This window comes from Pezoporus wallicus, unplaced genomic scaffold (assembly GCF_028554395.1).
Source record: "Pezoporus wallicus isolate ANWC-B61680 ecotype Strahan unplaced genomic scaffold, APGP_CSIRO_Pwel_v1 contig_6678, whole genome shotgun sequence".
Lineage (NCBI taxonomy): Eukaryota > Metazoa > Chordata > Aves > Psittaciformes > Psittacidae > Pezoporus > Pezoporus wallicus.
In genome coordinates, this window is record NW_026639937.1 from 158,313 (window position 1) to 230,401 (window position 72,089).

Consider the following 72,089-nt stretch of genomic DNA (forward strand, 5'->3'; position numbering starts at 1 on the left):
CACCAACAATATTCTAGTGAGTCTTCTGGTAAACCTTCAGAATGAACAGTAAGCTTTCCTCCATACACATGAAGGCTGTCTTCACTGCTCAATCAAAATAATAGGTAATTTTATATTTTTCCCCTTTCAGGGGCAAGGTTTGCCAATTTTGTTTAAACTCAAGTTCAGTTTTCCCCATCATCTATAAAATGGTCTTACTGATTTCCATCAGCAATGATAAATGTTAATATACCTACCTGTGAAAATCTATTTTCATTTTGATATACAAAAATTTTTAATGATAGTAGTTTAAGAATGTATGTAACTATTTTATAACTGTGCATTTTCCCTGACTATGTAAACCAATTTATTGTTAATTTCAAACATTCATTTTGATAATATGGATCTAAATTCTATATAAAAAGTAACATTTTTTTGAAAAGGGTAAACATATATTAGATTTCCACTTCAGCTCAAGCAGAGCTACTAATATAAATCCCTTGTGTATTACTAAAGTAGATTTTAAAGTCCAGATTGTGTCAGTTTTTACTGGATAAGCTTATGAAAGCCTAGGCATTTCAGCACTTACATGATCAACATACACAATAGTTTACTTCTCTACAACAACCACACTAGATATTGTGATATTTAACTGCCCATTGATCTTAGGTAAACAGGATACTGCCATGGAGGAAAATCAGGAGGAGTGGAAAAGAATTAAATACATTAGAGTAGGCTAAAAGGAAAGTTTCAATGAAAATAGCCAACTCAGTTAAAATTGCTTTTAATCTGGATGCAAACGAATAAGTGGTGGACAAATAAGGAAGACAAAAAGTAGGTAAAAAAGCAAAAGGCAATAATAAAATAAAAAGTAATGAAAATGTGATAATAAGGGAGATGGTCTAGAAAGACATAAAGAATTTGTGAAGCTGGATTAATGATAGATAATGAAGGTAAAAACAAAATTAAAAGTATTAAGTGCCAGAAGATCATAAGTTTTGGGGGGTAAAAACCAAAATGAAGAATAAAGAGAAATGAGGGGAGAAGAGGAAGGTGTATTTTCCATAACAAACCCATCAACTGTCAAGGGAGGTAGCTGAGAAGAGGGCTAAAGAATTGGTGCATTATTGCATGATGGTGTGGGTGAGGGCATACTTCTGAAGGGATATGAAACAGCACAGTGTACGAAACTACAGGCCAAACAGGGCTGAATCACAGACTTTGGTGAATGAAGGAGTTACTCGATATACTACCCTAACAGTTGGTTAACTCCTAAAAAAGTTATATTGTGATCTGTGTTACCTGATGTAAAAAAAACGCTTGGTTAGAGTTTTCAAAATGTGGTAATGGTGTTATCTGTATAATGTAGTAAGTGGTATATTAGGCTACATTAAAATGGTGTCAGGTTTGGATTCATGACTGTTAAAATGGTAGTAACAACCTCCTTTTTATTTTTAAGCATTCCTTGTTGCCTTCACTGGCTTGAACTCTTTGCCCACTTGACATCTTAGGTAACCAACTTTCCCAAAGCTGGTTACAGTGGATGGACTATGTCCGTCTTTGGAGACTCCACAATGTCTCTGGGCAACCTGTTCTAGTGTTCAACCACACTCACACTGAAAACATTGCTCGAGGACTGTTATGTTCAAGGCTGAATAGTCCTAAATGTTGCAGCCTCCCCTCATGTATCAGATGTACCAACCTCTCAGTCATCTTAGTGGCCTTTTACTGGATTGACTCGTTATACCCACATATACTTCCTGCAGTCCTAAACCTAGAGACCTGCATCCTCTCTCAGGAGCTCAGCTGAACCATGGTCTCTGGCATGCTGGGTAGCTAAGGTAGCTCAGGTAGTGGGAGGAGATGCTGCTCCAAGGGGTTCTGGAGACCATGCCCTGTAGGTCATCCCCATGATTGCCTCAGCAGTCCCATCTGCTGCTGGAGCTCACCAGTGGTGATAGCCTCCCAGCAGAGGCAGGCACCTTGATTGTCTTCAAGAGTTCCGAGTCCTCTGAAAATCCCAGAAGATGTTCCTGGGAAGTCTAGAAAAGGCTGCAGGCTGCCTCTGTTAGCTGTGCTCTTTTTCTAGCATGATCAAAAAGGGTGTAGGCATATACAGTAGTACTTTGGCCAACTTGCATGCTGGAGTATTTTCTCATTATGCATGTCTCTGTGTTTTTCTCTCCTATGATTATATTCATTTATTATGTATAACTATGTATTCATTGAACTGAAAAAGACAGACTGTAACTAGTGTTAAGGGTACATGGCTCTGCTGCAATGATAATTTATCTGCAGTAGAACAACAATGGAGAGAAATGCAGTGACATAAACCACAAGCTGCCAGCTAATGATATTAAATATGAAGGTTTCCTTGACCAAAGTACCCTGTAACTACTTCCCCCACATAATTTTTCTGTGACCAACTGGAATTAACCCATCCTAGAAATCCTATGTTTCTTTGTCATGCTATAAACTTTCGACCATCAGCCTTTCCTAGACACATTCTCTATTAGTGTTTGTTTTTTGATGATTTGTATTTAAGAGGCTTTAGATTTGTTCTGAAGGAGGAAAGAGACAAGTAGCCACATATATTAGAGGAAAAATAGTGTTAAGAACTAAATATTATTCTTCTAAAGTGCAAATTTACCATTTGAATTCCAGCTTATGTAGGTAATGTAATTGTGTTATTAGAAGAGATTCCATATTTTTATTAACTCACAGCAAAGAGTATTTTCTTTCAATTTACTAAGTGTTGCATATGGGGGTTTGATTTTTTTTTCTCTTTTCTGAAGAATTTTAGAAGAGGTAAAATGAGGAAAAAAGAGTGGTTTATTATGTGTTCCTATTAGCTCTGGACCTACTACACTTGCATATGAAAAATAATATATTAGAAAAACGTGTTTAAAACTCATTTCAAATCTGATGATATTTTTTTATTATTCCATTCTCCAAGTAAGCATGTGAAATAACTGGTTATAATTTCAATTTCACAGACAAGAAAGTGAAAATAACCATTTAAGTGTTATGTCCAGTTCACATTAGCATAAACGGAACCAAGTTCTTGTAGATAATGACAAGATGAAAATCTGTGTATTACAACGTAAGGCTTGTGAGTATACTATGTGGCAAGCTTCAATGCCATCATCATACTGAAAACTGATTTCCCTTTACTATTAACTTCATGAGTTTGTGTGAGAAATAGCAAAAAATTGACACATTTTCAAGGTGATGTGTTGAAGGGAAGAATAGACAAAACATAATGGCTGCCCTCCAAAAGAGCTGAAACAATCAAGACTAATGAAAACCATGTCTAAAAAGACTTTGCTGTAATAAAAATGAATACTACAATTTACAGACACTAGTTAACAGTTCAGAGAGCCTTCATCCTTTGATACAAGTCTGTGGCTGACTATTTTCTTCTCAGTGTAGTTTGTCTATTAGACTTCAAAATAAAGGGATGCCTGCATAAAATTCTATTTTGACTTTTAGGAACATGAGCTGGCACATCTCATTATTTTCTCTTAAAGCCAATCAGTCTTTGAGCTTGAGCAAAGTGTTTATTAGTTTATTGTTTAGAGACATATGGGGCAGAAAAGAGTACTGAATACAACTTTTTTTTAAAAAAGATCACCCTGCTGCTATCACATGTAATATTATAGTATTTTTATTACCTGGAGTAGTATAAAGCAAGAAGAACTAAAATAACCTTTTTGTGGAGCTTTTGAACACTTTATATTCATAAACATCATCATATACAATAAGCTTTACAGTAAACACAGAAAATGTGAGACTTTATTGGTACACTAAAAATAGTGAATTTGTGATAGAGAAAATACAATAAATGTAAAATGCTCATCCATTTTGTCTTCTTCAGATTTGTGCTGTGAGTCTTTTTCCTTGTGACTTTCTGCTGGATGAGGTTACCATCATCAGACTAAGTCTGACTCTCTATCACTGCTTTACTGTCCACTGCTCTCAAATCTGTATATGGAGTGGCTCCTGGGATCATTTCTCAACCCTTTCATTGCATTAAAACTGGTTTATTTAAATAGCAGGTCTTGGCTAAACTTTATGTATTTCCATCCCCTGACTTACTGTTCCTTTTGAGCCATCAAAATTAACCAGGTATATACTTCCAGTTTTGAACTTGCACCCATGCATTGCATACATCCATCACTCTGGCAGACACATTAGGTAAATAATGCCCAGGAGTTCAGACGTAATGTACAATTCAATCTACATTTCCTGCAGAAAACAGAAGACAGACTCTGGATGATATGGAAGGGTTAAGTTTACTCAGGACAGCTTCTTTTCATTCCCAGTTTTCCTAGAGGTGGGGGGATGTCAGGTCTCTACCAAGCATTAAATGTTTTTTTCATTTACATGCGGCTTTTGTACATGGCAGTTATTTTGAGGAGAAGCATCCCTACATTTGAAGTGTTGTCTTAATACAAATATGGTGAAAGGTCATGGAAAAGTTACATCTCCAAAACTGTCTTAGTATTTTCCACTATTTACCTCTAAAGAACATGTCCTTAACTGCATAAATTGTTCTCATGCAGTTGGATAGCTATAATAGTTTGCTCCAGTGGAGAATCTGCACCCAAGTGCAGTAAGTGCTTGAAGATTCTGAGTGTTGAAAAATTAGTTTCATTTTCATTGGCACAAACCTAGAAATGATGTAATCACATATTGAAGGTGTAAGTCTTATTTTTATGAGCATAATTGTTTGAACACAGTTGTCAGGGATTTTACTTCTTGTTCAATGAGAACTAATTAGTATTGCAGCAGATACATGTTGTTTTTAAGAAAATAATAGATATGTTCATTATACTGATATTTTTACAGATATTTTACTTAATCAAAATGCCACATTTTTTCTTGCGTGTAAATAAATGCTTAAGAAAGACACTTCTGTCTTTTTTTTTTCTTTTTTTAACTAAAAAATACAGATGAAATAACTCATGTTAAATAAACACACTCTTTCTACATCTTAATATCTTATAATTTATGGCTTCCTTTTTAAAGTTACAGACATTTTAGGAAAACTAAGACATACTTTGTTGTCTTTGTGATAGCTCTAAGATATGCTAGTCATAATTACATGCAAATAATTTTTACTTTCTTTACAGCAGGCACACACTGTAACAATTTAAGATTTTTTTAGGCATATTTTAAATGTAAGGATAGGGAGCTTAAGCTGTGCTGTCATACAAATATAATTTTATGAACTTGTAACTTTCAAGCACTGTCTGTCATATCTTAATCTTGGAACAAGATTTAATATAAAGATTCCTGTCAATGCACCAGTGGTTAAATAATATCCTGAATCCTGGAAAAGGCAAATCAGACAGGTGATTATCACACTCCTTCTAAATGCTTTTGTCTTTATTCTCTTTATGATCTCATAAGCTTTGTTGCTGTTTTCTAAATCATTTCTGGTGTAGAGGTAATAGTGTCTTTATATAAGGTGTCTTAATATATCAGCTCTTCTGAAGCTGATCAGACCCCAACCTCATCCACTCCAGTCTTCTCTCATTGCTCATTTCTCGAACTTGTCATCTTGATTGAGGATAGTTTGCATCAATGTTCATTATAATTAGACCAGATTTTATTAAGCTTCTTTGTGGTAGGTGAGTATGTGCTTCTTGGGTAAATACAAGGTCACTGCAGTGAATATATCAAAGTACTGATTGACTGATGGTTTTATAGATGAGATTCACACCCCTGAATAGGAACACAACCTGCTACAGAAATGCTAGTCTTAATGGTTCATTTTACTAAAGATGCTGGCTTTTATGTTTAGCTGTACACAGTATGTATTTTTGGGTTTGGTTTTGGTAGGCTTGTTTCTCCAAAGAAGGAGCTGCTAATTTTCATTAGCAGTGAAACAAGCCATTCATTATTGGACTTCACTAGGCAGAAAACACAGACCTTTTTTTCCTATATTCTCTTCTGTATCTTTGGCTCTGAAATTCTTGGTGTATAGAAAGCTCATATTTAGTCACACAGGATGCAGTTACTGCATTTTGCTGATATATAACTTTGAGTTTTCTTCTTAAAAAAAATCATTCTATGTTTTGTCTCACTTTTTGGTCAAAGGTTAAAGAATGCAAGATGAGTAATAATATTCTGCTTGACTGCAACCCACTGTTAGTGTACTATAGCTCTGTTGGCTTTGCTTTTGCAGTTATCATGTTTTCAAGCAAGTTGATGGAAGTTATAAAAAACAATGAATGGAAATATAAATAATTCAACAGGCTAGGAACAACAAATATTCATTTTGCAGAGTAAGTCATTGCTCACAAGCCCCTCAATGGTTTTTACATAGTCAAAAGCATAACCATGCTAATAGGAGTGGTACAGTAGCTTTAGTGTACTTGGACTTTCAAAAGGCCTTCAAAATTTTTCACCGATGGCTCTCACAGAAATTAAATTCTCATAGGTTGGATGGGAAGGCTATACATTGGTAACCAGATCAAAAAATGGGCAGAATTTAGGAATACATAATTGTTTTACAAAGAACTTGTTTCCAAATCAGAAATGCTATTTGGTGCTCTTTTTCCTCCCTTAAAGAGTTGTCTGGATATTTTATGAACACTGTCAGCTACAGCCAAAATATGGAAGAAACCACTCTGGGGCCCTGTCCCTTCTAAAACGGTCCCAGAAGAGTGAGTTCATCCTGTCACCGCTCCTGTTTCCTGAGGGAATAAGCATCAAGTCTCCACAGCAGAGCTCCTGTGTACAGCCCCAGCAGGCATAGAGCTGTAGCTGTCTCTGGCTCCTTCAGGCTGTGCTGGGCTCTGAGGAAGAGCCTTCCTAGACTCCTACAAAAGGATAGTGCAGCATTTGTACAAAAGCCACCTTCTGGATTCTCCACACAGTCCACATGTCACCTGCTGCTGATAAGCATTGCCAGTTTTTAGTCTTTCCCTGCCATTTGACTATCTGAGTTGTGCTGCCATTAATTAACTCTGCCACTTTTCACCTCACTGTTGCCATTTGATTAACTTTTCCATTGCTGCCTTTTGGGTTTTGGCCTGTTTCTAATTCATTGCTGCCATTTCATTGACTCACTCTGCCATTTAATTTTTGTCTTTTGATATACTTGCTGTTGCCAGTGGATTTAACCGTGTCTTACCAGGCAGCCTGACTTTGTCTTCCAGCTTCTCCCCTGATCCTTAACTCTTCCTGCAGTGAGAAATTTCCTTAGATCCCTCACAAAGGCTTCACCAACAATCTTGTCATTTTTCCTCAGTTTTTCTGGTCCCCCTTTCGAAGTTGGATATTTTTCTTGAGGCCTTAAGTTTATTATATTTTTTAAAAATTGAGTCATACGTAACACCTCAGGTAACAATATAAACTGACAGTGTGAATGATTCAGTCCATCTTTTCCTTTAACAATTGTCTTTGGAAATTTCTACATTGCCTTTTACACATAGGTTTTAATCTGATGCTGCTCTGGGTAGGCTGTATTGCATTGACAGAACTGTTTCCCTAAAGCATTGTGAACATATATCCTCTGTGAAAGGGAAGTTAATTAACTGATTTTTGGAGAAACTAGGATCTCAGACTTCCATCTAACATGTCATAAGGATTTTAATAGACAAAACTAAAAGTATTTATTTTGTAGAATACATTAGTAAAAGTGCACTTCCTTGATGTCTTTGTATCTCTATATTCTTTTTGGTTTTTTATGCTATAGATCAGACTGCAAATGAGCAAGTCAAAAATATGTTCTCTTCTTTGTCACTTAGCTGTTAATGTGGACTACCCTTGCAACCTGCCCAGATAAAGAATTAATAGACAATGAAAGAGAGAAAATTACATTTTAGCTTAAAAAGGGGCTATGTTATGACACTGATTCTTCAGGAAAAATTGTCTTTCTAGGACCTAGCACTACATTTGAGAAGTTGAAGGATGTTTGATGACAATTATGGGCATAGCATAAATGATTATACAATTCTATATTAATCTCTATAGTGATTTTTGAAACTTCCTGGTATTTCAGAAGTGTCAGTGAAGAGTGGAAAATATTGAAATCCTGTTAAGAGTTAATCTTTGTATTTATTTGTTAAGTTAAACTTGCTTTGCTTACTTCCTTTAAGTTTCTATGGTTATTACTGAGGATTATGGCTAGATCAATATTCTTTGGAGTGAAGTGTATAAGTCTTAAACCCCAGGTCTTCTACACCTCCACCTTCCCTTTTCTTCACATTTGTATTTTATTTCCTTATCTCTCCAGTAAATTTTTTTGTGGATTTGAAAATGCCCTCCCCTTCACTGTTAGCTATCATTAGTCCTAGCAAATGTGGTTAGGGAGTGTAGTCCCTAAGGTGTGCCCTTGCTAACAACTCTGGGAGTGTACATCAGGTATATCTACAGTCACAGGTTCCTGTTCCATAGTGTTAATTGGGCATCAGGTTGCCTAACAGCTCCTGGACAGAACAAATCACATGGTTGCTACCCTTTAAGTTCTCTTTCCTCTTTTTATTTTCCCAAGTTCTTGCCCTCTAACGTACTTGGCTTCTGAGATAAACAACTCACCCCTTGTTTATTTTAATTTTACACTTTTATTCAGTATGTGTGGCATGGTTACCCTGGTAATTACTACTTTGGGTCAGCAACTCTGTGAAGCTACCACCCTACTTTGCTATCTCTAATGTTTACCATTTTTGCATCACATGTGTTGCTGTCTTGTTAGTGCAGACACCAGCCAAGGCTGTCCAGCTACTGCACTCCTCTTTGCTCTCTATAATGCCTTGTAATTTCTCATGCTGTTAACTTGCTAGTATAGCTACAGGTCAAGTCTTGTCCTTCTGTGCTCATTCCATAACGCTTCCTCTCTCACAGATAATATGAGCTACTATGAGAAGGAGCTGCATGACCCCAATTCTCTGCCACAGAGCCTGCATGCACCTTCCTTTGTCCTCGCCAAGGGCTGTACAGGTGTGAGAAGGAGCCAGGCTCTCCTGGAAATTGCCTATAATACCACAGTTGCAGTAGCTGTAGTCTCACATTTTGGAGTTAGACTTTTTAGACCTTGCAGTGACTCACACAGGAGACATGCAGCACTTAAAAGCAGTAACACCACCATAAAGTTAATCGATTAACAGGACCATAATTATCCATGTAGAAAAGCAAGAAGTGTTTACCTTGATAGAGAACTTCTGCTTACTTTGTTTCCAAAAAACCTTCATAGCTTTAACAAGGTAAGTGATTCAGTATGCTAGAAACAGTAATAGGTTTAATCCTCTAACCTGAGGTCACTGTGAAATATTTCCCTTTGGTGGGATCATGGTCTAGAAACAGTCCTTGTTTCAGCACAGATGTTCTGTATATAAACCACCTGTGAAGTTGCTTCCAGCTTTCTAGCTAGAATGAACAGACCAGTAACCCCTTCCAGATACTGTTGTAGGTGTGAGATATTTCTCTTCAAAGTAGTAGTGGTTCTGTCACCTACATAGGCTTGCTTGTGCGTTCTTTCAGTAATCTATAAAAGGGAAATTTGGGAAAAAGGAAGCATCATGTGTTGTCCCCACAGGATAATTTCCAAGTGCATAAAAGAAAAAAAGATGTAATTCCCCAAACCCTTATTTGATCCTACTCATATACATTTATAGATTAAGTGACTGCTCGGGGTGCAAGAATTTTCCTTTCAATTTTGAATAGATTTATTGAGCATAGTACCTGATATGCTGATAAAAGCCTGTATTATTGATAAATCAAGTACCTTAATGAAATTATATGGGATGATGTCAGTTAATCATTGTATCACTCTGCATAAGATCAATGTGCAGCTAACAAATTATTGAGAGGCTCAAGACATTTTTTTAATGCTGAATTTGTAGTCATTTGCTAGAAATAATGGTCTAATCATAAAATGTATTTTTAGGAGCTTTCTGAAAAAATGGAAAAGTCTAGACATACGTGGGAAGACTTCCTAGAAACACAGTTATACACATGTGAAAACAATACCCAAGAAACAAATTGTTACTGGAAGTTAGAAGTTACCAGACAAATTGTACCTTGGAAGGTTGTCATGGTTTAAACCCTAGCCAGACAGCTTGTTCACTCACTCCCAGTGAGTGGTGACAGGCTGAGAGCAATCGAGGCCCCCCCCCCCCCCCCCCACCGGGGCTCTCCCCTTCCCCGCCTACGGGTTGAGACAAGAACAGTCCAGCAACCAATGTACAACACAAATCACCACCGCTACTATCAACTACAACAATGATAAGGGAAAATAACAAGGGAAGAGAATACAATACCACCGGCCAAGAAACGAGTCCCACCCGGAAGCCCTTGTCCTTCCGGGTAACTCCCAGTTACCCCCCACCCCGGCCATGACGTGCTGTGGTATGGAATACCTCCCTGGCTAGCCCTAGGTCAGGCGCCCCGCCCTGTCTCTGCTTCCTCACAGCTTCCCCTCCTCCCTGGCAGAGCATGAGCCTCACAAAGTCCTTGGTCAGGGTAAACATCACTTAGCAACAGCCAAAAATATCGGTATGACCAACACTGTTCCCAGGCTGGAAGTCAAAACACAGCACTGCACCAGCTACCACAAAGAAGAAACATGACTGCTACTGCTGAACCCAGGACAAAGATGATGACATTTTAGGACTTCTAGGATATTGAATTGTTCTTACTATGTTTAGGGATCTGTGGCTAGGACAGCCCTGCTCTTTTGGGTAGCAAGAGATATTTATAAAGTTGTTTGATTTTGCATAAAAATTTCTGCACACATTAAGGTTATTTTTCAGAGACCACAACATCTATTTCTTCTCCCCTGACTTGTGCTTTACACAGATAAAGGTTTCTTTTAATGCAGCCCAGCATACAGTTAGCTTTCTGGGCTGCAAACACACAAATCTGTCATGTTGGTGTGAGCAAGTTCACCCCTGAGATAACAGAAAAGCTGTATGACCACTCAGTCTTGGAGAGAGTGAGGTCAAAGCTGCAATTACAGTAAAACACAACCGTATGTTGAGTGGCTTGTTATTGAAAATATTACTGCTTGTACTCTGTCCTTCAAAAAGGGAGGAATTCTAAAAGTACTTGCTGACTTAGCAGCTGCAGTGTTTGTGTAAAGTGTTCCAGTTATATAGGAACTTACCTTGCACCAACTTTCAGTCATATCTAATCTGAAATCAGAGGTGTTACTGTAGCCCTGAGCAGACCTAAATGTGCTGAGTGTAACAATACATTGAGATTCCTTCAGTACCACCTTCACTCAGAGGGATGTCAGGAGCTGATCACAACATCAGAGGAAAGGGTTCCTAAGATTTTTTGTATAACAATTTAGAAGTTGTTATTAATGAGGCTTTCATGTATTAATGTGGCATATTAAAGTTAACGTTATTGTAATTGGACTTACAGTAACTTGCATTTTCATTAGAGTATTAAGATTTTATTTAGGCCACCAACTTGTTATGGCTTCTTTTTGACAATAATAGGATTTTGAACCTAAGATAGGTGACATAAAATGAGCCTTCTAGATTGTTCTCCTTGTAAGTATTTTCTAAAGGCCGTTGATAAGAATGTTGCTGCTCAGAGTGGGGTAAACTTGAACAAAAACTCAGGTGCCTGGGGAATGTATACCAGTGGCCTATTGAATTTGATTACTTTAGTCTTAGATGACAGAGAAATGGGGTATTTGAGAGTTTGGATTTTGAATTTAAGTTCCTCAGTTCTGCCTTCTTCCTACTTTATGCACTTAGGATTGCTATTGAATCCAGCTTTTTAGTCATTCTAGGAACTGATAATGTTTTAGCCAACACCTTGGAAAAAAAGTAACTTCTGAGCACTTTTAACCCATTGCTTTATGTTAATTGGCAACCTAATGAGCTCTACTGAAAACTAGCAAAGTTTACAACACTCACATAGGTGCAGGTTTGCTCTTATCTCATTTGTCATCAATTCTGAGCTACTGTTGATGCTCTTAAGTGTTTCAGAAGAAACAAAAAGTGAAAATAAATTATCTTTTCATGTGTTGAAATAAAAATTTGAATGTTACATGCAACAGAACTGTATTTTCTAATTAGATATTAATACATGCTTATTATTTTACATATAAGTTAAAAAAATCTTTGTGCAATTAAACGTATATCTGGAAAAAAATAGTTTGGGACAGCGTATGCAGGAAGAACACTCAGGACATTCTGGGTGTAGACTTCATTTATGTTCACACCTTAACTGCCAGAGTGTTTGCACTTCAGAAAAAAACTGCATCACAAATATTGTTTTCTATTTTGCACGTTAGCCTCTCTGCTGATTTAAAGTGTGGGATTTATAATGGTTTTCACCACTTACAAACCTATGCACTTTTTCATGGCGACATGAAACAAGTTTTGTTTAAGTAAGTTAACTATGCATTAGAAATTTGAAGGGGGTACAGGGACCAGGAGTTGTGATAAATATAATTCATGTTTTTTACAATCAACAAAATCGTATTGTTTTCTGAGCTAAAAAGGTGAATGTATAGAAAAGGCTTTCTTGCTGAAGTTTCAATTCTTTCTTCTGTAAAAAACATTTTAAAATAGTGTGTATGAGGTAAGTTGTTGACTTCAGAAGTTCCTTCACAAAGAGAATATGATCTCAAAAAGAATTATGAAATCAATTTTGCAACTATTGAGATAGCCAGCTTTAATATCTCAGATGTCTGAAAGCAAAGATAATGTTTGATTTAGCATATATTGAAGCTATATTTGAGAATTTTCTCATAAATAGCTTTTTTTATTTCCTGGTTTTTAGATTCTCTTTAAGAGAAAAAGCTTTTTAAAGTTAGCTCCTAAGTAGACTCCTTGTAGTCACTAAATAAGCCAATTTTTACCTGCTTGCTGGCATGAAATACACCTTTCTAATCTAACATGTTAAAGATTGCAAAACTGTATGGCACTATTCAATATCGTTCTTGACCTCATGTGTCTTCTTATTTAAAAAGCTATCAGGTGAAAAAAAAAAGGGATAAAGCATATTATCTAACTTCTGTTACCTGTGATAAGTGGCAGACATGAAAAGACAAGTATATCATGGAATAAAATGGCCTAATTAAAGACAATTATGAAAATGTGGTGAGAAAGATAATAGTTTCCTCTGTACAATCTCAGAAAGTACATACTGCACTCACTATAGAAGTGACAGTCAGTGATGAGATATAGAAACTGCATTCATAAAGGTCTTATCTTGGCTTGTTCTTTGCCTTCCATGACATCTTTTGGAGTCCATTTTCTTTCAGGACTGCTGCCTGCAATTTAGATAGGTGATGCAGAGGGTGAAGCACATGCTGGGGTGCTGTTTCATGGGTCACAACTTTGCCTCCAAGAATGTCTTTAAAAGAATCATAATACTCTCATGGTCACAGCCATTTCAAACTGCAGTATTTTTTCTGTTTCAGTATCTGTCCTTTACATGCTAAGCATTTCTATTTCTTTGCCTCATGTTAACAAAAAGAACGGCAAATCTTCTCTCCACATCACACTGTGCAGATGTACTACAGTTATAGGAAAACCGTCATTTTAAATATTATTCCTTTTAGAATTTCTATATGTTCTAAATATTTTTTATATTTTTCATTATGTTTTCTTTATTATTCTTAATCTATTTTTTTATTCTCAGTTTGTCAGACTTTGATGCTGTGTTTAATATATGCTTAATTTTTCATAAACTTCTTTTAATTTTATTCACTGTACACACATCTCTTTATCCCCTTAATGACTATTCATTTTTATATAACTTTGGTGTCAGGATTATGCTTCTATCCATTCATGTTTTTCTGTAAATATTATGTCTTTGGTAGCCCTTATTGCTGCTGTCAGAAGGGCTAATAAAACTGGACAGCAGGCATTGTTTCAGCATCTTTGAGTTATAGCCTGAGATAGCCTTTGCATACTGTACTTTTGCCTTCGACCTGCCATGGTTGTCTTGCTTTTGTGTACTGATTTGTGTACTCCAGGTTCTTCTACCCCACTGTTATACTTCAGTGTAATCACTGAACACTTAGCTGAGTTTCAATTTATATTCATTATTACTGCCTATAACTCTCATATTCTATTGTGTTTTTTCTTTCACGTGATCAGAGAAAGCTGACTAAGTAGCACCAGTTCTTAGACAATGAAATTGAATTATTCTTCCAACCTATGACTTTGGCTCTTAACCAAAAGGCACACTGATGTATGATGTTTATTCACACAGAGAGGATCTTTTAAGTTATTTCTAGATGCAGTGTTACATATTACAGTTTCAGATTGACTGTGTGATGTTGCATGCATAATTTATGTTAGACACTCATAATCAATGTTGACTTAAGTGTAGGAAAGTTCATAAATACTGTTTCACATTATGTATTTAATTAATATTTTTATTTTATCTTGTATATTAATCTTCTCTGGTTTACTTTTTTAAAGCAGTCTTAAGAAGTGTTATATAAAATCAGACCATCTCACAGGCATTTGAAAAAACAAGGACATTATTAATTCATATCATAGTCACAGGAGGCTGTTTTCTCTGATTTTGTAATTTTCTATTTGGATAAATTCTTTTGAGGACAACATGTTCTTGAGTTGTGGGAAAAGAATTTGATGACCTATTTAACTTTCTCCATATTCCCAAGTTCAAAACCAGCAATATTATGTATAGTTTGGATAAATTCAGTATCAAAAAGAGATTTCTTACAGAGCTTGAATGCAGAAGACAGAGGCTCTTTTAATATATTCTAATGCATTTTTTTTTTCACATCAGAGTTGCTGATTTAAAAATATTTCTGTATGTGTACCTTTCTATGTCTCCAGGTTATAAAAACATACTTGTTCCAAATACTTACTTTAACAGAAAAAACAATCATTACAACAAAGAGATTTAGCTACATTGATATTAAGATAAATTATGCAGCTGTCTGATAAACAATGATTTATTCCAATGTAACCAGTTCATAAACGTATCCTTTGTCTGGTTTAGGCTGGTGAAACTGAACAGTGAAAATTTAACCTGAACTTCCAGTTAGTATGAAGCACTTCCTTGAAAAGAACTGTATTGATTTACATCATTTGGGTATCTAGTCTTCCTTTTGGTCCAAATCACTGGAGATGCTCCCTGCCTTTTATATATAGATTTTTCCTCACCACAACAACTCGTTCCCTGGCATTCCCTCTTGTCAATGTCAGACTGTGGATCTAAGGCAAGGGCAGACAACAACTAAAAGAAGATGTCTCCCCCTCTACCCCCAGTTCCTCATTGCTGCTTATCCCTGTCCTGGGTTCAGCAGTAGCAGTCATTCTTTCTCCTTCTTAGTAGCTGGTGCAATGCTGTGGTTTTGACTTTCGGCCTGGGAACAGCACTGATAACACCGATGTTTTTAGTTACTGCTCAAATATTTAGTTTGACCAAGGACTTTGTGAGTTTCATGCTCTGCCAGGGAGGAGGGGAAGCCAGGAGGAAGCAGAGACAGGACACCTGACCCAAACTAACCGAAGGGGTATTCCATACCACAGCACGTCATGCCCAGTATATAAACTGGGGGCAGTTACCTCAAAGGGTTAGATCACTGCTCAGTCAGGCTGGGTATCGACGGGTGGTATTGTATTCTCTTCCCTTGTTATTTCCCTTATCATTATTTGTGGTAGCAGTAGTGATTTGTGTTGTACCTTAGTTACTGGACTGTTCTTATCTCAACCCGTGGGAGTTACATTCTTTCTATTCTCCTCCCTGTCCCTCCAGGAGCTGGGGGGTGGGGTGAGAAAGCAGGGGAGTGAGCTAGCAGGCTGCGTGGGTTACTGACTGCTCTTAAACCACAACAATTCCATAGTCCCACTTCCCCAGTTCCCATAAGTCCTTCTTGTGGCCATGCAAGTTGGTTGTTTGAGTTATTGATTGATTGTTTCTGAGGAACAGTCTTCATGCATCTTCATGCCAGCTCAGTTCACTGAATGGCTACACAAAAGTTGCTGCTGCTGTAAAGGAAGATGAAGAAACAGGAAGGGCAATTGCTCTCTCCATGGTAGCCCCCATGGTTGTTGGAGTGATACAATGATGACAGTGAACCTTGTGTCCATTTAACTTAGTGGATAAAATATGAATTCCGTGAACGACAGTTGTGAGATAGCTTAGGTCCCTTGTTTTTTCTTGCTACTTTTATTCAAACAAATACATGTGGCTTAATGCATGAATTGGAAAATACATTTTTTGAGATTTTAGTACCTAAAGTTAACTTGCTGATGATTTAACTGTAGAATAATTCAATAGTTGGTATTTTAGTATAAAATTGAAGACATATTCCAGTTCTTCAGTGTGTAGCTTCAAAGACTCCAGTTCTCAGTTTAGTGTACAGTGGGGGTTCTGTCTTTCATTCATGCATCATACAGTAGTTTTGAGCACTCATCTTTTATGCTTTCTGTGATGTTTCTTTAAAAAAAAAAAAAAAATAACCGTGAATATATCAAGGCCTTTGCTATCAAAGCATAGCTCTGTAGACAATGTGCAAACAAGGAAGAAGAAAAAGTGATCATTTTCTGACTGGACTTGAAAATTATGCTTCCAGCAGAAGTCAACTAATAGGTGAAAGAACGCATGCAGAGTGGATATAAATAGCAATCAAAGTATTATTTTGCATATAAATAATCTTGTTTTCCATCTCTCTTGTGGCAAGAGCCTACAGAGGAAAACTCTCATTAGACAATGAAACATGCAGTCTCTGTAGTTGCTATGCAGTGCAGGTTTTGTTGGAGAAAAATATGCATGCACAACCTTACTGTAAGGTGTTAGCTTTGAATTATTAAGGGTTATTTTATACAAATGTTCTTGTCAGGGTCCTGTGAGTACTAGCAGTCTCTGGCTGTCCTGACCCCCTCCCTGACACTTCCTCACCCCCACCTATAACTGGTTTTCTGTGAAATATCTCTTCAAATTCTCTCCCATCTCTTCTTTTTTTTTTTTTATGAAAAATATTACGTCCTTGCAAGGGAGACAAAGGGGAAATGAACCCAGGTGCTGAAGAGCTAGTCAATACAATTGTATTGTGGGTGACAGTGTTCCCTTCTGAAAGGTGCTGGCAAAGTCACAGCTTGCAGCTGGGATGGCTGCTGAGGGAGACTGTAGCTGCGGCAGAGGCTTCAGGATCTCAGCATGGTGGCAGTGCAGTGGTAAGGGTTGGCCCATGATTTGAGGATGTCATACTTAGCATGGCTGTGTTGGGAGTATGAGGTGGCAGTGATGGTGGCAGCCCTCAGGCCTTCCTCCTCAGCTCCCCACCAAACTCCAGAGAAATTTCTTGCCCCCAGGCTTTGGGTGCTTCCTTCTTCCAGGGAAACATAAAGGTGATGACTAGGGCAGCCCAAGGATGAGGAAGAAGTGGGGAGAGGCTGCAAAGGATTGCAGGGGAACATGATTACATGCTGGTGAGAGCAATCTTAGCCTGCTGGTGCATCCACGGTGCTATTCAAAGTCTGGGGTTTAGAGAACAAGAAAATTACACTTAATTTAAAATCTTAAAGAAACCAACTTGTCCACCTTCTGCAAGAGTGGGTTTTTATACATCACTCAGACTTTGTGAAGAACAGATGACTATATATTAGTGAGTCACAACAGGGATGGTCTCAGAATAAACATGTATAATTTCAGGAGTGATTTTAAGATTCAGTCAGCCAGATCCAAATTGCTCTAGATAAATCACCTACCAACTGTTTGGCTTCTAAATCATGAGACAAAATAATGAAAAACAGATGTTTCATGATAGTAAATGACTAAGAGCTAAGTAATTCTATGAGATCTGAATATTTTAGACCATGGCTGCGCTGTCAGTAGCTGGAGACAGTGATAGCTGCCTTTCTTCCTCCTTTCCATGGAAAAATGTTTCCCAGCAGAGTTCAGCCTTTGACAATCACTTCTCTCCACTGCTTTGATGGCATGCAAACTCTGCTCTGTTACACAAACAATGGTTTTGTTTTGAAAATGAAAAATTTGTACTGGCCTACATTATTTTGCTTGGCTTTCTAGGAGACTGTCAGAAAGCTAAAGTTATTACTTATAATTATGGCAGGGGGGGGGTGGAACTAGATGATCTTAAGGTCCTTTCCAACCCTAACTGTTCCATGATTCTATGATTATGTGTCAATCTTTTCACAGCTCCATTCATATGATAATACAATCTGAATAAAGATATCAGTGGGTGAAAGACAAGGTCCTACTGAGTACTGGTTAAGCTGTAGTACCTTGATGGTAAAAGAGGCTCAAGCCTTCAATGGTAAAAATTGATGTAGACATATTAACTTCAACTGAATATTTGTACCAGGGAGGCTTTTCCCTGTGTATTTTCCTCATCTGATTTTTTTTAATTTTCCAAAGGTTCATTATATTGATTCTAGTACTACTTAGATTAGATCATAGCTATCAACAGGCTACATATTTTGAGAACTATTGTTGTAAAGTAGTGTTTTGACCATGGTAGTGACACTAGCATCCACTAGCCAAAACACATTGCTGTCTCCTTTATGTAGAAGATATTCTATGGGTACTTAGCTCAGCTCTTGCACTGCCAAAGATGGGATTCAGGCACTTGGTGTTCAGAAGAACAGAAATCAGCTATACCTCATTACTGGAGATTGGTCTTCTATAGCAAACAAATTATAGACCTTCATGATATAATAATAACTCATATCACTGTCAGATTAAGTCAGCTAAGATATGCAGCATGCACTGAATTAAAACTGAGGAAGTATTAGACTAGCTGTGCATTTTGTGGACAAATTATTTATTTCATACTGCATATTGTGCACATAAGAAATGTGTAAATATTGTCACACAACAAGTGTATCTCTTCATTTCAGTTCTATAAGCAAAAAAAGGATTTATTGACTACTTCTTTGAAAGTAATTCCTATCTAAGTAACTCCTGTAAAAGAAAACAATCGATGCCCTAGTGATAAAAAAAAGTCATCTAAAAAAAGAATATAATTGTTAACATTCTAAAAAGTTGAAAATGTCCATATCTTGTAGTAATATTATTTACTATTAAATGGCAAAATCTGTTCAAGTATGTATATGGTCCATTTACTTACAAGTGTGTGGTAAACAATATAACATGTTAAATAGTGCATTGATATTCAGAGGGCCTACTGGAGCTTCATAATTCTAGTACATTTGTTAAATAGTTACTTAATGCAATCAAATTACTCTACTAGATAGAGCAGGCAGCAAAATTTTAATGGCCATTCTCCTCTAAATTTTCCACTAGAGATGGAGCTTTTTAATAGCAAACACTGTGGGCAGAAAATCTGGAGAAGAGCAATGTACCATAAAACTGGAAATCAGCTTGTCTTGAAACATTTGGCTTTCTGCAAATACTGCTTCATATGCGTGCAAAAAAAATTCCCTGAAAAAGTACGCTCAAAAATATAATGGTTTAATAACAGGCTTTAAAAAATCTACTTGTCAGAGTGGTTTTACAAATTCATCTTCCAGCCATTTCCTGAAGAATAGTTCCTCACAGGGAAAATGGCTGCAAGATTGAGGTAGCTGGACTCATGTCCTATAAACATATCCTAATTAACATGTGCTCCATTCTGAGCCCATTACTGGGAAGAGTTATGTCAATTATGAATTTTTTTTTCTTGTGGCAGAAACATAGGTACAATGGTTATGCAGTTTTAAAATCATTAATAAATAGAAAATAAAAATTAATACCACACTTTCATAAAACTTAGATTATAATGCTACAGTAATCCTTCTTGGTGTTCCCAGATGTTCGATACTACAGTGCCTAATTGTGTTTTTTTCTCATAAATGACACTTGAAGTGATGTTTTATTGTCTTCATCTGTGAAAGAGAAAAATACATTTTTATTTATATTTATTCACTTGAGCCTGAATTTTTATCTAATCTTTATATAACCTTGCAGGTCATTCCATGTCATTGTGGTATTTTTGCTGTTGAGAATTCAGGGCTATAAAAAAAACCACAATTTTTGCCACAATGATGTGACTTGTGATGCAAGATTTGTGATACCAGCAGATATACTTCTCTGTCCATTTGTCACTTTCACCACTCTCATCATAAGAAGGCTATATATTTTTTTTATTTATGAATTGCAATGCCATTATTTCCCTACTTAATTCATCTCCAGGTATATGGTGTAGACATTAACTGGAAATAGGGCTCATCTAAGTTTCACTGTAAGTCCAAATCCTTTAGTTGGTGGAGAACAATAGTGACTTAATTCTCTTTTATCCTTCAGGATGTTGACATTCTTATTTCACCATTTGATCGCAATAAAAAACCATAGGAGACAGTGGACCAACTCGCATTTCTGTGACCAATGACATATAAAAAATATCAATGCCTGTCTTTTTCAGGCAGCAGGTGTCCTTTGTCACTGTTGGTTCTGCTCTCAAAAGTGCTTTCTGGGTATGATATCTGCATTTCTAGAACAGCAATAGTGAAGTGGATCTGATAATACAGATATAGTGATCAGGTATGTTCCTGGCTATCATGATTATGCTATGTAGATATGAAGAGACATACTAAAGCTAGTAAGCAATGAGTGTTGGCAGGCCACAGACTTTAAAATGTCTGGTTAAATAGCATGTGCTTTGCTGGCATCCTTCATTTTTTATTTTTTTGTTAATTTCTGAGATGTGCTTAGGCGTGTCTTTCTTTTCTTTGCATCCTCTCTTTTCAAGAGCATCAAGTATGCCTCCTTCCCTCAAAACCAAAACTTCCAGAAACAGGCTTATCCTGGGCCTTACCCACTCATGGTGAATCATGTGCAAAGAAATATGGAAATAAGGCTTGTAAGGTAATTTATGTGCAACTTTAGGAAAAGAGGATTTTTTTTTTCTTTTAGTCTGTTTTCACTATATCTTCAGAAATATACAACTCTTCATAGCTCAAGGCTCATGAAGCTTCATTTTAAACTGTGAGCAATGTTCAAAGGAAGCAAAACTAAATATTCACTACACTTATGGCTGCTCATTAGCCTCCTCCTGAACACAGTTTCATTTTCCTAAGATTTGTGGGTATACACTGAGACTTAAAAGAAGTTTTTGCCTTTCAGAAAAATCCTTTTGAAAACACTGAACAGTGTTTTACACAAATATTAATGAAGAATCCATATTGCTTGCAGTGAGCAAGCTGGCAGCAGTCAGATAATGTCCAGAGTTATAAGAAGTACCTGTGTAAAATATTCACTATGAAATACGATTGTTTCACATCAGAACGAGTTTAGGTTTTGTAACTAGGTAGTTTCCACAAAGTATTTCCTCAGTAGCCAAGTATTTATACATCCATTCTTAAGGTCACTAATATTTGTCTCATAGTCTGAGCAGATTTTTAAAAGCTAGACACAATTTAGTCACTTATTTTTCAGCTCTGTGTTTCTCTCCTGCAAGGTTCTTGTTTTCTTTCAGTTCACCCAAAAATTTTTGATAAAACTCTGAAAAACTTCACATCATTCTGCCCCAACTGACCCTGTAATATATAACATGCCTACAGAACTTGCATTAAAGTATGCATCCATTTGAACCTCTGGAAGAACCATCCCATATGTCAATCTCTTCATAGACATACAGAAACCGTCTGAATTTCCAAAGGTTTTCTACTATTTTTACTGCCTGACAACTCTCTCAGATCATGTGGATTCAGATTGTAAGTTAGGGAGTGGTAGAAACCCCCCAGAATTATCTAAAGGAAAGAATAGGTGGACTTTTTAAAAAAAACTTGTTTCAAAAAGTAAGACTCCCACCAATGTTTTAAAGAATTGATATGAAGGTTTAGGCAAATTTTCAGACATTATGTGAAATATAACTGGAAGAGTTATCTTCTATAAGTTTGTAGAGATACCTGTTTTAGGGAAAACATGTAGGTGGTGATACAGAAAGATTAATAAGTCTGGACAGAAGGGCTGGAAACTCAGTTTGTTTTACACCTCATTGGAAACATATCCAGCTCTGATAGGGTCATGCAAGCAAGCATTAGGAAACAAAACATTCATCAGTACTGCAGAACTGTCTTTTATCCATCCCAAAGCGGAGTAAATCAGTAGCTGCACTTGGCCTTCTTTGGTTGGGATTCCCAGAGGTCTCGTACATGCTGTACTGTCAGGCAGGTGTTATCGGTAGAAGAGATAAAGGAAAGTTGGCTTTCCCAGAAGTTAGGAAAGTATATGTTATTCTATCTAAGGAAGTTCTAGATAAGTACATATTTGAGAGTTTTTACTCTGTGTTTCTGTAATACAATTTTTCAAATTTGATCTTCAACTTGCTGTCCCTGATCATGGGATATTGATGGTAATGGGATGTACTCTTTCTGAGAGATAAGATGCTATTACCATAGCTGAATTTGGCTGGGTGATTTAAAACAGATGTAAGGTGCCAAGCCATGAATCATATCTTCTTCATACTTGTAAGAAGTGGAACATTCATGACATTTACTGCCACACTGATGAGAGAATTCCCAGGACTTGTGCTCCTTTCTGTCTCACATAAAAATCGTGGATCTGGAGAGTCTGGAGAACAGCTTGTAGCTGCTGCCTCGAAATGCATGAAACTGCAGGGTCCTGCTGATCTTTTAATTTCCCCATAGCTTTGCTTTTTCTCAAGAACTATCCCTTCATTAAACTCTTCACCTAGCAAACACATAAAATTACCATTTAATAGTATAATACTACTATTCAAATGTGAAACTGTTACCTCCTGATGCAGAGTCAGGAGTGAAAAGGGTAATTGGGAAAGAAGAGTGTTTAGGAAAATGATTTTTCTAAGTCTGGAAAATAGCTATTCCTTGCTGTCTCCACTTAAATGACCAATTGTTATCTAGAAAACAATCAAACAATTCTCCTTGCAAAAGGGAGCTGTGATAGTTGCGATAAATGTTTGATTGTGCAGAAACATAGATGGGAAGGAAAAGACTATCCTGTGGGCCTGGCATGCAAATATCTTGGAAGCTTCAGGCTATTCAGCTGCCCAGGTCAAGATAAAAGAGAGCTGGATCATTCAGAATGAGTGTCTACCATCTGAAGTGCTGCCTGTGGAACACAAAAGGGAAATGATTTATCTGGAGTATGTCTTTGCAACTGAAAGGCAACTGGATAATTTGGGGAACCATCTGACTGCCTTTTGGCTGACTAATTCAGGGGAGATAAATTTGAACTAAAATCACTGAAAAATGTTCTTTCATATTGATAGCCTGGAGATAACCTCATAGCTAAATAGCCATCTCTGGTCACATTTTTTTGATCTGCAAGTAGCTTTAAAAACAAATTATAGGGCTTTTTTTTAATTTTCATTTTTCCAAATAAAATATTTAGAGACTGAAATAATGGTTAATTAAAAAGGCAAAGAAAACCAGAATGGAAGTCATTGGATTTCAACTTTTAAGAACATTTTTCCCCAAAGACCAATGGCAGTGTTCAAGGAAGGGAAGGTTAATTATCATGAACACTATTATAAATTTTTTACCTGTTCAGAGGTAAACTAAAAGAAATTGCTGTAAACGGCAGTGTTTCACTAAGGTGAATGCTTACACTCTAATACTCAGATGAGAATCACATATTAGCCTATAAATCTGAAAAACAATAGGATTTTTCCTTTGTTGGTTGACACACAGAGATCTTAGTTAAGGTGTCCACAATCACAAGTAACTATTGATTGATGCAAAACTCCTTGATTTATCTCAGGTTGTTCCTAATCAGGGGGAAAAAAGGCTACTGGGAGCAGTTCAAAGCCTCCAAGACCCCAGGCATACTCTACTAATCCAAGGAGGGGAAGGGAGGAGGCAGGTGGATGACTGAGGTGATGGCGAGGACAGGGCGATGCTACTGCCAGCTAGGTATGGAGTTATTTCCCATCCTTCCATTCCCCTCCAGTCCAAGGACAGGACAGAAGAGACTTGGATGAGCAGGAGGGCAGCATCCCTGATGTAGTATAGGACACATCTATTCTTCGTGCAGATAAGTCCTTGTCTCTCGTTTTTAATCCACACATAAAACCAGTTGTCTAGTAGCCTATTTTGCCAGTTTACTTATAGTGAAATGGATTTGACTCAACACTTCACTGAGTAACTTCTTCAGCAATCCTTTTACTACTTGCATTTTATGTAATCGTGCAATTAAAGTCTCAGGATTTAACAATAAAATACCAAAAATATCAACTTTGTCCTTCTTCTGTGAAAGGTATCCTGTGCAGATGTACACTGCAGGCTACCCCCCCATCCCTTCCCTGTCTGCAGGGCTTCTGCCAAATTGGCTTCTCACAAAGAATATAGACCTTGTATTATTTCTGAAAATTAAAATAGAAGCATTGTCCCATTTAGCCTTACCTTCAGGCTTCAGGGTGTGACAACATAGTGCTGAAGCTGAGTTCTGCTCTTGTTTTCTCTGCAGTTTTGGTTAATATGAAGAAAATCTGGAATAGAAAAAACATATACACAGGGAAATAATGTAATCAGAACAGCTTATTGACTTCACAAAAAAGTTTGCTTAACTTTGTTTTTTGTATTATGCATTTCAATGGCTTGGAACATTTTTATTTTAACTTCTCAATTACTTATTGCCAAAATTATGATGTATAAGTATTAACAGTGTAACTTTCAAATGTATCTAACCCAGATGGATTTTACTAATAAAGCAGTACACAATGTTAGTTCAATGCCATTTTTCCTTTTTAGTATATGTGTGTTTATGGTGTATTGCATTAGTAAATAACCACAACAAATGTCCTTTATTCTCCACAAAAGAAAAGTAATGACCCTGAATGAATCCAATTAAAAGACTAAGTGAATTAATTTGAATAATTACATCAAAAATGGCAAAAGTATGGTTTGTTTATTCCATTGCCAAATTGTTTTTTATGCTAAAGTTTTAATTTTCACTCAAGTTACAATGAATAACACTGTGATTTAAAATTGTTTGTCATTTCTGTTCATTAAATGAACAGAATATAAATCTTCTAATGGCTCATAAGTAGATGACAAAGTTCAGTCAAGTAGATAAAGATAAGTCTAAAAAGAAAGATATCAGACTGTTATTCAAAGAAGGTATTAAGCAGACAAAACATCAAATATGGAAAACTAAGTCAGAAGATAAGCAATAAGGACAAATGATGAAGTGGTGAAAATGGCCTCTGGGCATGTAGCAGAGCTGGAGGAAGTTCTTCTGAAACAGAAAAGGAGAAATGTTTTTCATAGAGAGTACCAGTTCCCATTACATCCCCCTCATCCCCCTTCGTGTGTGCCTATGCACCTCACTGGATGAAGGTGATGCTTTTTCACAGTGCCTTCCTGGTCTCTTTTGCCTGGAATTCTGTTCCAGGGATGTTATGTCATTTTTCTTCTTATAATATTTCAATTTAAGTAGTGCATTTTAAGAAAATAAGGTACAAAATAACAGCATGCTGATAACTCTCCTGACTTTATTCTGCAATCTGTGTATAGGAATAGAAAAGGAGCCTAGAGAAAAGGGCTTCATGGTCTACATTGGCTTCATAATGGATAACATTTTTTGACTAAGTATGTTTTTTCCACAGGTGTTCTGTTCCTAGCCCTTTGTCATTTGTGTTCTGTATTTGTGTTGCCTTTTTGAGTTATATGGTTGGTCTGAAATATCTAACCAGCTTTTTGCCTTACCTCACTGACAGTTCTCTGGGCCTGGTGTCCTGGAAGCTGCCATATTCTTTGTGCAGCTCTGACAGCATCATGTGCCAGCCACTATGGAGCTGCAGGAGCTAGTGAAAACAAAAGATTTCCAGAACTGCTTTCTGCATCTTTCTTGGTCCTGGAACAGAAAATGAGTGAGATATTCATTACATCTGCATCTTCCTCCATGCAGATAAAGCTAAAACTTTTGGAGCTGAAGACATAGACCCTAAAAGAGCCTGAAGTTGAAGTGAGAGTAGAGAAAATCTATTGGAGTAGAGATGTCAGAAATGAGTCAGAATCGCAGTTTTACCTCAGACTGCTTGGGATTAACACATGAAAAAGTGGGCGAAGCAGTGAAGGATGCAGATGGGTCTGAGTACTTTCACACTTTAGAAGGTGTGAGGGTACACACCTCCAATTCAATTGCAGACTGAACAAACTGCTGTCTTAGATTCAAATGCTAGCCCTGTAGCAAGAAGTTACATGAAAATTGTTGCTGGAAAATTGTCTGTATTTTTAGAGTGCACACTCCACTCCCCCACCCCCGGAAAAAAACAAAACCACCAGAAACCAAAACTAGCACAGCATTCTTCCCTCTTCGCAGGCCTTTCAGGTAAAAACCTGAGGTTTTTTGTCATTGATTTCAGTGGATTAGAATTTCAACCCTTTTTTTGTGTGTTATGAAAAGTACAGATCAAATGTTCTTCTCATGCTTTAGACTTTGAGTCCATCTCTATCACAAACATAGATCTGAAAAGATATATGCTCTTGTGTGAGATTTTTAGCTGTCTTTCTCAAAGATACTGCCTGAGAAGTGGAGGTGAAGAATCATTTCAGTATCTTTGTGCTTCCCTAAATCTGAGATATTGCAGAAAGAGTTCAGTGCCTAATGTGAATTAGATCATTCAGGATCTTTTACATTTTTTCCAGCTCTCCAAAAAGAACCATCACTTTTTTGAATGTAAATGCCAGGATTCAAAATATAAAACTAATTTATTCAGAGATAACTTATGACAACTATTATTTGCTATGTATAGAAGAAGACAGCCACTAGGACCAGTATAGTTATGGATGTGTTATTTTATATTGGTTTTGAGCCCAAAATCAGAAGTTCCTAGCAGAAAAAACATACTAGAGCTACAAGCTCCTTTGGAGAAGAATAGTGAGCACAGAAATTGCAAATTAAAAGAGAAAATAAGATTATTTTTAGAAGCAGTATAAAAAAAAGCATGTTCTTAAACTGGTGATCAGAGCCTGTTAAAACAGAATTTAGGGGACGTTGGGTCTGTTCCATAAATAACACTTTACACTGAAAACCCATAGAGTGGATCTGTTTAAATAAGGCACATTTAGTGTTGCATGTTTTCAAAAGGCTACGATTGCATATGCTTGATGAAAAGCTTGGATTGTACTCCTTCACCTGCCAATGACAATAAATCAAACTATTCATGAGTCTTTCCACCGTAACCACATTTTATTGCAACTGTAGAGTATCCACATCGTCCTTGTTTGCTATAACTGCAGAATACACATAATTTGATTTCACTGTTTTTCCTAAGCTTTTGATTGTGCTTGTTACGTCACCATATCACTGCTCTCCACAGCAATGGGCTCTGTTCAAATGACAGAGCTAAATCTGCTTAGTAATTTGATGCACCTGCTGTGTGCATCAAAGTATATTGTATTTAGTTTAGTTTAGTAGCAATCCCCAGACATTTAGAGGTATAAATTGGCCTACAGAATTAATCTCAATTTTTTTTAATTAATTTAACACACTAAGAATTGCAAATAAATAATATAAGCTCTAAAAAATAGAGTATTGTTGTTTGTATTTTATTATGTCAAAATGTTTATGATTACAAAATCAAATATTTATGTCATTTTTAGGTATTTTTATTATAATAGGTGAAGAAATACTATTCTGTACAGTAAAATACATTTGATTGTACTACAAAATATTTTGTGCCTACTTTGTAATCAACAAATACAAATGACAGCCACAGTATGTCACTAGACATACACTGGCAGGGTACAGGAGGGTTGGGGGCTGCCCAAAGGTGGGAGCTGAGTTCTAAAGGGATGTCAAAGCACAAAGCTGATTTCTTATGTTTTAGGAATCTGTTAGTAATGAAGTAAAGAAATTTAATATATTTGCTTAGCTGGAAACTTGTCTCTAGTTCTGTGCTAAAACAATTACTTCTTGACAATTTCATCTTTTAAAACTTCATCTTTGAAGTATTTTAATTGAGCAGTGAAACAGATTTGGCACTTCAGCCCCTAATGGTCTCCTGAAAGCTCTTTTGCCTACAGCACAAGCGAAGATTCCCAAATCAGCTGCCAGTTTCTGTACGCCTCAGAAGATAAGCAGAGTAAGATTTCCAAATGACAAAAAGAGATGTAAAAATATGTCAGCGTATGAAAGCCACATATTTGTGCCTGCAAAAAGTATTTGCTTTCCATATTTATGAAACTCTGATCCATTTGGCTGTGAGCTTGTGACATCTGCCAGAACTCCCAGAGAACATAAGGTGCAGAGTTAAGAACATGTAATAGGAGGCCATAGAAGAAATCTTAGGGGGCCAAGGTAGTTGTTGAGCTGCAATTTGTAGGAGAAAATTAATTTTCCAGAAAACAAATGGTAAATTAATTGTCAGTGGAAGAACTGACTGTGTATTTTTTGCACCACCTCACACCCTACTGTTTTTAGTGACCCTGGGTATTCTGAGTAACATCAGTTGTACAGGTTCCATGTAAAGTAAGAGGAATAGAAAAACAACATTTTTTTTCCTTTTGTTTGTGTGTTGCAACGTTCCTGTAAATTTACTAATTGTCAATAAGTTCTGGTAGGGCACAGGTTGTCCACCTAAGCCTTTTGAGACTTGTGGGAATTAACAGATTTCTTCAAAGCAGAGTGCTAAATTTTAATGGCTCAGAGGAAATTATGAAAACTGTTTAAAGAGCTACCTAGTATCTAACACTCTTGATAAGCTTTTTGAATAATTTATGTCTGGGCCATGATCTTAACAAAAATCCCTATCATTTAAAAATTGTTCACATGAGTAATATGTGACTCAAAATCTGTACAAGTATTTGTATAGGAGTTTAGCTTTGTAGTGGAATAGGGGATTAGATTTCCTTGTAAGAAAGGCAATTATAGATGCTTGCATTTATGAAAACAAGCTGGGCTTCAGTTCTGCCTTCAGTCCTTTAGTTTCAGGAATCAGGAACCGTGAATAGGCACAAAGGTGAAAGATAATAAATAAACAAAAGAATCTTAAGAACTTTTAACTTAATGTTAATTTTCGGCCAGCAACACTGTTTTCTGACTGATTCTTCATGGGTTTGCAGGATTCTTTTTTCATCTCAAAATACTTTTATAATCAAAATTTTTTTGTACCAAAATCTTGGATAATCAGGAACTGTATAGTTATTTAGAAAGCTCAGATTTTTCCCTAAGGAACACAGCTTTCAAGGAGTAGTCAAACTGAACATTACTAAGTGACAAATCTAAAAATCCTTCATTCTAGTGGTTGAGAAAGATATCTTGTGAACACCCACTACAGCTATAAAATGTACTGGTATTCTGAAATTTTTCAGGACTCAATCCAAACTCTCTTTGCATATATTATATATTTTTACTATCTCATTCTTCTGTTAATACACTTTGGTACAAAATGAAAAGTGATGGAGAAATTATGTTCCATCCCAGACTGGTTTATTATCCAATGAATTTATCTGCCATGTGTAATGTAATAGTTTTAAGTGTGATGTAATAGTTTTAAGTGTCTAACCTGATCAGTTAAAACAAGAACTTGAACCAAATTCTCTTACATCAAAGTGAGTACTACAAAGACCAAAGCACTTGTTAGTATAAACTGGAGAAAGAATGGCTTTAAGTAGCTGAAGGAAACATAAAGCGAGTAAAAAAATACAGCTATACAATGTAGCCTGTCAGTCACAGAAACATTTCAGTGAGTACAAGAAGGAATGTTAGTTGGATCAATTTCTCATGCAGCTGACTCTTTTAAAAGCAAAAAACCCCTGTCAAAATAGGGCTTTAAAAACAAATGAGGCTTCCAAATGAACAACAACATAGATGTTTCTAAAAACAAGTGGTGTAATTTGAAAGATTTGTTAAAGGTGAGCCACTGCTTAAAAAGAAAGGAAGTAAACAGATCTATAATAGTTATCATTTAGATACATAGGAGAAAAACAAGATTCAAGTGCACATCTCATTAACTCAGTCTGCCTCAAATCCGGATGAGAAGACAATAGAGATGTTACTTTTCACAAATAAATGAATGTAGTTTCTGTAATTATTTAGCTATTATTTATACAAAGGAGGACAAGGGAAGGTGAACAGAGAGAAACAGAAGCAGTGTATTTCAGAAGAATGGCATTCCAAGCAAAATAATCTAAATATTAGCAATATTCAGAAGGTACAACAGTGCCTAAAGCTACTACTGATTAAATAATCGAGCACCACTTCATCAGCTAAGTGTATTGAGCGGAACAAGCTCACTGGAAGACATTATAAAATTGAAAAATATTGCAATGCATCTCAATTTAATGTGATAATATTGGCAGATGACTAAGTCATGGTCTGGAGCCATGGACATGAGCAATACAGGAGTCAATTCCTAATAATAATTATAATAGTAATAATCTAATTTTTGAAGGGAACAATGAAGCTGTATTGGTTCAGAATCTGTCACCTTCATCAGCAGAGTTCCACTGACTTCGAATTCATCATCTTTACCTAGGTTCCTATAGTAGGATGACATTTACTCTCATATCATACTCAGTATCCAAATGCCTCTAATTTTTCTTCATTTTTCAGTCTTATTTTTTCATTTGAGCACCCTTTGTTTGCATATGTAAATGACCTACTGTGCTTACTAGTGACCATCTCTACCCAAAATGATACCTTTTGGTTCCATAACTGTGTGCGTATTCTGGAAAATCTGTCTCTGAAGTATGAGCTGGTAACTCATTCACATGCCTAACTTGCAACACGTTGTCATGAACATGCTTTTAAAGCTTCCACAGAAACTGCAGACTTTTGAAAATCAAACCATAAACCACAGCAATTTAAATCAACGTAATCTAAAATAAGTATCTTACAGCAAAGTTAAATTAAATGAGTTATCATTAAGACGGTAAAAAAAATAAAAATCTTACAAATTCAAGCAGTGAAAAATAATTCCAAACATATGCTGAAACACACGAGGAGCATTGAAGTACCTATGCTCTTCTTTCTTATTTCATCTGGCCTTCAGAGGTCATTTGGTCAATAAGATTTGACAACATCCTCTGGGAAGAAAAACACACATTTGTCACCTTTTTAGAATCAATTTTCAGTCCTCAAGGAAAAACAACATGTAATTCTATTTTAGTTCAAGTGGGTTTTTTTATTATAACTTTTTTTCCTGAGTGCCTTTAATATTCTACTTGCTGAAAAATTACAGTCATTAATGTTGTTTTACTGTCTTTGTTGAAGACCAAGTAAGTTTTCTGTAGCTTTGAACATGGAATAGAATCCAGATTATCAGGTTCGGGTCTAGACTTTGATTTCTTATTTTTCAATATCTGGCAGTTTAGTTTTGAATATTTGAATATGCAAAATTGAGGTATGCATATAAGTTAAGATACTATATGCATATAGATTTGGATACTAAAGACAAAGCCAATGATGAATGGGCTAAAGAGGTATTTCTTAGTTTATAACTTAGGCTGGAATTTCTCAAAAATTTGTAGGAAACACAACTGCTGAACAAGAGCAAAAAAGGTTCTGATTTTCATTTTCTTGAATGTGCATTATTCTTATGTAATGTTGCTATTCCTATTAATATTAAAGCAGTATTAGAGTGAAATTCATTAAGAACAGCTGCTATGTTGTTAAAGCTCCATTCCCTTCCAGATCACTTATGAAATTTATCTATATCTGAAACAATCACAGAATAAGTTTCATAAACACACCATCAACTCCTAACTAAATCAACAATACATCATCTTCTTTAGGATCAGAGAAGGTGGGGTTAATTTTACTGAAATTGAACATCTTTATCTCAAGTTCTCTGACTAAGATGCATTTACAGTCAAAATAGTCTAGGGCACAGTTCATCCCTTCTTAAAGTGAACAGCTAAAAGAAATCAAATCTTATTTTGAAGAGTCATTTATTCCCACTGTAAAAATCACTGACTATAAAATCACTAAGCAGGATACAGCTATGGAGGATGCACCTAAAATCATCATAGTTTTAGTAACAGTAGTCATAGAAAAGTTGATTGAATGGTATTTGTGGAGGTTACTCGTTTCATAAGGTTCCTATACAGCTTTAAAAAATTGTGTTTTCTAATAACTTAGTAGCAGCACCAAACTGTCAACTGATGTTTCAGTTCCTTTTGAAGAATACTTATAAATCAATACTTTCATTCTTTTAGCTTTGAAATATAATGAATTTGTAAATCTAGCTTTGAATTTTATAATAAGACAATACTGATTTTAATACTAACTACAGATTTGACAGATTTTCATCACCCTACATTTAAGGAGTGGAAGCTTCTGCAATTTCCTTATTTGCAGGTCTGCCACATCAACTTCTTAGTAAGTTATTAGTAGCTTCTTAATTCATTGTCCTACTTTATCCAAATCTAACACAGATTAAAATCTTCAAAGTAAGGTTCTTTACACGCTTGTCAGAAAATGACCATCATGAATTTATAGTCTTTAAAAGTCAGTCAGAAACACAGTCACATCTGAAGTGTACTTATCATTTCACAGAATTAAATGATGACTTAAAGTAATGGCTGGGCTCTAATGCATGTGGCTAGTGTTCCAATATCAATTTTAGCTGAAAGGAGAGAAAGTGGAGAAGAAATGCTGTGATTATTTCTAACGGCCTGTAACTTACTAAACCTATTAGTCTTTTTATACATCCATGAAAAGACAAAACAGCAGAAGAGAAAAAAAAATAAATCTCTAAATCTTAATGCCTGTACCATTGTGCCTTCAGAGCACACAAGTAATGGGAATTAATGTGTGCAATGAATGCAGTCCAGACTTCTGAGTAATCAGCAATTAGTACTAAGCTATACTACATTAAGGACCCTTAGGGAACAATGCTTCTCCTTAGCCCAGTTATGCTGGGCATTTCTTTCAGATTAATTTGTTCTATTCCCAGAAAACATTAAAGACAAGAAAAAAAAATAATCAATTAAAGATGATGGAATAGATTAAAAAACCAAAACCAAAACCAAAACCAAAACAAAGAAGAAAAAGGACCATAACAAAGCAGTGAGTACAAATAACTTCTCTAGATTCCTGTGCTAGTTGCCTTAAAGCAAGCACCAGTGTGAAGTGGAAAGCCTGTTTTGCTAAAAGGATTAATGAAAGTGCAAGTGAGAAGAAAAGGTGTGTGGGTAACTGGTTGCCTTCTTCATACATGTAGTTAGCACAGCTGTACCAACAGACTGAGAAAGATACCCTGAACTGTGTGGATACCTCTTCTTATAGAAGTCGGAAAAAGACTATGATGCCCTGATTCACCATTTCTTCCCTTGCCTCCCCACAGTTACCAGTCCCTTCCTTTGGAAGTGTGAAAAAGCCACAATTCTATGAGGTAATTTCATATGCTAAAAATCAGCTATGAGCTACATGATTGTGTTATGGGGAAACATTTCATTTTCATCTCTCAAATTTGTTACAAATCTGTTTGGACTGTTGTTGTTCTTTTTTCGCGTTATCTATGCCTGAAGCTTCCCAGGTCCTAAAATAGCAATAAAATCTTCTGGTTTTCTGTAACTGTGGACAGATTGTAAATGTTGCAGTGTCTTTCAGTTGAATAACAAAGTAGGAACATAAAATATGCATTTGTAATTATTATGGTATAGTGATTGTGTCATTTTAAAGATTCTTACATGGCCATCAGGGGATAAATTGATATACACTGTCAAAGTATTTCACAACTTGATAAGCACTATCTCTCTTTAACCTTACTTTACCAATGAACAGCCAGATAATTCATAAGAGAATCTTTAAAACCAGAAAAAATCTGGTTTAACATACTATAGAAGCTGCCCATCAGACAAGTGAGGTCGTCGTGCTCGTGCCAGTGTGACATTTTGGCTAACCAATACCTGCTGATATGCCTCTTTTTGGAACAAGAAACACTCAATTGCACTGAAAATCTGGCAATCCTGTCTATTGAAAGGTACTTGGAGAAGAATAGGTGATGCCCTTCTTGTGTGACAGCCAGCTCCACAGTTCAGGTGGAAGAAGTCATTAATATCGACACCCAAGCAGTTATCAAGCAGGGAGTCAGAATTGGATGGAGTGTCCTGAGAGGCCAGCATCTCTCCTCAGAATATAGAGGAAGTGAGGAAAAGTGCTATATGCCCAACATTTACGTGGCTCAAGTTAGATGAGATCAATATAATTTGTCAATAAATATGGTAAATGGATCACTGTAGAAAAAAATATGACTAAGAAGCTTCTTTCCCAAATTTCCTTCATAGGCTTAACTTAGACCCACTTTAGCAGCTGCCTTTCAACTTTTAATGTTCATACAGGCAGGATTTCCATGATGAGGATTTCCATGATTTCGTATTCTGTTTTAATAATCAGATGAAGAAATCCTCCTGAATTTCTAAAATTGGAAATGAAAGTTAAGCATCAACTTTGTTAACCCTAGATGTCACAGGCAGTTGAGAAAATAGTAGGCAATTTGGTGTTCTCTCTCTCTGGTATCTGAAAGGACTAGAGTCTATTTTGAAATACAATTCCCAATGAATTCAAACTGTATATTCTTATAGAATTTTCCTAACAGATTTCATGCTCCTGTCACCTGAGAATGTAGAAGACTTACATTATAAACTAAAATCTGATTTCCCACTATTTTTATACATTTCTTTATTCCAAGTAAGTCAGTGGGAGCATATGCAAAACTTTCCTGAGGACATAACAGAATTCCGTGTTGAAATGAAAGGAAAGGTCATCTATCCAAACCTCCTGTTCAAATCAGTTTATTGCCTCACTAGCAATAGGTCAGCAGTAGCTTTGTCTAGTGAGCCTTGAAAGCCTCCAGGGATGGAGGTTCCTCATACCCTTTTGCATAAGCAGTTCCATTGTCCCTCTGCTGGTAAAAACGTTTTTCTGATGCCCAGTCTAAACTTAACCAAGTCACAGTGTGCAAGTACTGCCCCTTGCCACTGCCATTTTGCTATGGATTTTTTTTAGCTTTTTTTTAATTATTATTATAAAACTGATTCTAATCTTTATGTATGCAAAGTTGTTCTTCCAAAGATGTTCCCAATATAAATGATACAGAGCTGTCTCCCTGAATGTTACCAACAAAGAACTGTTTTGCAGAGTACTTATTTTCTTCAGACAAGGAAGTGTTTTGAAGTGACAGGCAATTTCTAAACCTAGGTAACTCAGCTTTCAAACCTACACTGAGCACCATTTTTTAAAACTTAATGGGCCAGATCCTTCAAAGGCTGCACTGAACAGGCATGACATTGGACAGGATCTTCATTCTGAAAATATTGTTTCTTTCTGCTTACAAATAAGCAGTCTACTTGTTGCTTTCTTGTCACTCTTTTATGTTTTTCCAGTAGTATAGGTTAACAACAAAGAGTAATAATATACAGTAAATGTTTTAGTATGCAGCTGTATATCATCGTCAAGTAACGACGGTATCACATTTGACAGGTATGAGAAGGAAAATATTTGGAAAGCTGATAGTTACTCCATCATCAAGTCATAAATCTATCCCTTGGAATTTTTAGTGCGTAAGGAAGAAGAATTACAGACTGCAGTTCTAGATATATTCTATCTTTCATTCATTCATAACCAGAGGTAGCACTGGCTTTTCAGCCAAATAGTATGTATTTATTATTTAAACAGAAAAATGCTTCATTATAGTAGGAATTGTAGGCAGGTCTGTAAGATAATTTCACTTATCTCTTTTTCTTCAGCTTGCTTGAATTTCTGTTATTTAGTGTATTTGCTTCAACCTTTTTTTTAATATAAATATAAGGTATAAGGCATAGTTCTATCAGAATATAAACCATGGAAAAATTTCTGATTTAAATCCTAGATTCAGTAACATACAGCTGTCTGCGATCATAAATTGAAAATGGGTTCTTTCTAGCGCATGTGCTTTTAACTTTAGCTTGTAGTCAGTAATTAATTTATTTTGACCTAAAGTTTAAATAAATGCACAGTGAAGTCTGAAACTGAGGCTATAGAATGTTTAGGATCAAGAAGAATTATTCAAATAGGTGTAAAAAGAAAATAATTAAAGTTGAATACCATGCTAACTAGCTTCTCAGGTACTCACTGAATACAATTTGTCAAATACGTGACTAGGTTGCTGGTACATTGCATCTCTAGTTCTGTTGTTAATACAGATTTTGATGAAATTTATCAATAATAATTGCGATATCTTTGAAAAACATTGGTTTTCATTCCTTAACACCTAACAGACGTCTGTGGTTTTCATTTTCTTCCTGATTATGCAAAATGTTACTTATTTAAAGAGCTTATTAAATATTACCAATAAAATTATTAAAGTGTTAAAATTAGATTTGAAAACCTTAAATGCCAGATAATGCATCATTATTAGGCTATGTCAATCATAATGCTGTGGTCTGCCATCTTACGACCAAATAAAATTTGCCTGTGACACAATATATGATCATTCTTCTTTATTTTGCTTAGGTTTCTTTCAGGAGAGGGAAAGGTAGGCACTCCTAATGAAATATTTTATTTTCATAAAAAGAAAAAAAAAGAACAGCTTTAAAAAGGGCTTTTTGATATTCTTTCAACATGTGTATGCATAAAGGTGTGCAGGTGTTTATTATTCAAAACAACAATAAAGAACAGTAGACATAAATATACCATTTGAAGGGGTTAATGTTACTATCAAAGGTGGAGAGTGGATGATATCTTGGCTCTATCAATCCACTGAGGTGGCCAAAATACTCAGGCTAGAAGAGAAGAGGAAGAAATGTACCAAATTGGCACATAATCATTCTCCAATTGAGCAAATGTGAAGTAACATACAGAATGTGGATCCAGCAATACTCCAGAATAGCTCTCTAGCTTCACTTCTGCTCCACTGCACAGCTGTGTCCATCTCTTTTTGAAGTAGAATCACAGGCATTAATGAAATACTTTTCCCATAGTAAAAACTTTTGCTACTGTCCAGCAATTAGTGAACGTAGATTGCGGTTGTATCTAGATTTATTATTCAATCTCTGATTTATCGATAACGTGATCTTTTCTGTGTCACAGATCAATAAAGCTCATAGAAGAGCATAGTACATTGCACAAAATGTGTTAGGAAAAATTTATTCACTTTTTGTAGTCCCTTGTAGTGGCATGCAATTCATTTCCTTAGCTACTGGCTACCTCCCTCCCTAACTGAGGAGTTAGCAATAAACTCAGTCTCAGCATTAATATTTCTTCTTGACTGTTCTCAGTTGCATATCCAATCACTAGGTAAAGTCAGTTTCTAGATAGTTACAGAATTAAGAAGGTTTTATTCCTGTCAGTTTTCTGGAAAAGAGCATGTCAGGTTCTCATCAATCCCTCCCCCACGCTCCTGGCACAATTCTTAGATGTGTCTTTTTCATTGTTATCTTCATCATATTCAGACCCAAAAGTCACAGCCAAAAATATCAGACTTTTGCCGTCCCATCTTTTAATGGATGTTCTTCTCCTTTTTCCTCTAAATATAGTAGAACTATGTGCAGTAAGAAATATTACATGTTTAAAACAATGCAACTCTGTGATCAGCGGTAAGCTCTATTACAGTTTGGAATGTAAATGAAAAAAAACTCTACATAAATAGTCAATGGCTCACATGTACTTGGCTTGCAAATGAAATTGAAAATCTGTGTATCACAGGGAATTTCAGGACTTGCACTTTTAAAAAGCTTTGGCTGCAGCCATCTAGATTTTAACATTTCCTTTCAATTGAAAAGGCTTATAAAAGTTGTGGTAAGATTTGGAGAGCTCATGTTAGGAATAGAAGATATTTTATAGCAAAATGCCGTTAAGCCATTAAAAACACATTCTATGACAGTAAGAGGGACAAGACTTTCTCAAATTATTTTTGCAAACTTTGATCTGCCCAGAAGAAAGTATGAGCACCAGGGCAGTTGTCTCTTTGAGTTTTGCTAAGAGAGCAAAATAGCAAAAAGGCCACCTGTGCTAGAGAAGTTGCAGTGGCATTCAGTTTCAAAGATGTGAAGGAGTACTGAGACAAAATGGAAGGCACCTCACAAAGATTTTTTTCAAAAGCTTTGCTTCTATTGGCATAATAGGAGGTCTGGGATTTCTCCCTCCTTCCCTCCCACCTTGTGCATGTATGTTAGGCCATTCATAAAACAAAAGTTGTCCTTAAAGTCAGCAGTGTCAGTGGCAAGCTGTTGTCTAAGTAGCTTTTCTGATGTTTCTATTTATATGAAAGAGGAGAGTAACGTAGGCTGAAGGGGCTAAGTTCAGTCTACCATAATGTACCAGTCTTCAGCCTTTTGCTCACACAAAGAGCAAAAGTTCAGTTGTCAAGCTTAACTGTCAGAAGATCAGGCTAATAAAGATTATATAAGGATAAGTAGATAAAGCCACTTCTATATGCAAGTATGTATAATCACAGATGCACAGCAAATTAATGCACTTCTGTAGATCTGCTGCTCTACCATTTTTCCCTTAGAGCTGAGTTTTGAGTCAGTATTTTATACACATTTTGAACAGAAAGTATCAAACCCAGGAATATTAAATATTATTTACACACAATTATTCCTAGTGTTCATTAAGTTAGAGGGAAACATACCTATTTAAAAATGGACATTAGTTATTCTGGATTCTGGATTCAGAAGTGATTAGCTGTAAGCATGCAGAAATAAATGTGAACTTTTTTCTAACTAGATATTAGGTGAAAATTATAAATGAAGGTACTTCTGCTGTAGATCTTTCTCTGAGGAGTACATATTTTGAACAGGAAGACTTTTAGACAACAGTATTTTGTAAGCATTAAAACAATGAAATGACAATGCAGTTGCTATAGAGTTACTCTTTTATGAAGAATGGATATGTCAGCATACCTGTCACAGTTATGTGCTTACTTTCAAATTAGCTTTTTATAATGACTAAACAGAATATTATTAAACGAAAGCAATCCAGGATAAGTAACAGTGAAGTGTTAACGTTGTTGGAAATGGTTTGGTAGCACCTAGAATATTGTATATGTCAGATATAAAGTATTTGTGCATGCTGTCTTGAAAGTAAATCATGATTGCCATCATTGTCTCAGGAATCTGCCTTAAGAAAAGATTTAGAACACTTTGAAAATGGCTCATTTCTGTGGCAAGTTTCTCTAAAGAACTATAAACAAACAAAAATAACCCCCACAATTTCAAATATGTAAGTGAAATATATACCCATAATAAGTATAACTGTACAGCAAAGCAAATTCAATCAAGCTTTCTACATAAGGCAGTATGGAGAATACCGGCAGAATACTGTCACTTGCTTCTGTCTTTGTGTGTGACTTTTGTGCATAGTTTCAGATGCACAGAAAAGAAAAATATTGTTACTGGGTTTAGTCTGTCAGGTGAAGGAGTAGGAGAAGGTGAAGTGTAATATTAACAATCTTTGTAATTTACAATAATACAGGGCAAAACCACTTAAATACAGAGAAAAGGGAATACAGTAAATGCAAAGAATTATTGCATTTGTGACAGAGCTGCTAACATCTGAGGTATGATTTTATAATGAAAGTTTTTTTATTTTTAGTAAATATTTAGTCACAGATCTTAGTCTTACAAACAAGCATACACTTTTTTCCACTTCAATGGCTAGCTTGACTGGCTTTCTTACAAAGAATAATGTGAATAGGTGTTGATGGACTGGACTGAAATCAGATTGTATGTGCAGATAGCTAATGATGGTTTTATGTAGTGTTGAGAATTAATGTTGTTTCATTATTTTGCTTTCTTTCTCCTTTATCTGTGGCTAAAATTAAATTCAAAGCCCAAAGTACTATCAGGGTAAACTGCGAGATAGTCTCTCTTTGCAAATTAAAATGGGTTTAATACAATTAATAAGTTTTGGATGCTGGGTGATGTTACAGTGTCCTTATCAAGTACTTCAGAATCTGGAGAGAAGTGAAAATATCTTCATTTTGATGGGTACCTTTTATGCAAACTCTTCCTAAATGCCATGATTAATTCTCTGAGATTGGCCCTTGTTGTAACTTCCATAGAGATAGTAAGAAGGTTTTAACCTAAAAATGCTGCGCAGATGGAAGTGAGGTTAGAGGGTGAGATAAACAGGAGTAATATACTGTAATTATTATGCAGTAGCCCACTGATAATCACTGCATTCAATTTTTGGTTAACAAGGGCTATCCTGAAAAATGAAAGCAGAAAATAAAGTAAATACAATAACATTTGTACAGCTTTCTTTTACTATTCAGAAATAAAGCAATGGACAAGCAAAAAGGAATCCAAAGGAATTTTAGGGCAGCACATCAGGTTTTGTCATCATTAAACAGAAATTACATTTGCTATGATTTTCTGACAACGTCTGTGGGAGGAGCTGAAAATCTGACTGATGTTTTTATACGTAGTTGTTGTGGTTTAAGTCCAGTCAGTAACTCAGAACCACGTAGTCGCTCGCTCACTTCCCCCTCTTCCTCCCCCCTGTTCCCAGAGGGATGGGGAGGAGAATCGAAAGGATGTAATTCCCAAGGGATAAGAACAGGCCAGTAACTAAGGTATAACACAAACCACTACTGCTACCACCAATAATAATAATGATAAGGGAAATAACAAGATAACAAGGGGAGAGAATACAACACCTCACCACCCGCCGACTGATACCCAGCTGAACCAAGCAGTGATCTAACCCTTCCAGGCAACTGTCCTCAGTTTATATAGTAGTGTCGTGGTTTAAACCCAGTCAGGTAACTCGTTCACTCACTTCCCCCCCTTCTTTCCCTCCCCCTACTCCCGGAGGGGCGGAGAGGAGAATCGAAAAGAATGCAACTCCCACGGGTTGAGATAAGAACAGTTTAGTAACTAAGGTATAACACAAATCACTACTGCTACCACCAATGATAATAATGATAAAGGAAATAACAAGGGAAGAGAATACAACACCTCACCACCAGCCGACCGATAACTCGCCCCCCTCAGCCCAACCAAGCACTGACCGATACCTCCTCCAACCCTGCAGTCTCCCAGCCCTTCCGGCTAACTCCCAGTTACATCCTGGGCATGACGTGCTGTGGTATGGAATACCTCGTTGGTCAGTTTGGGTCAGGTGTCCTGTCTCTGCTTCCTCCCGGCTTCCCCTCCTCCCTGGCAGAGCATGAGGCTCACAAAGTCCTTGGCCAAACCAAAACATCGCTATCAGTTCTGTTCCCAGGCCGAAAGTCAAAACACTGCACTGCACCAGCTACCAAGAAGGAGAAAAATGACTGCTACTGCTGAACCCAGGACAAGTAGACATGATGTGCTGTGGTATGGAATACCCCTTTGGTTAGTTTGAGTCAGGTGTCCTGTCTCTGCTTCCTCCTGGCTTCCCCTCCTCCCTGGCAGAGCATGGGACTCAGAAAGTCCTTGGTCAGAGTAAACATTACTGAGCAGCAACTAAAAACATCGGTGTTATCAGTGCTGTCCCCAGGCTGAAAGTCAAACCCACAGCACTGCACCAGCTACTAAGAAGGAGAAAGAATGACTGCTACTACTGAACCCAGGACAGTAGTCTTCCTATAGCTTTCTCTATAATGTAACCATGTTGCATCTAAAAAAAAAAAAAATCAGAATGTTTTCCTCCTTTATTCTAATAATATAACAAATTAAATTATTGGAATCCTCTAATATTATTCTAATATAGAAAAGAATAAGATTCTTTCATCTTGTTAACACTAATAGTGGCGACATATTGAGAAGCCATCGTCTATGTAACTTACAAAGCTTCAGGCTTTAATTAGTATCTATCCTGGATACAGGCAAATGACCATTTCCAAACTTCGTGCAGCTCTCCAACTTGTAAATGCAGCTCCTGCTGAAATTCTCAACATACAACCCCTATGGAAGTATTTCAGAGTGTCTATAGCCCTTTGATGCTCAGGCAATCACTAGTAGCTAGCTCCGATCCACTCCCTTGCTTTTAGGGGGCAGCAAGATACTGGAGAAAGCAAAACTAGAGCTACAATTTTAGTATTATTTTTATCAGAACTAATGTTAACTGTAGAATAATTTGACAAAATGTTTTAGCATTGTTCTTTGTTATATACCGGTTTTGCAGCAACACAAAGTGATACACAACCAAATTTAAAGTACTTGTTTTCTTTATTGGGATTGAAGATTATAATTATTGATCCCTTTACTGAAAAAAAAAATACACAAACCATAATAAGTGGAAATGTATTTGTGGGGCTACAATATATTATTTGATATGCTAGTAATAATATTAACAGTAAACGTATCTGTGATGCTAACTTAATCACTTTAAACTCTTGAACACTGTGTCATTACTTTCCTAGCTCTTGGTTTGTAGGAAATTGGAAGCAACATTCTGAACTAAACCCACTCTTTAGACACCGTCTTCATTTCTTTTTTTTTTTTTAGTGATCTCCTGGGTATCCTAAACCTGTGCAGCAGTGAGCCTTTGATGGATTTTTTCTTCAATGAATTTAGTCTAGCGCATTTTGACTGCAGGTAAACGTCAGGTATTTTCAAAAATGTGGAGTAATGAATTTAATGATTTAAGTATACATTTCCTACCTCAGTATTTTATGCATTATGAGAAAGAGTGTATCATCACTTTGTATACCATTTCAGTTAATACTCCTCATTTGACCCATATCTGGAACACCAACATAATTCAGGAAGTTTTATACACCATCCTGTTTCACATATTAGGGTTTTTGTAATAGGGTTATGTATTTTACTAAAAAGCAAGCTTACTCAAAACCCTGGGTATGCAGTTTACTCATAATGTAGAATAACATTTCTTTCAGGCATGGCATGATACCCAGTGTTAGTGACAGCAACATGACAGTCCTCGTATATTTTCCCTCTCTACATCTATCATTGCTCCTGTGAAAAATGAATACTTGATGAGGAGTGGATGGGTAAAGGCTGACAAATGGACATCTCACGTTGCAGAAGCTTACTGGCAAATCTCAGAAGGGTGCTGTGTCAAACCTCATGTCATGATCTGCATCAGTAGTCAATGTACTAGCAGACCAGGAGGGGAAACAAAAGGTCATATCCATGGAAGTGATGGAAGATTATTGTTTTGCCATCTCCTTCACTCTGCATCCTTCACTGCAGTTGTGGATCCATCAGATACACCTTATCTTACAATTAAGAATCTAACACTTTCAGAGACATTTCTTCTCCATTTTTTAGATTTCTTCTTGGTGTTTGGTGTCTAGTAGAATGTAGACTGACCATATGAATCTCTGACCATTTGAATAATAAACTCAAATGAATAGCTCTGTCAAAGACAATTTCCAGTTAGAATAGCATAGTATAACATAGAATAGAATGGAATAGACTAGAAAAGTATAGTCAGGGTTGGAAAGGACCTTAAGGTCATCTAGTTCCAAACCCCCTGACATGGGCAAGAGACACCTCGCACTAAATCATGTCACCCAAGGCTCTGTCCAACCTGGACTTGAACACCGCCAGGGATGGAGCATTCACAGCTTCCTTGGGCAACCCATTCCAGTGCCTCACCACCCTTACAGTAAAGAACTTCTTCCTTATATCCAATCTAAACTTCTCCTGTTTAAGTTTTAACCCATTACCCTTTCTCCTATCACTACAGTCCCTAACGAAGAGTCCCTCCCCAGCATCCTTATAGGCTCCCTTCAGATACTGGCAGGCTGCTGTGAGGCCTCCACTCAGCCTCCTCTTCTCCAGGCTAAACAGCCCCAACTTTATCAACCTATCTTCCTATGGGAGGCTCTCCAGTCCCCTGATCATCCTCGTGGGCCTCCTCTGCACTTTTTCCAACAGTTCCATGGCCTTTTTATGTTGAGGACACCAGAACTGCACACAATACTCCAAGTGAAGTCTCAAGAAAACAGAGTAAAAAGGCGGGTCACTACCTTCTACCTGCTGGTCATGCTCCTTTTGATGCAGCCCAGGGTACAGTTGGCTTTCTGGGCTGTGAGCACACACTGAAGCCGGCTCACATTGAGTTTCTCATCGACCAACACCCCCAAGTCCTTCTTCACAGCGCTGCTCTGAATCTCTTCTCTGCCCAACCTTTAGCTGTGCCTGGGATTTCTCCGACCCAGGTGTAGGACCTTGCACTTGGCATGGTTAAACTTCATAAGGTTGGCATCAGCCCACCTCACAAGCATGTCAAGGTCCCTCTGGATGGCATTCCTTCCCTCCAGTGTATCAACCGAACCACACAGCTATGTCAAGTAACATCTTGTGAGGCTGCAGGCTAAAAGGTTGGTTTTTGTTTTTTTTTAAATGTTCTTTTTCAAGGGCTTGGTGGAGACAAATCTGAAAACCAATCATTGTGAAGAAAGAAGTTAATTTGTTATATACTTCAATAAGTTTCCAAGCATTTCCTCCCACCCTAGCTTCTGGCTCTCTATGCTCTTCTTGTTCTAACAGGTATAGCAAATAGTTAGGAAAAATAATACGTTAGAGCAAACCTTTTTATGAATATTTTTCTCTCATAGATTTACATTTTTCCAGGTATCCTGTGTTCAGCTGTAACAGTTATTTTTCTCCTTCTTAGTAGCTGGTGCAGTGCTGTGGTTTTGACTTTAGTTTGAGAGCAATGTTGGTAACATACTAGTGTTTAAGTTGTTGCTAAGTAATGCTTACTCTGATCAAGGACTTTTCAGTATCTCATCTCATACTCTGCCAGTGAGGAGGAGCACAAGAAGCTGGAAGGAATCAGAGAGAGGACATTGAATCCAAACTAGCCAAAGGGGTATTCCATACCACAGCACCATAGACACAGTAGCACACATAGACACAGCACCATGACACCAGGTAGATTTATTTTCCATGATTTGCAGAATGTCCAGTTATATCTTAATAATTATTTAAAACCAGCACAGTATTCTTGACTGCATAACGCAGTAAGCATAAGAAGGCAGCTTTTTCAATAACTGTATACAATAGACACTCTAAAGACGTTTCTCACGGAATGTTGCCCAAGGCAAAATGTAATCTGTTGGCAAACTGGATTACTGGGATGTTGGAAAGATATGATTATCCAGCTTTGTCATCAACCATCAACCATTCCATGACAGGCAGCCTTGATACTAATCAAGTCTGTGCTGATGTTGATACGAAGAAGCTGAAGGGTTACTCCAAGAAAGAATCTAGTAATAAAATGTAGTGCAAAGAATATTGTAGGCATTCACTATGGTGTCTTGCAACAGGTGGTTTATGTTGACTTCTTGCACCCAGGAAAACAAGAATATCTAACCCCTAGAGTTATTGGAAATGTTTCTTGTGTTGTACTGTGCATTCAGAGCTCTCACTGAAAACTTTCCAGTCTATTGAAATAGACATTTCTGAAGAAACCATTTAAATTCAGACCCACGTAAAAGACAATGAGCTCATTTATAAAGCTATCTAAAAGGAGAATGTAAAGAAAGAAGACAATGAACTGATGTGAAAATAAACTCCACTGCCATGACTTCTGATCTTGTTAATGTCACTTGTACAGACAGAATTAAGCCTGAAGATGAGGGATAGAGGGGTGGATCTAGAAAAGTGTGTTAGCCAGCTAGCAAGGTTAATATATGTGGAACTGGAGCAAGATTTACTGGTTCACTGCATCCTTTTACAAAACCCTGTATGGGATGTTTCTCTTTGGGTTCCTAAACAAACTGCAAAGACAGCACTAAAAAAAAAATCAGAGAATACTAGAGCAAGTAAAAGAGAGCAAAGAGTTTGATGAGAAAGAGATGCAAGCTGGAACTAAAGAGCCTCTCAGTTTAACACATCATACCCAAAAATGAAGTTTCATTGCATATCCTGGTTTTCTGTGACACCTCAACACAAATGGATTATGCATTTACTGCAGTATGACAGCACGTATGGAGCTTGCACCACTGGCTGAGAAACGCCTTTCTATGGCAGAGAACTTTGCTGTTTGGTTGTGTTTTGGATGTTTTGTGTGACTAATATTCTTTTCTTCCTTAAGGGTGCAATTGAGCAGGTACACCATTTCTGTGAATTAAAAGCGTATTTGGGTGGTGATTAATCTAGTGTTTTCCTAAGAGAATGTGGGTTTGCACAAGACAATCATTCAGATATGTGTGAAAATGCCAGTTGAATTTGAAAGCAGTTTAACCACTTCCCCGGAATCCCAGGTGCTCCATCTGTCAGTTTGGGAAAATGTGGATATGACTACAGTTGCCAATATTGTCCATTTCTGCATATGTCATTGTAGTGTTAATGGGGTCATTTCACTGTGCTGGGAATCCACATACCTTGAGACAGATACATAGCCATATCAGCTTAATGCTTGCTTTGGAGCTACTTTTGAAGTAGGACTTAGGGCTCCATAATTTAGAGCCTTTTTTCCCACCAATTTGTGCTATATTTGGATTGTTCCAAACTGGATTAGCTTCAGTATTGCTTGTTTGCTCTCATCCTGTAAAAAGACAAAGCCCAAACTGTACCAAACTCAAAATCAAAACCAGCTCTTAGTGAAGTATTCCCTGAATCAAGCTCTGTGGTTTTATGTACTGAAAATTCACACCTTAAGAACTGCTTGCAGTTCTGGTCTCAGTGCTTCACAGAGGCTATAGCAGAAGTAGAGAGAAGGTACAGGAAAGCATAAGAAAAAGCAATTAGCATGATCAAAGGGTTAGATTAGCTTTACAAAGTGAGACTGAAAGGCCATGATTTGGAGAGGAGAAGTCTAAGAGGGGCTATATCTCAGATTTATAGAATTATGAAGGTAGTAGATAAGGTGCCAAACAACTATTCACCAAATCCCACCATTCTTTAGAGCTTTTAAAAAAGCTACTCAGCAATTAGTTAAAAACCCCATGTTCCAGACTTGTGCTGATACTCTCCAGGCTGGTCTGAGAGGGTGGCTGGGCTGTGGCTGGCCAGAGCTGGATTTTGCAGGCAGTATATTAAGATATGTTAAGTTGATAATGGTAGCTAAAAGGGACAGCCATGCAATGGTCCCTACAATGATCCTAAAATACAGATTGTTTGTTATTGTGCAACTGGCTTGGGAAAATATCTTGACCAAATAAGTGTATAAAACTGATTACTCCAGAAAGAAATGTCTTGAAAGTCCAGAATCTATGTTTCCTTTCCTTTGAAGTTGCTTTCAAAAAACATATGCAATATTTATCAGGAAAAGAAATTGCTGAAAGCATTCAGATGAAGCTTGACAAATGTACTTACTAAGAAATTAAATACGATATTCTAAAACTATACTTAAGCTGTCATGTTCGTGTAGTTTATGTACTACAATCAGACCTCTGACTTGTCAACTGTTTTCATGAGAATTGATTCAGAACAGGTGACCTCCTTGGTTTTTCAAAGTAAAAGTTCTTAAGTTTGTAAGTGGAGTTCTTAGATATTCTTCATGTGCTCTGCTGGTAGCTTGTTTCTTTTTTTTTTTTTGTTTCATTAACTAATTAATAACTGTGCCCTTTGTTTCTTGTAGGCAAATTACTGGAAAAACAGTTATTGTATGGAAAATGAGGTTCTTAGATCTGTTGCTAATAAAATGGTCATTACATGCATTTGAGTAATTTTAAAGCTTAGTGAATATATTGGTCATATGCATAAATGCAGGCACACACACAAATATATGTGTATGATCTCATATATCCCTATATATACAGAGAGACAGAAACAAAGAACACACCACTTCAGGAAAATTTAGTTGATTGTCTTTTTAAAACTGAGTTACTCCCAATATCATCTACAAAGCAAAGTCCTTGAATCACAGTGGTTTTGTAACTATATAAAAGAAGTTAATTGGGAGATTAACATGTAGACACCAAGCAGTGTTGATATTATACATGTCATAGTGACATTTGAACCCATGTATTTCACCAGTGTTGCACTTTTTGTTTGATTTCTTCTGTTACAGGATTTTAGCTCTGTGAAATCTAAGCGTCCTAGAAGCTGATGAAAGTGCCTGTGAGTTGGGATGGAAAGCTGGATATGAAATAAATGGTGATACTTTATCAATAAGAAAGAAGGAATGAATCAGAAATACACCAAATAAACAATTAGAATTAAGGCATTCTAGTCTAGTAACTAGAATAGTAGTTTTATAGTTATACGGCAAAGACACTTTTTTAACTCTACCTGTCTCAGACAGCAAGTACCTCACTAAAGACAATTACACAATTAAAATACAGATTTAACTTCCTTGGAAAGATAGCTGTCTGAAAATAGCATTAAAAGAACCCAGTATTAAGTATTTCACAGTCGATTGTGTTTCTATGTAATTTTTTTAATATTGGAATAGTTTATTCTTGATATTTTACTGTCCATTGTATAAATTTTTGTTGTTGTTATGGAGAGAAATGTTTTGTAGCTTTTCAGTAATTCAGCATTTTTTTGGTTTTGTTTGTTTGGGATTTTTTGAATTATTTTAATATAGTTTCATAAGTGGCATTAGGTAGGTAGCTTTTATGTGAAGATTATCTCATAGCCCAAGGAAATTGTTAAAACAATTCAAAAGTGATGAAGCAGCACCCTAAAAGATAAGAGTTGACAGAAATCAGGTGACAAACTACTGCTCAGCAGCTGAAAGTCTCCTTCGTGTCCCTCTCCTGTGTATGACACCACTGGCGGTGAAGGGCTGAAAGTGTGCATTAGGGGACGTGCCTGGGAGCTTTGCTGGATGCAGAACTGCATTCCCCATCCTGTGCTTTCTCTGCACTTGTGATCTTGAAGGTTGTCTAAGGGACAATGGAGCTGATCAAGATTTTAGCATGCACTGTGGTGACAAGTATCTGAAAACCTGCCCTATACTGATTTTGAACTGCCACAAAGCCATTCCCCTGCTGCCACCTCACTAAAAGTGCTGCATGCAGCTCCATGCACACAGGGAAGGTGCAGTAGTGCGTGCCCAGGTGCCTTCCTATTTTCTCATTCTGCAGCATACTGTCAAGACATTAATGAACAAAAAAAGGATACAGAGATAAATGAGATCCTGAACTCAGAATCAGAGATGAAATTATCAACACCTCAGTCTCCTGTGCCACCTCCTTTCTTTTAGGAGTCTGCATAATGCTTTTTTTTCTCATTTCCTTACAGCCTGGTGGTAGCTATTACAGACTCATCTTTATGTTGCTGCTACCACAGTTTCCTTATGCTTCCACTGCTTTCTTATGCATTTCTTAGTTACAGTAGGAGCTATTTTGACACATTTAACCTTTAAAAATAAATCACGTATTCTTTCTTTTTGAAATTAAACACTGTACATTTTGGAGAACCTGAGACTAACGGCCTGGAATTTCTTAACTCAAATCCTTAGTTAAGAGTTGAATCTTCTACAGTAGTTAAGCTATAAAAATCCTTCCCCTCCTACCCATTCTTTTTTGCTGATCTTTAACATTTGCAGAAATGCTGATTTTTTTAAACATCAGAGTGCACAATGTGGAGAAGAAAAATATCTTGAGAGTTTGTTGACAACTCTGTTATCTTTCAGGTAGAATTTATAAACAATATGCTACTCATCAAAACAGTTATATAAAATTCTGCCTTAGTATCAACCTTTATTTCCATTGTCTAAACCAAACAGCAACTTTGACATTGAAAAAAAGAATCTCTTTAAAGGGGGAAAAGAAACCCAGCCCTTCTCCCCCTTCACCCTAAACCTACTTTATCCTTTTTCCTAAAAGCAGTTTTACTAGCTAATCATACCCTTATGCTTTAGAAGAAGTGGCTTTATAAAATCCTAAGGTTACAGCTTTTTCAGATTTATTATTTATTTAAGAAAAAAAAAATCTCCTCAGGTTCATAAAATATGTGAACTTAGGCTGACAGCCTGTTTGAAATTACATTAGATACTTTGAGAGACCTGAAGAGGTGTGAGTATTTTATCAAAGACCTGAACCAGCCAGGAGTGGGCATACAACAGATTCTCCTTACCCTCTCATTTTGAGTTAAAGGGAGACTGCTCAGCACTTCAAAGGATCTCAGGCTCTCAGGCTTTGTGGATAAACAAATCAGTGGCCCAGTTCTGCCTGGGTACAACTCAGTGGGAAAAGGGATTTATTTTTTTTTAAGAAAATTTATTCAAAAATTCACTATCTTTTCATAAGCTAATTCTGTTGATGTGTATAGAGACAGTACACTTGCATAAATAGGATATGACAGGTTGAATTAAATTGTTTCTGAGCTATAGGAAAGACCTAACTTTTCTCTTTTTTCTCTCATCTACATGAGTTAGTACAACTTCAAATTTTGTGTTTGTATGCTCATTTTCAGTGTCTCTACTGACACTCTTTTTCCCCAAGATAATACCAAAATGCTTGACAGAGGTCAAGCATTTTTTAGTTTTGTACAGATTTTTATTACTGTTTGTTTCCTTCAGTCTCTTTATTTCATTGTGATTAGCATCCTTTAGCTTTAAAAGAATGTATTATGCATGCCTAGATGAATCCATTGTAGTACATTCCCAAGAACTATATTATTAATGATGTTTTTAAATTTGAAAGTTAAAATGCTGTAAGTTGCTTTCACTCTACCTTCTGTTTTCAAAATGCCTCTGTCAGGTGTGCTGCAGCTGTCTGTGGCACTGTTGTCTCTTGCAAGTCCATAGAGGACTTCTAAGCTATCATCTTGTACAGTCATTTTATATTCAAAGTATACTAAAAATTGAGATAGCAAAATATTAAAATATGAAAATATCAATGTAATCACTGAACATTTCTCCTCAAATATTATTTAAAATCTACTACAGCAGCACAATGTAAAAGTACATAATGTCAGTCTGGGCTATAGAATAATACTTGAAGCATGTACCTAAAGAAAATTCTTTGCGACCATACAAAAGCAGAATGCATAGGTAGCTTATGAGACACTAGTTTATATTTGGAAATCTAGGAACTAAGCTTTTACAACTGGGTACAGCAAGCAACCATAAATGATATACAAAGACTAAATAACGTATCTTCCTATAAAATGAAGCTTAAGGAAAATACATGCCTATTTTCTCATTAACAAATACTATCTATAATACTATATACCATGCCTTGGAGCATATTTACTATTTCATATTTGCAGTCTCTCAGTGCTATTTAACTGTCTGAAAATGCAGTCCACAAAGAATATCCCTCTCATGGTGTACCTTAACATTTGAAGACTGGCATTTTAATTTGCGTAATGGGTGACATTTTCTGTACAGATTCTTATGCAAACTTATGTTAATATATCAAAAGGGAAAAAATTGTGATGTTTTACATAGCTCTAAAAAGAGTTTTAATATTTATTCCAAGCTGTTGGACATTTCATATGATATTTTAAATGTTTAATAATTATACATAATTGCTATTGTTATTGATAGCAACTATAATCAAAATGGCTCTCTGACAAGCAGAAATTTTGTCTTAAAGGAAAACATGCTTTAATTTTTTACTTTATTTCCCTCTTTTACATTCTTCAACAAGCAGTATGTAGAAAATGAAAAATCAGCCTGAAAAAGAATTCTTTTATTTTTGTTCAGAACTCTCCCAAGCTTTTACCTGAAATGACTTTTTTTTTTTTTTTTTACTTTCTTTTCTACAATATTTTTTTTAATGACAAGATTTATTTTTTTCCTTTTCTTTGCTTGGCCTCTTTCTTATGGTGCAGAAATAGAAGTTTTTTGTAGACTGGTGCAAGCAATGTGCCAATGAATTACTTTTTTTCCTAGAATTTAGCAAGGTTCTATATTAAGTGGTTTTTACATGATGTGTTTTCCCACCTATATTTGTCTCCTTTGAAGAAATTCAGACTAATTAAGACTTTAAAAAGATCACTTGAATCAAAATGTGACATTTTAAAACATACATTTAATGGTTTTAGCTCCAAATTTCACCGTACAGGATTGATTTTGCAGTCTTACATACCTATGAACTGATCTTTTCATATAAGACAGTGTCAGGGCAGAGGCATACATAACAATCATAGCTTTAAGCCTGCTTTAGCTTTTTAATGTTATTTATTTTTTGAATGTTATTTTAAATGAACCTTAGAATCATAGAATCATAGAATAGCTAGGGTTGGAAAGGACCTTAAGATCATCAAGTTCCAACCCCCCTGCCGTGGGCAGGGACATCTCACACTAAACCATATCACCCAAGGCCTCGTCCAACCTGGTCTTGAACACTGCCAGGGATGGAGCATTCACAACCTCCCTGGGCAACCTATTCCAGTGCCTCACCACCCTAACAAGAAAGAATTTCCTCCTTATATCCAATCTAAACTTCCACTGTTTAAGTTTTAACCTGTTACCCCTTGTGCTATCACTACAGTCCCTAATGAAGAGTCCCTCCCCATCATCCCTATACCCCTCCTTCAGACACTGGAAGGCTGCTATGAGGTCTCCATGCAGCCTTCTCTTCTCCAGGCTGAAGAGCCCCAGCTTTCTCAGCCTGTCTTCCTATTGGAGGTTCTCCAGTCCCCTGATCATCCCCGTGGCCCTTCTCTGGACTCGTTCCAACAGTTCCGTGTCCTTTTTATGTTGAGGACACCAGAACTGCACACAATACTCCAGGTGAGGTCTCACAAGAGCGGAGCAGAGTGGCAGGATCATCTTCACTCAGAAATGTCAGAAAGAAGAAACATATATTTTTTCAGGTAAAAATGTTTGAATTATATAATAGAACTGTTTTGGGTTAATAACAAGGTGCAAATTTAAGTTGTAATAATAATAATATAACCCCAGTAATGATAAAAATGTAATGGCAGTGATGTGTAAATAAAATCTCACTTAATGTACTATTGTGGTTGACAATTTCTTAAAATGAGATTGCACTCTAGATAAAATGAGGTCTAAAGACACATAACAGTGTTTTTTCCCCCTTCAAATCTCTCCCCAGTGTGATGTTACAGGATACTTAGCTCCATTGAGATAAAGAAGTACTTTCTTTTTAGCAGGAAATGATTGGTTCATTGTGAACTTGTGCAATTGTAGATACATGCACTTCGTATGCTCTGCTGTGCAGACTGAGGGTCTGTTTCCATTTTTCCTGCTTATTGTTCCATCTTATTCAGATGTTACTCCCTATGTTTTTTCTAAAGTTGATCTACTGTCTTATTACCCTACTGCTTTCCACTTACAATGATGTGATTTTTCCAAATCCTATGAAATTATGTTGGCCAACAGCGCTCTCCTACATGTTTGCATTCAACAAGAAGAGGAAATGCTTTTACTTTTGCGCAGATACAGTTCAAACTACTTAAAAGAATTTGGATGATAATAAAGTTAAAATACTTACTGGCTAAGCAATATGCAAGCTGAACACTGGCTTCAGTTTAGCTATCGTTTTCAAACAAGTGAGTGGCTGACCTTTCTCATATGCAACCGGCTATGCAGAGATGATAATACTGGATTGTATCTTGATGAATTTAGGTTGCATTCTAGAGTGATGCTTTGTTCATGTTTAGAATCTGCTTTTCCAATCAGTTTAAAAAATAATAAAGGCAGTATTTGCTGCTGTTTTGATTTTTGTAGATTCGTTTCTCTTGGCATAGTGACATTAGAAACTTACAAAAGTTTTGAATTTGTACTGTAGAAATCAGTGATATATTTGTTATGGTGCAAGTCCATAGATTATGACCCATTTTGTCTTTGTCTCAAAAGAGACCTCATAGCAGCTATCCAGTATCTGAAGGGGGGGTATAGGGATGATGGGGAAGGACTATTCTTTAGGGACTGTAGTGATAGGACAAGGGGTAACAGGTAAAAACTTTAACGGGGGAAGTTTAGATTGGATATAAAGAGGAAGTTCTTTACTGTAAGGATGGTGAGGCACTGGAATGGGTTGCCCAGGGAGGTTGTGAATGCTCCATCCCTGGCGGCGTTCAAGTCCAGGTTGGACAGAGCCTTGGGTGATATGGTTTAGTGTAAGGTGTCCCTGCCCATGGCAGGGGGTTTGGAACTAGATGATCTTAAGGTCCTTTCCAACCCTAACTATTCTATGATTCTGTGAATTCAAAAGACAAAGCACCTGACAGCTCGTTATAGCTTGGGCAGACGGCTGGGGGCAGGGGCGGCGTGAGGATCCTGCTCCATCAAGGTGGGGGATCCTTCCCTGTGTTGAGGCTGCCTGGGCAACAAACTGCCTGGAGACAGTGGCACAGACACTGCGGCACCTGCCAGGGAACAGCGTGAACCGGGTTTGAGGTTCACCAGGTCCCTGCAAGTGAGTCTGACCTGTGAGTGGGTTTCTGGAGAGCCAGACCCTATGAAAAGCCACCATCCTGCAGTTGTGTGGCTCATTCCTTCACCCACGATGGCAGTGGGGTCATTGAAGACAACTGAGAGGGTCACAGCTGGAAGACCATCCATTCGCTGATCAAGAAGACGTTGCTGGATCACTGGGGTGGGTGATGATGCTATTTCTCTGTTTACTTTCCTTTCTCCTACTACTTCAAATCTTTTATAAGAATAAGAACCTGCCAAGACTTTTGTTCTCCTGACACAGTTTTAGGGCAGTTTACAGTAAAATTGTAAATTCAGTTACAATTGAAATTACAATTGAAATTGTAAACAACAATTATAATTGTTGTTTTATTTCTAAGCCTCTGGAGAGCCTGTGGTTTCTCCCATGAACCATGCAGTGTGGTAGAAAATCCGCTTCCCCTCGCCACCCCAGGCAAGACTGGACAAGCCTAAGGAATTAGAAATTAATTGACTTGAGGTAGAAGCTAAGGTTTGAGGTTTTCACTTTGAAGCTGTAGGGATCAGACAAAACTTGCTACCGAATTCTGAAATCAATGATACAATAAATCTGACACTTCAGCAAATCTACACAATGCCACAATGACTGGAACGCAGAAAGATGTGTTAGTCTGAACATAATACTATGCAAGACTACAGGAGGGGTTTTGAGTGTACAGGTGGTTGAAGAATTTAAGACAAAAGTACCACTTTTCAAGACCCTGGAAAAAAGGATTTTTGCAACTCTGTAAAATTAATTCTTGCCCATGAAAAGCTATTTCAGAGTGGAACAGACACAGTCAAGGAAATAAGCACAAAAGAAAAATCTTTTTGCAGTTGGAAAGTGCACTTTTAAATTTATCTAGCAAAAAGAGAGCAAGGTGTCTCTTATATTTTGGGTAAAGGGAAAGTGAGATAAGAAGACAGAAACCTTATTACAAGAAATTAACATAAGAAGGGAGGAAAATTAAATTAATGTGTAATTGAGTACAACTTTGTAACCACAAGCAGTGAGATTGTGAATTGCCTGTAAAAGCACACTTAAAGTTGGGCTTGGCCCATTTGTGTAAAGGACGGTAGTACGTGCTTCTTTAGAGGCAGTGATTTGTGGAAGGGGTTGGCAGGAAATCTATTTCAGTTCTACTTTTTTAGATCTCATGGAGGAACTTCTGCGTCTGCTCTAGCAAGCTGCTGATGTGATGGTAATAAAAAAAAAAGAAGGAAACATATTTCTGACAGCTCTTTTTGTCTGATAAATTACCAGGATTCTTTTTCATTTAAGTCTGGGATACCATCAGGGCATGGGTTAAATAGAAGACCTATAAGGAGTTAGACAGCAAATATATTTTTGTGGTCTGTAATGGAAAAAATCCTTCCAAATTAATTGTTTTTGCTGTAGTAAATTCAGAAAATGCGAAATAATGTCTGGGTGGCAAGTAATTGATTTGTTTTGACCATGTTTGGTCCATTATTATAAACAATTTCCAAGGAAGAATTCCTGGGGGATAAGAGTGCAAACAATATGCAACTATTCTGCATCCCTCTATGGCACTTGCGTTTCACCAGACTCTCTCTGAAACTGCATATGGAGGGTGAGTTCCATTTGCTCCCCCAAGATTTTCCCATTTGATCAGAAATACTTATTTATTCATCTTTTTTTTTTTTTTAAGGAAATGATATTCATTAAATTCAACTGAACTAGCAGAGCTTCATAAATTATTGTTTAGTAACAGTAGCAGTATACTGTAGCATGGATTTTTAAGAGGAATGGTGAACCACCATTTCTAAGTCTCATGCTTTTTGGGCAGCCAAAATTATAATTTATAGGAAATCTGGTATCATCAAAAACAGAGATAAGCATTAATTTCAGTAGGAATGTTTTTTTCTGCATCTTCTGTATGACAATCATATTATCAAAACAAACACGTTTAAGATGAAAGAAAAGTATGCTTCTGTTTAATCATGGAGTGTTTTTCTTAATATTTAGGCTTTCAATTATTGATTACAAATACTGAAGTTTACTTTCAGTCAGAAAATATTGTGGGGCTTGTATGTTAAACTTCAAGCTTTAACACCATTCAACAATCCAAGGCAGTAATAACACTGATGATTTCTCGTATTTTGCACTCAGCATCAGAAGACTTTTAGGTTGCTAGTGATGTATACATAATATTAAATTCACACGAGGAATGCCTACAAGTAAGAAGCTAGGGTTATGGACAAATGATTCTAGTGTTCTCAGCTGTATGACTCCCTGAGGCTTTTTCCTGCTCCTCATCTTCAGGGTCAAAAGGTAGAAAATTTTTTACTCTTGCTCTGGAAAAGGAGCTGCAGATAAATTATATACTAGCATCATACATTGAGAAGGGCACCAATACAGAGTACAATTAAATACATAGTTTATCTCATTGCTCTCACATGTAAAGTTAGGCACATTTCTGAGTAACTAGGCCATATGAAATTGTAAATTTTAAACCAGATGTTTTAATTTTATAGGAAGTTCACAATCAAAGTAGAACCCACTTGCAATTCTGCATTATTCAACATTAATCCAATCTCTTTCTCCTTAATATCAAGGATAAAATACCCAGTTGCTCTTTGGGAATTCTATAACTTTTTTCCTAATGAACTTACTTAAATAGAATTTTAGTATTAACTAAAATTAATGGAAGAAACACACTAAGTATATTGAATTAATTCAGAATTTTTTCCTTTTCATTATGCCTATATGGTTGCCTAAATACATATTTTATGTGATGAGTAAACTTCTAATCTCTGTTCACTTTGCAAAGATTCATGTTGAAAAATCTATTTTCATTCAGCCTATGATAAAATTATTAAAATTTACAGGAGTTGTAGGTACAAATAATAAAAAACCAGCAGAATACTTAACATTTCCTTAGTTTTGAGCTGTTCAAGTATTGGCCAAGAAATTCGTCAAAATTCACTGGTGAAATCATAGAATAAAACATGAATGTAAGATTTTCTGTTATTAGAAGCAGTAAGTTATGTTGGATTATAAATATGTGTCAGTAGTTCACAAAAATTACTAACAGAATTTTACTTTCAGGTTTAACTGCAGTAAATGCCTCATGGAAAAAAAAATGTTGAGATTTCTCTATCTTTAAAGAAAACAGCTGTCTTAATGCTTGTTGTGATGGACTTAGGTTTTAATTCTACATCCTTAAAAGTGCAGAAATTGTATTTCTTCAAATACCATGGGATTTTAACTTTCCTTCCCTCCCTCCCAGCCCCCTGTATGAGAGATACAAAAAAATATGATCTTCTGACATCTCCTCTCATACCTTATTTTAGGTGTTAAAATCTAATTGTGATAGTGAACTGTATTCTTGGTAACTATTCTTTTCCTAGGTGTATGATTGCATATAAAACAACTTTAATAATTTATTTTCATAAAATAATTTAGAACTCTTATTTGGCACAAGATACATATCTTGATGGAGCTGGAAACCAAAAAATCAACAGAAAGAACTCTATAGAATCAATCTGTAGGTGTACTTAGTGACAAAATATTCCTAATCCTTGTCATAGCTGCCTCATGCTCCATACTCTACCAACCAGTGATGGGATTCAGGTTTAGAATCTGAAAAACAAGAAAAGAAAACAAGCTTACGTGACTGCTGTAAAATAATTTTTAATACAAGTAGAACTGAAAATACTATAAAAAATAATTTCTTCTATATTTTCTTATTTAAAGAATAAAAAAGGTGTTTGGTGGAACTGATGTTTACTAAGCTCCAGGCACCCAATATTTTTATGAACATTCTAACACAATCACAGACAAAAAAGTAATAAAAATGAAGCCTGCATATTTCATTTGGTTATATTTGTCTCAGCCCCATAGACTCATACAGTCCTCACCAAAGTTAGAACTTTTAAGCTGATACCTTATTTTCTCTTTCAGTATACATATTTTAATTATTTTTCAGGTTTCATTTCTATTTTGATTGATTGTTTCTGGATGCTATCATATTATAAACTCTAATAATGAGCAAAGTGAGTAACCATACTTGCCCTGACTATCTCAGTTTCTCTCTCTTATACCTCTCATTTTGCAAATTTCAAACATGCAAGACATTCATTTAACAATTAAAAAACAAATGCGACAGACAAGATAACTATTAGTCAATACTGCTTTAATGGAGACTATTGAAACTATTAACATAAAGAGCAATTTTACTTAATTGCAATAAATCAATGTGAGCTTAATTTTAAATGTGTAAATTGTTCCACCTGTTCCTCAAAGAATACTAGGTGGCTTTGTTTCCATGACTTTAGGATTACGATATTATAATTATAGAAACTAAGAAAATTACCTGGAAGGTTGTAGATATGGATCTAAACCAAGTATCATTCAAAAGGCTTGTCTTCCTTGTGTCAGAGTTGAGCTTGAAATATTTGGAATTACTTTTTTTTTTCCTTCATGGTGATGGGAAGGAAAAGGGTGAGGCTACTTTGTTTTCTGGAAAAAGGCACACAATGGGTGAATAAGAAATATTCATTTTTACATAAAAATCATCTAACCTGGGAAAGGTTTAATAACCTGTGCCGGTGGTAGACCACACGCTGAGGAAGTAGCTATTCACAATAGGTCCTAGATGCAGCACTTCAGAAAATTCTCAGCGATCACTTCTGTGCTTGATGGTGTGCTGAATGCTTCCTTTATAGCAAATGCACATTCACTTACTTCACCATGAGAACAGCAGAAACCTAAAGGCTTGAACTTGTCACCAGCAGTTTCCTATTTAAATTTTTTGGCTTTTTCATTCACTCAAATGTCTTTCAGTTCCCTGATACTGGAAGCTGGGTGGTGCCCATTGCTCCCTTGATATCTTTTCCTACCCTTCCTGTTCATGTTCTAAAGGAGCTTATCTTTTGCTGGAACATTTTTAAAAACTTCATCATCTTACATTTATTATTGCAGTGAAATCCTTTATCCTCCTGTTGGTACATGTGAACTATATGCTTTCCTATTTGGAAATGTTTATTCTATCTTGAGAGTCCCAAAAGAAATGTTAATAGTTGATCCTTCGGACATATGTGTGACTGTAGAAGCATATTAATTTTGTTTCCCTAGGAGGTCTGTAGCTTTTAGCCTCATGTGACAATGCCAAAAAGAGGTTAGTTGGTTGTAATTAATGTTTCTTTACTAGGTCATCAGAGTACAAAATCTAATTTCAGTGGTAATTAATTGGCACTTAAGCAAATACTCAACAACTCCCTTGTTAGTCTCTTAAAGGCATTGGCATTGTCTGTAATTACCAGAGACAGACTTATTCTATTCTAATTTTGAAAATTAGAAATTTGGAAAACACAGCATATGATGTGTATTTCACTATGGTTTTAATTCACTTGATAATGTAGCCAGAGAAGGGATGTATAACTTTATTGGGCTTGATTTTAAATTATCATCGGTAGATCACACTTTACGACTAGATTATAACCCAATATTTTACCAATCTTTTCCAAAGTCCTAAAACCACAAGAAATTCTTTCAAATATGACAAATGGTTAGTATTACAGTAATGATTCTTAAGAGACACCAGGAAAATAACTACCCTAGCTATTACTCAGGAATCATTATGTATATTGCAGTTATTATTTTTATTCATAGGACAGGATCATAGGATCACAGAATGGTTTGTGTTGGAAGGGACCTTAAAGATCATATAGGTCCAAACCCCCTGCCATTTAAGGAAATGTTTGATTTAAAACAGATTTGTAAGGCAAAGTTTGGTGATACTTTAGGTTATTAGGTGAGAGTATTAAGAAAAGGCAAGAATACCTCTGTGGAAAAGAACCACCTTACTACCCAGCTGCCAAACGTTGGGTGTTCACAATCAACAACCCGACTGAAGACGGGTTATTTTTCGCCACTTCCGTTATCGTCAGCCCGTCGTTAAGCGCAGATATAGCTCGTTGCAGGCCACTTGCTCGTCCAGAAGTCGAAGGGATACCGAACTCCAGGTACACTCGTTGTTTTGAACAGTACCTTTTATTCTCTTCATCGGTTCCACGAGCGAATTCAACGTGAGCTCTTCCTCCAAGCATCTCCACAAGACGGTTTCTTCTCATTTTCTCTCGCAGATTCACGAAACCTTGCAGGTGAAAAGTTCCTCTCGCTCCGACTTCTTCTCCAACGATCACGTAAGTACAATTCTCTTCATTGCAAAACTCAACGACGTGAGTATAATCGTCTTCAGTCAGGTTGTTGATTGTGAACACCCAACGTTTGGCAGGGTACGTGTTCACAAAACGCCTTGCCATTGCAAATGCTGTACGTTTAACTGGGTAGTAAGGATCAATTGCCATAATGTGACCACCAGGTGTCATTTGAGATTCTATAACATACAGTGCCTGGTGTCCAGTGGCTTATATAGAAAACCCCAGGTCATGCCATAAGCATGTGTTGTAGGCATACCTCAAAAATCTGAGCGATTTCAGGGACTATGTGGTCTGGATTGGAAGCTGAACCCCACAGAGTTTGGATTAGGGTAATGAAGATAGCAATTCTCTTAAAAGAGTAAATGAACAGTCCTGAGAACTTCAGGGAAACCTCTTGCTGCACACATTATTTCTCAGTAAGAATCATACTTTGCTTAAAAAAGTTCTATCATAACTCATTCTCTTTTGCTCATATTAGGCAGTCTCTAGAGAGACTACAAAGAGTTTTAAGGGAGAAGAGATTGGGCTGGGAAAGTATATCCAAATCAGGAACAATTAAATGAGCACAGATTTTCTTTGTGGTAGGTATTATTTTTCCATACTTACCACTGAAATAACTGGGCACATCATATAATTAAATATCCTAGTATCTCTGGTAGGCAGCCAAACACTTCTATTCTTCATAAATTTGCTATGACTCAGGGGCATCTGACGAGGCTTATGGCACGAGAAAATGTGGATGACTGTTTTTTTCCAGCTGTATGACCACACAGTGTATTAATACTAATGAAGTTTCTCTGATTCATCCTGCTGATGCAAATCCAGAGGGATACTCTGCCTTCTTCAAGTCTGCCAACAGTATATGTTTGTGTATTTAACATCAGAACTGGAGTCAATCACATATACTTCCTGCAGTCACAATTGTAGTGAAGAAGCTGAATCAGTTTTCTGACATTTTAAATGGTTTCATAGAATACTTGTTTTAATTTATTTATAAAGAAATACTTTAAATCTTTGAAAATATAGTTCATTCTCTGTATAAATGCACTTTTTAGTGAATTAGTAGGAGCATTCATTTAGCTTGAAGATTACATAAAATCACTTTACTTTCTAAACCTGTTAATAGTCTAGTTTTAGGTTCTTCTGTTCTTAGTTAAAAGCTGCAGGTACCAATAGGGAGAATATTTTTCTTAATTTGCTAATATTATTAAATTACAAAATGGTTTTGGAACACATCTTTGGACATATATCTTCAGTATTATGAATGTCCCCATGTTTTGGCTGACCAAACTGATTTTTTCACAGGTATTGAAAGAGAAATCTTAGGCATAAAGGAACAGTTAGCTGCATCTAAAAGACAGTTTTTTAGCTACCATTTCATGCCTGTAAGTCAACAGTTTAATGCTTTTAAGTTTCCAGCATATAAATAAGGCTTATCAATTTAAGAGATTATTAAGAAGTCAGTTAATATGACAGACAAACTTAAGGCAGAACCAAATAGAAAAGATAAAAAAGCCATGCACTAGACTTTACTTTCTTCAAAAACATGTACAACTGAGATTTACATTTTAAAATAAGGTCATGCTTGACCATACATTTCCATGAAATTTAACATCAAGCTTTCCTACATATATGCAGAAGAATGAGAATTTGTGGGGTGTTTTTTTTTTCTTTCTTTTTTTTTTCCCCAAAGAAAACTATCCAAGCTTTGAAGTATAAAAAAAATCCCATTTAGCATAGAGAGATGAAAGTATCTATGAATAAGTACATGGAACTCATAAATCCGACATTTCAAATAAAAATACAATCCACTGTCTTTGCATAAATCAGTCAGTGTGTAAGGCCTTCCTGGGGAAAAGAAGGAGAAGGAACGAAAGAACTTGTATAAGTTAAAAGAAATTTGATGTTTTTAGAAATGAGTTAACAATAAAAACAGCATTGAGGATGAAGAAAAATTATATTAAGCCATCTGATGACAAGCAGAACCTTCTGTTAATATTCACCCATACAAACTCAGTCAAGACATCTGCAGAAAGCATGTGGTCAGTTGTCACTGAGGAGACCTGCTTTTTCAGTCCCATAGGCTCCTTTTTCGTTTTTTTTTTATAGCCTTACTTCAGTTTGCATTCACATTTGCAGTTTATTTGAACAACAGAAGCTCTGTTTGTTTTCCTTAGCCCTCCTGTTTTTTTCTGTTTATATAGAACCAGATTGGAGGATTGTTTGAAAATAATCAAGGAACTGTCTATTTATCTTACAGTCAGTAGCTGGTTTTTACTAGCTCTATGTTCTTAGGTCATACCTCCGTTTTCTAGAAACTATGCTCTTGTGGAATTTACTTCTGAATAGAAACTATGAGAACAAATAAATTTTCAGTCATGAAAGGTTCTTCTCTTTCTTTTTGAAACACTTATGCAAACAGAACATTTTGTAAATATTTTTGTAACTTCTGTTGCAGGAAGGGTTAATAGTTACATAGCACCATCACTTTAGGGATGACTAATGTTGCAGTTTATCTTTTTAGAAACTAATTTTTTTATATAAATGAAAACTAGCTGAAATTTATTTCTTCTGACAGAATTACTTTGATATAGGCATTTCTAATAATATACTGTTTTGAAAACACCAGTTTGCCTTGATGTAGTGTTATGGTCTATGTCTACGCACTCATGTTTTGTTACTACATTAATCTTTCGGCTAAAGGTTTGTACTTTTTGATGTTGAACATTATCAAGATGTTATTAGAGATAACATCTTATCAATAAAGGAAAGCTAAATAAAGTTATTTAAACCCCCCCCCCCTTTACTTCTAAGATAAATATAATTACATTTATACTCTGACTTTTTATTTCAGTAGAAGGTGAATGCTCAAATTTGTGATTAGTAAAACCTGGTTTTATCATCAGCCTTCAACACATTATTTTTACCAATAGTGACTGAAAATCACTTGGATTGTTCACAAGTGTAGCTGTATATATCTAAATGTGTCTACAGAGAACTGTATTTACTATAGAGATATATGAATTAGGTTTACTTAGGTAGCCAGAAGCAATCCAGCTCTGACAACCTGGAGCTCAGAGTGGTTTCATTTGCACAGTTTTCTGACAGGTTGAATCAACTTGCAAGAAGGTCATTGTCTATCCTGATTTACATATAGTGTAAATAAAGTAGCATGCAGTATAAGTAAATAATAGCTAGCTTGGGATATATGCATGTGAATACGCTAATGAACATCTTGCAGGCGAAGAAACAAGCAAAATTGATGAGGAAAGGATGAGAATAAGATTTAGTTTCTTACAGGGTATGTCCTTCAGCCCTTTAAAAATAGCTGCAGCAAGACTGATGCCATACGTTCCAGTTTAAGAAAGCTTTCAGTATTGTGTCTATCTCGTACTGTTCCTTTGGGACATTGGTGAGTCCTGTAGAATTATTCAAAGCAGCAGTAATCTTAAATAAATGGAATAGGATAGCAAATGGAAGAATCATATTTTTTTTCTCTTTCAGTAAGGTATTGAACTCTATAGAAGTACGTGGTATGAAATACATATACACAACTTCATTTTCAATATGGTTTCTCAGAGAAGGCAATTCATAACTTTTTCTATTCTTTCAATTTTATACTTTGTCATTCACATATTGGAATTCCTCTTTAATCAGTTGAAATGCAATCATTAATAAGTTGTTTTGTCAGTATATAAAGGCTATATGTGTAGAAATATGCATACAGAAATAAGACATACATAGAATCATAGAATAGTTAGGGTTGGAAAGGACCTTAAGATCATCTAGTTCCAACCCCCCTGTCATTGGCAAGGATGCCTCACCCTAAAGCATGTTGCCCAAGGCTCTCTCTAACCTGGCCTTGAACACTGCCAGGAATGGAGCTTTTACCACTTCTTTGGGCAACGTGTTCCATTGTGTCACGATCCTCACATGGCATATATATAGGTCAGTTATACACACCACTGTAAATAGAGGTGGAAAAATTAGTTAGTCATTTTATTCTGACTTTAAATAAAAACAGATCATGTAGGTCCAGCCTCTGGTGTGAGAGCTGTTAGAATGTCCTCAATTAATAAATAAATTAATTAATAGTCATTAATAATAGCTAACTCCTGAGTGAATTCATGCCCCCTAATTGTATAAATCAAGAAGGAAACCTAAATTTATACTCTCAGTTTACTCTCAATTTATCTGCTCAACCTAGTGCTAAAGAAAACTACCAGTACAGAGCTCAGATTTCTGAAGCTGAAATTAAAACTGACTTAATCTTGAATTCAAGATAAATACTCATGTTGCCCTGCCTCCGTTACCACCAATGACTCTGTCTTACTGATCTCTATCATCGCTGGGCTATTTAATTTACACTTTTGTTAGTCTGTCCCCTTGGTAGGTATGCCTGCAAATACCTGTGGTAAAAAAACAGTGTCTTGAGCAGTTGATTCAACGGCAGTTTTTTATAAGGTGCTGTAAATAAATTATGAACAATACTTCAGGGTTCTGGGTGGGGCATGAAGACTAACAATGCCACCACAGTTGTTGTGATAATATAGAACCATTGTGCTAGCATTAGAACTGTTGTTGTTGTGTCAGATTTAGCACTGGACTAAATTGTGTTCTTTTAAAAATGAACTGTGTAAATGATAATAACCATATCTTCAACAGATGTAATTCTAAAGGAATTCACTGTATCTATCACTGCTTTGGGGATATGCATGTTCAGGTGGGATTTTGGCAGCCCTTTATGATTGCTCTGAATCAAGTGGAGGTATCTGAAAACCTTTGAAGTCATTCCTTATATTTCACTGTTGGGCCCTAAGTGAGTAATGTATTTATACAGATATTTAATCTGAAGCACCTTTAGAATGTGACTAGCTTCACTGGGATTTCTCATTTGCTTACAATTAGGTATGAATTTGAATAACTAAATAAAGGATTGATTGAAAAACAGCTTTAATATCTAGTTCATTAATAGATGTAGTGTAGATCCCACCCAAAAAACATAGCTAATTATGCAGGAAATGCTGTGGAGGGAAATATTTTAAAGGGATGAGATGCACCGAATCTCCTTCATCTATATTATTATCACTGACCAATGTTTTTTTTTTGTATAATGTTTGTAATGGATTATATTATTTTAAAATATTGAATTCTGTATACTTTGACATGGGAGAGATAAACTTTGTTCCTAATAGAAGACATCTTTTGTAATTTTCATATGGAAGCAGTCCTTGTTACACCTTTCAATTGCTCCTCATTAAAAGGAATGTTTCATATATTTATATATTATGCACTGACACACTACCTAGCCCCCTCATGAGCCTGGAACAATGCTCCTAGGTCTTTAGAGCTATGTTTAAACTCAGCACGTAGAACTGAATCCCACAGAAGAGGAAGGTAGTCCCTTGGGAAAAACCTCTGGCAAAGGGGAAAACTGTAAAGCAAAATAAAGCAGTCCCTGTAATGAGATACTATAGAAGCTTTAAATTATTAGGTTGCTTTTGTTGAGGGATATAGTGAAGAAGCCGAACTGAACTGCTGAGAGGGATATAAGATAGATCTAACAAAAGAATTATCTTTGTTAATAATAACTATTTAAATTAGTTTTATTATTTCAAAATGGCAAAAATAATGTGACTTGGTGAGAATGTAAATACACTACTGTAACAGATATAATGTGCTGTATTGTGCGAGGTAAGGGTGTTCTTTGTATGATACGCATTTTATTCTAATAAAATGTGTATGATATTGTCGTGGTTTAAACCCAGTCAGGCAACTTGTTCACTCACTCCCAGTGAGTGGTGCCGGGCGGACAACAATCGAGGGCTGCCTCCCCCCCCCCACCGGGGCTCTCCCCTTCCCCGCTCCCGGAGGAACGGGGAGGAGGATCGAAAGGGTGCAACTCCTACGGGTTGAGACAAGAACAGTCCAGCAACCAATGTACAACACAAATCACCACCGCTACTACCAACTACAACAATGATAAGGGAAAATAACAAGGGAAGAGAATACGATACCACCGGCCAAGAAACGAGTACCACCCGGAAACCTGTGTCCTTCCGGGTAACTCCCAATTGCCCCCCACCTCGGGCATGATGTGCTGTGGTATGGAATACCTCCCTGGCTAGCCCGGGTCAGGCGCCCCATCTCTGCTTCCTCACAGCTTCCCCTCCTCCCTGGCAGAGCATGAGCCTCACAAAGTCCTTGGTCAGGGTAAACATCACTTAGCAACAACCGAAAACATCGGCTTCACCACCACTGTTCCCAGGCTGGAAGTCAAAACACAGCACTGCACCAGCTAGCACAAAGGAAAAACATGACTGCTACTGCTGAACCCAGGACAGATATTAAAAAAAAAATAAAAGGAATGGTTGCAGGTTTTGAAAAGGTCATCCAGACTTGAAAGACAGTTAAGTCTGTCCTTACTAAACTTGTTAGAATATTTAACTTCTATAAGTTAACTTCTCAGAGTTTTAAAAGAACTGTGCAAGGATAAAGAAGGTCAGAAAGAACTATAGTGGTCACACATTATTTGAAATCAGTCACCTTAAATTTGGTTTTGATAATGGATAACAAACAAAACAAATGTTTGTTTGAAATTCTTGACATGAATTCCATTGATAGCATGCAGGATAGGAAAGCTAATTTAATTTTGGGAGCCTAGATGCAGAAATCTGGCTAATATATTCTGCCTCTAAGTCAGGTCTAAGTGAGACCCCAGTACGCATAGACCGCTGCCAGCTCTCTTTTCTGCACAAGAGACAGCCAGGGAACAGCTCAAATAGGGCTCAGTTGTGCTCCAGCGAGAACGTTTTCAATAGTGATTTCAAAAAAACAAGTGTATCTTTAAAGCAACTGCAAACACTGCTGGATGTCAGTTAGCTGCTGACAAAGAGTGAAGGCTGATAATATTCAAATCAGTGAAAACAGATACTATTGTGTGGTTTTGAAGGTGCTTTAAATAAGAAGTAGTGGTTTAATGTTACTTCCCTGAAGATGTGGAAAGTTCCACTTTGAAAACTCTGTTTTTGCTAGGATCCCCTTATTGGTCTATTCAGAAACAGAAGGGACTAAGTTAAACACAGACAGAACCCATCAGTTATCAAGCAGGGCTATAAATGACATCCTTTATCCTGACTTGTAATTTTCTGAATAAGTTCATAGACAGGCAATATATTTTACAAGGTGACAAGAAAGAGAGAGAGTGTTCTAACTCAGGACACTGGCTTGGGGGAATGCCTTGTAATTTTCCCAGAATATTTCCATTCCTTTTATGACATATATAGGTCTATATTTGGTACAGTTATTAAACTGCTGTATAATATGTATCTTATATGTACTAATATTACTTATCATCATATGACCAAATCTGATCTTTAGTTTTTATATAAAGCCTTAAAGATTGAAAAACTCATGAGCTGAATGAAAAAGACATTCAAATATAAAATCATGTAAAATAAGCTTGGCCTTCAAGTACTATTGTTATGTTATTGAAGTAGTGTATACACTGTTACATGGATGACAGAGTGCACTTGAGTGATACAGGCTTCATTTCAGAGGCATAGTAACAGATTTGTTTAACATTCATGATCTGTTTTGATAGCTAAGATTGACAGCAGCATTGTGTAAAAGTTTACGAGCCTTTATCAAAAAAATACTTTTATTAGGCATATGCAGATAAAGTTTATGTTTTATATAGGCTATCGCTGATATGTGAATGTAAACTGCTTTGTTTTCGTATTGAAAATCCTTGTTTTTCTGTGTTTCTGATGCTGTCAGTGTTCATAGCAGTTGATTAAGAATATATCAAGCTTTCTTCTCTTTGTCTCAAGACACATATACTGCTGAACAACTATTAAAACAACCTGTTTCAAAGTTCATATGGTATTTTCATAGCTTTTTGTGGTTAACTATTCAAAAATTAAGAATAAAAGTTAGTGTTTAAAAGTACAATTTTTGCCTTGCTGTCAAGCCAGCTTGTGACATCTCAGTTTTGTTGGTAACTTCAGGTTTCCGAGGAGTTCAATGGCTAGTTTATCAGTCTGCAAAGCAGACTACTAGATTCAGGTATCTTTGAAACTTAGCAGGGTTTCTTCCTTTGACATTTGTACTTTCTATCAATCAGACTTTTGTCTTTCTTAGACTAATAGTTATCACTTTTATAAGCATGATTTCCTTGTTCCTACAGAAGAGCATAACATAAAAACATAATTTTTAAATAGTTTAAAGATCAGTCTTAGCTCAACTAAGACTTATCTTAAGGGTAAAGACCTAAAAGAATGAATCCTACATAATTTTTGAGGTGTTTCTTCACTGCCTCAAATATTTCAAATATTGTCCTTTGCTGGAAAAAAAAATAAATCTGCCCTCATTGGAATTTGAATACTTATGCTTTTGAAAGAAATAATCTGATTAACTGTGAAATAGATTGACAGTAATAATGGATGGAAAAGATAGAATGGATAGGAAAGAGAAGAAAATATTGATAATATTATTAAAAAGAGGACTTTTCATCTTTATTTCAAAAGTGACAGCTTTTAATAGTTTAAATTACCAATGGTTGATTTATTTCTTTTAATGAAAATAGCCTTAGTATTTCTGAAAAAGTGAACTGCTTCTGTGTACTGTTAACAAAGTTTAAGTATATAATTCTTATTGTATTGGCTTTGGCTGGTATACAGTTAAATTTCTTTATGGTATCTTGCATGGTGCTATGTTCTGGATTTTTGTTGAAAACAATGTTGATAAAACACCAAACTTTTAGCTATTCATTATGCAGTGCCAAGCGTTGCCTGCTTCTCAGACTGCCCCTCCAGTGACTAGGCAGGGAATGCACAAGAATTTGGGAAGGAACACAGCTGAGACAGCTGACCCCAACTGACCAAACGGATATAACATATGATATCACACTCACGAATAAGACCTAAGGGAAGAAGCAGGATATATGTGTGTGTGTTTGTGTGTGTGTGTGTGCGTGTGCATGTGTGGTCAGAGTTACAGCATTTATCTTCTCATTTGTCAGTTTGCTGGATTTTAATCTCCCTGACCTGTTTGGCTATGATAGACCAAATTTTTTTCAGAGGTGATGTGTGTCTGATACTGATCTAAAAGTTATTTTAATTCTGGTAACTTTGAGAGAACAAAAGAAAAGTGTACTGTGGTTTAAAGTGTGGAGGTCTTTAAAAGGCAAACATGTTAGCGCAGTATCTTTAGAGCATGGAGATTCATTAGGCTCCTGCATGTGCCCGGGCTTAGATCCCACGTCAAAAGAAAAGGTATAAAAATCCTTTGACCAAGACTAATATTAAAAAAAAAAAAAAAGTCAGTTTTGCCTAGAAATCTGAACCAAAGTTTATGTCTTTGGTTCCAACAAAAATATTTTCTTGAGAGATCTATTTCCAGTACCAATCCTATCCTTTTCTTTTAAACAATATAAAAAAGAAATAAATGGTGAATAGATTTCTCTTCAGTGCTACAATGATGAAACACTCATCTATGCTCTTGATGTTAAATTCAGGCACATGCATATAACCGTTTCGTAAATGTCAATTTTATAATAGAATTTGCCAAGTTTTCACAAACACTGTAATAGCTATGTTTTGAGTCAAGGATATTCCCTGTATTTCATGAAAGAAGTGTAGTCTTAGTTAGCTCACTCATATGCAGAAATGATCGCTTTCATGGCATTCTTCATTCCTTCAACAGTTGCTTCATTAACTTTAGTAGCAAGCTAAGCTGTTGAGCAGCTTGGATTTTTCTCCGATTGTAAATCTATGGTTTTTTCATTGGTTTGTTAACTGTAAAGAAGAAAGGCCTGTCAAGATGTGCTCCTCAGAAGATTCCCTTCAGTTAACAGCAGTTGTACAGGTTTTGCAGTAAGGGAAGATGGGCTGAATGCTGAAGACAGTCAATACGGCAAGAATTGTATATTTCTGGAGTTCCCTAAAATGTAAATTTATTTCACAGGAGAATGAAGAGGGCAAACTCATCTGAAGAGCTCCAAAATTCTTCAGTTTCATAAATTGAAAGTGTGTTGCCTTTCTTTTTATCTTTCTCTATACCCTTGCCTGCCCTTGAGTAATTTGTGTAAGTGTATTTGCTATTAGTTTGCCAGCTTTCCAGATTTTGAAATCATACACATATATAAAAAACAAGCAGTCATTTGGCTAGTTTTGCAAGTGACTGAGGGACTATTGTAAGAGAAGTTGAGGGTGTGAGGTAACAAAAAAGAATATGTAACCATTTGTGTTTGTATCTACTCCTGTAATTCAGTGCTTAAGTAGTTATCCTACCTCTACTTTATTCTATGTGTCATTTGCGCGGCTTTTAGACAACCTTCTTTCCAACACTAATTCACAAAAAGTTGACTGCTTTTTCCTAATCAGCTAACTAACACTGTTATAGAAATCATTCAATACTCTCATTAGTGACAATATGCTCAATTAAAAAAAAAGAGGTTTAATTAAGTGTTTATATGTTTCCACATAATGTGAAGCAACATCAGAAAAACAAATGGGCAAGCAAAGCAGCACATACTTATACATTGACGGTCTTTTGATTATAAACCACTTCAGCTGGAATTTTAAAACATGTATAGGGGAATTAGCACCTAAATTTCAAGGGAAACACTTTTCAAGAGAAATTATGACTTGATCTAAAAAAGAATTTAATGAATTTAAGGGAGACAGAGATCTCCAGTATTTAAATTGCAAACTGTAAAATTACTCTGTACTTTTACAGCCTTTACTGAGTTACATCCGAACTCTTTGGAATCTAGTTTTTTTGCTTAAAAGTTCTCTAATTACCTACACAATTTGTAAGGCCTTGTATAGAAATTTTTATGGACTTATTTTCTTCTATTGTGAAATTTAGTGAACTTTTACTATCTTTATGCAACTCTTGGACCCTTAATATAGAGCAGCTATATATACGAACTAGAGATACTGTTTTATGTAAGATCAAAATACACCATGGGTAGCTCAAACTTTTCTTCATTCTAAACTGCAGAAGTATTTGAAATGGTGTGGCTTGGTGAAGTTTGTTATGAAGTTTATTGTGAAGTCTTCCCATTTATAATGAAATAGTCATAAATACTGCACGTGGGAGTTAGTTTAACATCAGCATACAGAGTGCTCAGAAGCCTAGCAAATGTGACAACCTTTGTAAGTGTATTGGATTGTATGTGGAATACTTTTAGCTGCCTGGAAAACAGGAGGCTTGTAGTATTGCGTCCAGAGACTTTGGGGAACAAAGACACAAAGGGAAAAAAAAAATCACTTTTGCAGAGAAATTCAAACACACAGGGAAACAATGGAGGTCTGTAATAGTTTTACCTGTTTCTTAACTCATTAGAAATCCTCTTTATATTTTTGTAGAGCAAGTTCTGTCTTTGCCACAGGTGAACCACTATTAAATATAGGACCAGATCATCAGCCAGCAGCCAACTTTGCTCATGAAATCACTAGTCCAGTGAAAGATCTGGTCCTTTTTGTTATGCACTGCTACTCCATTATCTCTAGTTTAGTTACTGCAATAAACAGATTGGGAGGATGTTTTACCTCTCTATTACCCATATATTTAGTCCAGTTCCTGGTAGTTAAAAATATGAGGGAAAAAAAGTATGTTATGACTTGACTAATGTGTATTGAAGTGTGTAAGTGAAAGCGCCTGACTTACACCTGGAGAGAATTAATCAACCAAGAGCAATGCCAAGTAGGATATTATACGTTTGCAAAGCACATACTCGAAGTGAATGTTTTGTTAGAAGGTTATGATTCAAATGTTTAGTTTAATCCTTTATTATTGCTGTTCATATAAATATATTTTTTTCCCTTCACTTAATCTCTTCTCCCTGAAATCCATCTATTATTAGGAAATAATTC